Genomic DNA, 72,089 nt, shown 5'->3' on the forward strand with positions numbered 1-72,089 from the left:
GTGTGACAAGTTTCGGTTATATATCTTGCCTCTTGTAAACTCTGACCACTTCAAAAAATGCATTCCTGAGAGAATGTTTCATGAGAACAAATAAAGATTGTCATCAGTCAGAAATACTGAAGATAGCAGAGTCTTAGAACTCAAAGGTGAAATCTTAACACAGGGAAATATTTTAACAGGTTTGTGTGAATTGAAAAAAAGTCTATTTTGGCTGATTGATTCAATGATGAGGCTTGGCTTTGCTCATCAGGTCTTAAGTTAGAAGTTTCTATACATAGAATGAGTCAAATCTTCAGTTCCAAAAAATATGTTTAACAAGTGCTAGAGAAAATGTGGACAAAGAGATGTACCTATTCACTGTTGGCAAGTAAACTGAGAAGTGCAGCCCTTCCAGAAGGCAGCGTGGTGGTTCCAGAGGAGGCTAAGGGTGAGGTTGCACTATGATCCTGCAACCTCACTGCAAGATATATACCTGGAGGAACTGAGAGTGGAGGCAAGAATGAACATTTGCACACTGGTGCTTAATATCGTGAAGTTTTGCAATGGATGGAGGTGGCCTAAGGGTACATCAACTGAGAAAAGGAAGGGGGAATTGTGGTATATAATATACAAAGGACTACTGAGGGGCTGCAAGAAGGAACTAAGCTGTAAGGCATGCAACTAGTTGAATGAACCTTAAGTATAGTATATTGAATGAAATAACAAAAACAAAAAGACAAATATTATCATGCCTCACTTATATGGACTAACTATATTGTATAAGTCGAGAGCAGGGGTTATCAGGTTGGGGCCTATTGTAAAAGGTCCTAGATTGTTAGCTCTTAACAGAAGTCATATATATTCAGGAATTTGTTTCTAAATTCTGAGATACTAAGCTATTTGATTATAACCTGGTCATTCCTTGAAACTTTGGGTATGCATGTGACACCTGGGACTCTCAGTTAGGGCACTAAAGGTGAAAGTCAGCTTTACAGCAACTTTAAAAAGTTGAAAAAGTGATCACACTTCAACTAGGGATATGAGGTTGATTTGAATAGATAAAAAAGTAAAGTAAATCAGAATATAGAGTAAAGGATGACATGGTCCATATTTTAAAACTTCAAACTTCTGTGTGAGACCAAAGAAGGGGATATTTGGTTCAAAATGTATATTTTGCATTGCACATTATCTAATTTAACCTGTATGATCAGTTTATTTGAGCAGCATAATTACATGAATATTGACTAGGGCATGAGATCTTGTTGGTTGTAGAGGTTAGTTTGATGCCCCAATATTTCCCATTGTAATTTAGGCAGAGAATAAAAAATATTTGCAAAGTCCTCTTATGGGATTGGGGAGAAAGGAGGAAATATTCAACTTCCCCATTTGGAGAATTCCTGCTATTCTTGCAGCAGTGGGGACAAACAATTCAATAGACTTAGCCTATTGAATTGATCTGGGGGTTCACCACTATGAAATTTAGTCCTGCAAAGGATAAGCTAAGCCTATTTATAATTATGCCTAAGAGTCACCCCCAGAGAACCTCTTTTGTTGCTCAGATGTGGCTTCTCTTTCTCTAAGCTGACTTGGCAAGTGAACTCACTGTCCTCCCCACTACATGGAACATGACTTACAGGAGTGTAAATTTCTCTGGCAACATGGGACAGGATTGCCAAGACAAGCCAGAACCCAGCATCATGGGATTGAGAAAGCCTTCTTGGCCAGAAGGGGAAAGAGAAAAATGAGACAAAGTTTCAGTGGCTGAGAGATTTCAAACAGAGTGGAGAGGTTATCCTGGGGGTAATTTATATGCATTATATAGGTATCCCTTTTCAGTTTGTGGTGTATTGGAGTGCCTAGAGGGAAGTACCTGAAACTGTTGAGCTGTGTTCCAGTAGCCTTGATTCTTAAAGATGACTGCATAAAGATATATAACATTTATAATGTGATTGTGTGACTGGGAAGACCTTGTGTCTCACATTCCTTTTATCCAGAGTATGGACCAATGAGTAAAAAAATAAGGATAAAAAATAAATAAATAAGAGGGGGGATAAAGCGTAAAAATTGGGTAGCTTGAAATAATAGTGGTCAATGAGAGGGAGGGATAAGGGGTATGGGATGTATGAACTTTTTTCTTCTCATTTCTTTTTCTGGAGTAATGCAAATACTCTAAAAATGATCATGGTAATGAATACACAACTATGTGATTATATTGTGAGCCATCAATTGCATACAATGTATGGGTTATACGTGTGTGAAGATTTCTCAATAAAAACAAACGAACAAAAAAACCATACACACACTATCCAGATACTTCTGTTATAGGCACTTGAATGGTGCTGCTTCATGGAGGCTGCCCTTCTAGTCTTGAGAATCTCAGGCCAGAGTTTCAGGAAGTTCTGCTGTTGGTCTGATATCTTCAGATTCTGGAACAGGTTATCATGGGGTTGCTTGTTAAAGAGTCAGAGACACCACCTTGTAATTGGAAGTGTCCTTAGTATGACATACAATACTCTATAAATCGCCTTTCTGCAACGTGAGTCAAGTACATTAGAATGGTTCCAAATTAAACCTTACATTAGGTTACATATTGCCACCCAACCCATTTCCGTCTTCTTTTTGTGAATGATGTGTATTTTCTGGGATACTGGACCAAAGACAAGGCAATCCATCTGATTTCCATGTCTGTTCAGGGGCCATGAATAATACAAATCATACTCCTGAGCCTGTATTTTTAAATGCTTTGCTTAAAACTTAGTTGCCTAACCTTATAAGTTTGAAATACTGAACTTACACACAAATCCTCATATATTTTCAGAGGGTCCCTAACTAATATAGGGAAATAAACTAAAGGAACTTCTGAAAAAAAAAAAAGTTGTTGAGCTGTACAACATTTTATTTGTGCTCTGTTTTGTACATATATTTATATTCCAATAAACATATAAATATTTCTTAAAAGTATGTTTAAAACTCACATACAAAAAATACTGTATTGGAAAAAGTTTTGTACAAATGTTAATCTTTCTATTTTCTCATCTCTTTCTGAGTTAAAAAATAAGGCACCTCAAAGAGAGCGTATAACTTTTAATAATTTTAAGTTTCTCTCTTTTTTTTTCCACATGGGCAGGCACCAGGAATCGAACCTGGGTCTCCAACATGGCAGATGAGAACTCTGCCTGCTGAGCCACCATGTCTCACCCATTTTAAGTCTTTTACAAGTCTTTTGGCTTGTAAAAAAAATGACTAACTCAAACAAAAGAGGACCTAAATATATCTGATGATAGATCATAAAAATAATTTTTGTTAACAGAGTACTATGTGATTTTTAGCATATAACTTAGAAAGAGATCAAAGATTTAGTGACATTGCTATAATAAATGTTTCCCATATGCATCTATTCATTATGATTAGTAGATTTGTTAGTGTTTATGACTATAAAAATTAAAATAGGAGTAGAAATTACACTGAATTTTGTCTCATTAGCAATGTGTAATATTCTACTTGTAATACATGAACCACTTAGAAAAATACAGCACCATTCATCTCACTGAAAGATATGTTACTAATAAAATATTCTATATGTTATATCAGGATAACCTTTTTATGGGCAAAAATGATACACTTCAAAAAATATATAAAAACAATTATTTGAAGGCACTGGAAGTCAACCAAAAGCACACAGGCAGAAATTAAAGGGATGTCACTTCTTCAAAGAAGTGAAATGTATTTGGTAAGATTCATGTTATACAACTTTTCACCTGAGGGTTCTTCCCAGTCCATAACAATGCCATAGTCTTTTTCTTTTTTTTTAACTTTTTTTATTAATTAAAAAAATTAACAATTGCATTTTACATTACATTGCATTTTACATATACAATCAGTAATTCATTGCATTTTACATATACACTGCATATCATTGCATTTTACATATACATTGCATTTTACATATACAATCAGTAATTCTTAATATCACCACATAGTTGCATATTCATCATTTCTTAGTACATTTGCATCAATTTAGAAAAAGAAATAAAAAGACAACAGAAAAAGAAATAAAATGATAATAGAGAAAAAAACAACTATACGTACTATACCCCTTACCTCTCACTTTCATTTACCATTATTGCAAACTGAATTTATTTTAACATTTGTTCCCCCTATTATTTATTTTTATTCCATATGTTCTACTCTTCTGTTGATATAGAAGCTAAAAGGAGCATCGGACATAAGGTTTTCACATTCAGAGTCTCATTGTGAAAGCTCTATCATTGTTCAATCATCATCAAGAAACATGGCTACTGGAACACAGCACTACATTTTCAGGCAATTCCCTCCATCTACATCTTGAACAACTACATCTTGAACAACAAAGTGATATCGACTTAATGTGTAAGAATAACCTCCAAGATAACCTCTCGACTCTGCTTGGAATCTCTCAGCCATTGACACTTTGTCTCATTTTACTCTTCCTCCTTTTGGTGGAGAAGGTTCTCTCAATCCCTTGATGTTAATTCTCAGCTCATTCTAGGGTTTTTCTCAGTCCTTTGATGCTGAGTCTCAGCTCATTCCAGGATCTTTGTCCCACGTTGCCAGGAAGGTCTGCACCTTCCTGGCAACGTCATGTCCCACGCAGAGAGGGGAAGGGTGGTGAGACTGCTCATCATATTGGCTGGAGTGAGAAGCCACATCTGAGCAACAAAAGAGGCTCTCTTGGGAGTGACTCTTAGGCCTAAATTTTAAGTAGACTTGACCTATCCTTTGTGGGGTTAAGTTTCATGTGAACAAACCCCAATACTGGGGGCTCAGCCTATAGCTTTGGTTGTCCACACTGCTTCTGAGAATATCAAGAATTCAACTTGGGGAAGTTGAATTTCTCCCCACTCTCACCATTCCCCAAAGGGGGCTTGCAAATACTTTTCCAGTCACTGATCAAATCATTCTGGGATTCATTGGGGGATCACTCTGGACAAACCAACAAAATCTCATGTGTTACCTGAGATTCCAAGTACTTATGACATTCAATCAAACTATCTACATGGGTTATATTAGGAAATGCTCTAGTCAAAATCTAAATTTTGTAACAAATAAACATTTTTTGCTTTAGTCTCACACATAAGATGACATTTTAAAGTATTAATTTCATCTATTTTCAGCACCCTGCAATAATGACATTCCTTTGTTCTTCCTCATGCCAAAACATTTTTAAAATTTGTACATTGTACAATTCACTATTATTATACACTCTAGGCATTCCTAGATTATACCATCTCAATCTTTAACATCTATCTTTCTTTCTGATTTCATTTATGTCCCCATCCCTCCTCCCTCTATCATTCTCACATGCAGCTTCATTCAGTGTTTTAACATAATTACATTACAGTTAGGTAGTATTGTGCTGTCCATTTTCTGAGTTTTTGTATCCAGACCTATTGCACAGTCTGTATTCCTTCAGCTCCAGTTACCCAGTATCTTACCCTATTTCTATCTCCTGATGGTCTCTGTTACTAACGACATATTCCAAGTTTATTCACTAATATCGGTTCATATCAGTGAGACCATACAGTATTTGTCCTTTAGTTTTTGGCTAGTCTCACTCAGCATAATGTTCTATAGGTCCATCCATGTTGTTACATACTTCATAAGTTTATTCTGTCTTAGAGCTGCATAATATTCCATCGTATGTATAGTCTTAACAGCTTGAAAAATTAGAGTCTGGGGCTCCAAGTACAACTGGAAATAGAAGAAGAAAATTCTGACATGGAGGGGGTCACAGTGACAGGAAGTGCAAAATCTGTATATAAATTCTGATCATTGGTTGATCCCTGAATTGGCATGCTTGGTAGAGAATTCGAAGAGCTGAGCAAAAAGCAACAGCTGGACTATTGAAAGAAATGAGTAGAAACCTCAACTTGAGTTGAACTCCTGCCAAGTTAACTGCTTATTATAACAAATCAGCACTTATCAGGGGATGATAACAGAATCTAGAAACTCTATAATAAATCATCCAAAAATATCCATCATGTGATAAAGTTAAGACATTTTATGCTGAACCATAAAATGTTTCAAAGTGCAAAACACTGAAATCTTAGAGCATGTTCTTTGATCACAATGGAATTAAATTAGAAATAAATAACATCTAGAAAAGCTAAATATTTGCAAATTAAATAACACAATTCTATATAACTAAGGTCAAGGAAGTAATCATAAGAGGAATTAAAAATATCTTTATTTGTATGAAATGAAAGCACAATATATGAAAAATTGTGGCATGCAGCTAAAGCAGTGCTTAAAGAATAACTCATAGCTTATTTAAAAAAAAGGTCGAAATTCAATGTCTTCTACTCTAACCAGCTTTTAAAAGAAATGAAAATAAAACCCAAGTAAGTAATAAAGAGCAAAAACCAATGAGCCAGAAAACAGAAAATCAATGGGTATAAAAGCTGGCATTTTGAAAAGATTAAAAACAAAGATACACCTCTAGCTAGATTAGTCAAGAAAGAAAAAAGAGAAAATACAAACTACCAACATCAGAAATGTGTCAATAAATACAAGTGGGAGATTTGGGGGGTTGGAACGATCACAAATGTTAAACGGTTATACAGATAAACGCACGGGTATACATTGTGGTACACTCTTGGGAAGGATTTGGGAAAGGGAGCGGAGAGGTTTAGATTGGGGTGGGCGGGGAGCAGCTTTGTGCTGGCAGATTACCTCCTGAACCGCCACACCTCAAGAAGTCACGTCAACCTCGCTCCGTGCCTCCCCCGGCCTCTGCAAGCAGGTGGCGACCCCGCCGCGCCCCGCCCACCCCCGCCCGGCCCTTCCGCGCAGGCGCGGGGGCGGAGTGGGCTGAGGCGTGAGGTGGCGGGCTGCCTGAGGCGCGGCCCCGCAACCGGCTGGCGGGTCGCGAGCTGGAGCTGTGCGCCTTAGAGGTGGCGTCGACGCGGCTCGTCCCCTCTTCCCGTTCCGCTAAGATGCCGAACCCAGACCCGGGTCCTTTCTCTCTTTGAGCCATTCCGAGCACGGAAGTCGCAGAACAAAGGCCATGGCGGAGCTCTCCGAGCCCGGCCCGCGGGCGTCCGCGGGCGGCGGGATCCTGGAGGAGGAGGGGGACGAAGAGCGGGAGCCGTTGCTGCCGCGGATCGCCTGGGCCCAGCCTCCGAAAAGCGCCCCGGGGAGCGCCGTGAGACTGGTGGAGGTTTCCGGGGAGGAGAACGCGGCCTCCCCTCACACGGCCGGTGACGAGGAACTACTGCTGTCGTCTGGGGACGCGTCCCTCAGCCCCTCTTGGAACTTGAACGTCTCCGGGGACTCCCACGCCGGCCGCGACCGCCTCTTGCGTTCAGGTGCGACCCGGCCCTTCCCCTCTCCCCGCGTTAGGCGACTGCGCCTGCCGCCGCCTCGCAGCCCCGCGTTCGGGCCCCTCCCGGCGTCCCTGCTCCCGGCTCTCCGCCCTGCCCCGGCGCTTGCCTGCTTGGAAAAGTCCTCTCAGCCCCAGGAGCCATCCACTGGCCAAAGTTTGGCCGCCTTGCCCTTCTCTCCCTCTCCCGGGTTTATTTGCACCATTTCCGTGACCATTTCCAGAAGGTCTGGGGGCTGTAGACTGTTTTACCCAAGGCCTCTTGTTACCAGTTAGCGCTCCTCCTTTAGGCCTCCCCCAAGAGTGAACCTAAACTTTTGGAATCGGAACACCGAAAAAAGACTAAAGTGATGTGAGTTGTTTGCCGAAGTCTGGACTCAGTTTTGAATTAAAATCCGTCACCTCTCAAGAAAGTTCTCCAGCTTTTGCAGTTGGCAAGGTGGATGTCAGAGTACAGCAAGAATATCCAGCTACTACAGGGACACTTTTCAAAAACTTTTTCGACTAAAGGTTGTTATTGTGACGTTAGCCAGCGGGGCCGAGGTAGTTGAATTCCTATACCTGTTACCTCTATTGCAACGGTTTTTTTCTCTTCCTTTTCTTTTTTGGAAGAGTCCCGTCTATCTTATACTTAAAACACCTTTTCGCCTGTGAAGCGAATTGATAGCATCTGGGCAAAGAGAGGGTAATTGAAAAACGATGTTGGAAGTTAGAACATTTTAGGAGTACTCTTCTAGGCCTTGATATTTGTTGATAACTTTTTGGCGTGTGGAGTCAAATTAGGCTAATTTAAGGGTAGAATAGAATAGTCTTGAAAGTGTCCCAGTTAGAGGAGACAAGCTTGTTTATAAACTGGTGATCACACCTACTCTGTGGTGTTGAGAGGCGTTACATGAGATGATGTGTGCCCTGTCCCGGGAGTGTTATCACTCCATAGGTGGCCACTTAAAGAAAAGCCATAGAAAATGTAGCTTTAATTAGTGCTGTTTGGTTTTTCTGGAGTTATTAAACTTTACACATCCCACTACTATTTCATTAATGTGCCTTCTACAAATTAAGGGATTTTCGATAGAAGTCACTCAAATTCGGTTTTAATTTATGTTCAGTCGTTTTCTGGATAAATAAATCAGAAGTAACCAGAGGAAGTAGTTTTTCCAATACTAGTATTTCATGATTATAGCTTTGGCAATCTAGTCTGACGTTCTTGTTTGCTACATTATTTTAGCTAATGGATGCATCGACAGTACGGTTAACAGAATAAACAAACAGGAGGTTGGAACCAGATCACAAATGACCCACATTCACTAAGTGCAGTGACAATTTAGGCATATATTACCTAGAATCTGTGTGTGAAGTAATGTAGATCCGTATGGCTAGCTTGTCCTTTTCTACCAAAGTTACCTTATTGTTGGGCTACATTTTTAAAAGACCTGAAGCCTTGAAAGTGACTTTGTTCTATAAAACTGAGATCTTTTGTAAACAAAAAAAAAATTAAGAAAAAGTTTTGCTAGAAAGAGTAAAGTACTTAGAATACAAATGGATTATTGAAAGAGTATTCCTACCCTCTTTGATGGTAGGAATTTATCCGTTTACAGTTTAGTAATACCTCTTTTTTGTTTATTTCATTAATTCTCTCCGCAGCACACACAAGATGTTGTCTCTCACATCCTTATGCGATTGAAAATTAAATACAACGAAAAGAACTGTCATGAGTAGTTAGTTCATAAAACTTCAGAAATAACTGGTTTGCCCGAAGTTCAATATCCAAGAAGTAGTAAAGTCAGGACTCAGCCTAGTTATTTCTTTTTCGTGTCTTATGCTTTTTTAAAAATTTTGCTGTAGAGCCCTGAGTGTTAGGAAATAATTGTTACTTTTGGTTGTTTGTTTTGGAGGTTTTAGTTTTAATGGGGTCTCAAAATAGTGTTGAGTTGTAAAAAAAAAAACGTTTAAAATTAAAATTTTCTAGCCGGTCACCTGAACGGGAGTACTTTAAACTAGTTAACTTGAGTAATTTAACCAGATTTAAATTTAGCTAGTGTAATGAGTCCATTAAATCCCTTTGTCCTTTCCCATCCAATCCTTATAAAACCACATTAGTTCCAATAAATTCTTGCCTTTAGGTTAATATTAACATTATTGATGATGTTTAACTGTTCTGTTTATATAAGTAGGAGCTTTATATACTTTAGGCAGTGGAAGAATGTCTTATATCTGTCATCTTTATTTTAACAAGCTATTCAACAGAGTCTAGAGCAATTCTTTGATACATGTCAGAGTAGAAGGATTAGTGCCATTCCTTATTCCAGTTATTTTAATTAATAAAATAACAATAACTAATACCTACATAGCAGTACATGTTGGGCAAAATTCTGTGTGTTTCACATATATTAATTTATAAGTAACTGTATGAAATACTATTTTTATTACCATTTTAAGGGAGCACTAATAGATGAAGTGACTTTAAAGGCTCCAGTGAATACAAATCAGTAGCACTTATTCTGTTGGAGGACCTAACAATTAGAAAACAGTATTAGAATTCATAACAAAGCTACCAAAGTAAAAAAAAGTTTATTTGTAAATCATTTGATTCATGATGGTTTATAAATGTATGAAAAAAATAAAATCATTTAAAAGTAGGCAGTAAAGATGAGACAAATGGAAAATAGGGATAGTGAAATAAATGAGATGCAGCTAGAGTAAAAGAATACAAAATACACGTCAAACACTTGATGCAGGCAGCCCACAAATTCGATTTTTAAGATGGCTGAGCAGCCAACTTGAGGGAAACACAATTACTATACCCATCAAGTTAAAACAAACTGGTTGTTTTTCAAACAGACTGACAAAGAATAACTTGTGCATTCGCTTGGAGAAGAGATTATATACTGATCAATAACTTTATAATGAGATTTAGATGAATTCTATAAGGGTATTCAGTATACTTCTCTGAAGCCATTTCAGTAGCTGTATTTCTAGTGGGCGGTACTTTCAATATTGCTTGATCTAGGTTCAAGATACTGATAACCTGGTTTAATTTACATGAAGGTATTAGACAATCCCCCCATAATTGAGCTTTTGAAAGAAAATGAGGAGTAGTGTATTGGAGATTATTCCTTGATCAATGCCTGGAAAACAGGTATTCTTTGTTTTCTATTTATTGCAGACACATCATTCATCAAATATTTGATTGCCTACTGGGTACCCATGGAAATCAAGGCATTGGGGAAACAATGGTGATCAGATATCAAATGAATTCACATTCACCAGCCTTGTCCCCACATAGTTTTATAGCCTATTAGAGCTAACAGTCCAATGAAATCGTTAAAGCAGATTATAAGTGCTCAGATAGGGAAATCTGAGAGTCCTATTGAGGCATGGAGTCATGCCCTAGGTTAGGAGCCAGGGAAGATTTAGTGGAGGAGGTGGTGTCCACTTTGAGACCCTAAAGATGAGTAATCACAGGAGCACCAGAGGCAGGGTTCAATTCAGCAAATTTGTGAGCACCTATTTTTTTCTAAAAAATATTCTGGTCATTGAGGGAGAGATCATTTTTATTTATTTATTTTTTAATAAGCACTTGGTTACTATATATTATATAGTATTTATTATTTTTTTTTGCATGGGCAGGCACCTAGAATCAAACCCAGGTCTCCGGCATGGCAGGCGAGAACTCTGCCTGCTGAGCCACTGTGGCCCACCCTGGTTACCATATAATTTTATACACAACTAAATTGAAAGATTGTACGATGGGTTCTCAATGCATTTCCTGTTTTTACTTTCTAAAGAACCAGTAATAACCCTTTATAAGCTTGGACCATGGATAGTTCATTTATATTAATAGGCAGAAGGCAGAATATACAGGTATAATCATAGGTAGATGGGGAGGTATGATGCTCCAAGCTTATGAAAGTTCTTTACTGCTTGCTTCTCAGTAAAACAGGAAGCTAGATGATCTACTGAGAGAGAGTATGGAGAGGAAGTTATTGGAAGTTTAAAGAAAAGTGAGAATATGAGGCAGTTATCCAGCAGAATGGCAGAGTCGTAGTCCTTGAGAATGTGGTTTGATTGACTAGGCAGCACGAAGCACCCACCTGAGGTTTGTGGTGATAAATTTAAAATGACACTAGGCATTGTGGTTGTGTGTGTTTCTCTAGTCAAGTTCCACATTCAGCTGCCCTGGTGCAGGAATAGAGTAGCTGACATTTAATATTTAACCAAGATTGAGGGATTTTACAAGGTGACTGTGATGATTGGAAGGAGGAAGAAAATGATTGTATGATGATGATTGACCATAATTTAAGCTGGCCAGGGAGGGAAGTGAGGTTTCAAAGGTGGTGAAGACTGGTCAGCAACCTGGTAAATCAGTGTTTGCTAGGTCCCAGTGGGGTAGAGAAATTGGGCTAAGAATGATGGAGTAAACTGGGAAGAAATAAAGTGCTTGATGTTGAAAGTGTGGAGAGCTTGCAGGTTTATTAATGACAAGGTATGAGGTATGACTATGGAGTAGGATGGAGGGCAAAATTCTTGGAGGTTAGGGTTTCAAAGAAATGATTGGCATTGGTGTTATTATCAACAATAGTGAAATCTTTTCCCATGTGTCATTACTTGGAGCTTTAAGAGAAGCGGGGTTAAAGGAAAAGAATGGGAGGCTCAAAGCAGCCCAAATGATAATTGGTAACATTTTTCATAACCTCATCAAATATTACAGCTCTGTCCTATGAACATTCTCATAGTTGGTCTTTCTCCTTTATATTTTATATTAACATTGCTTTTTCTGAATGCAGTAATTGGTGGTACTTCAGAGATGAATGCATTCTCAGATGATCTAGAATTTGCTGATGTTATATTGAAAGCAGAGCAAGCAATAGAATTTGGAGTTTTTCCGGAAAGAATACCTCAAGGTTCAAGTGGAAGTTACTTTGTGAAGGATCCTAAGAGGGTGAGAATTTCACATACCTACTGTATATAACAGAAATTTTGAAAAACACTGATTCAGAAGTGTAGTCATTGTGAGTTACTAAAGGTATTTTCCTAACATGTCTGATTGCACCCTCTTTTTCAAGAGAGGTCATTTTTTTTTTTACTAACAGCACTCTATTGTTTAGAAATAGAGTTATTTTTTTAAAGTCATAATTTACTATTTTATTTCATATTTTGTTTATTGGAAACTCACATTCAGCTGTCATTTTATTGAGTTTATATTCATAAATTCTCACTTTAAGTAGCTTACAATTATATAAACCAAGTTGAGTTATGTTTAAACTTTCAGAACCTATCTAATGTTATTTTCAAAGTGCTTGATTTTTTTCAAAGGTATATCTTAACCTGGGAATGTTTTTCTCCAACATTATACCAGGGGAAGGCAGCTGGGCAATCTGAAGTTTGAAGGCATTGGAATGTGAAAAAGTGAAATGAACCCAAGTGTTATTTTACTGCAAAGAAGAGCAGTTGATAGGGATCTTTGTTCTAGTCTAGAATTTTTCAAAAGTCTTTGTTACCTATTCTAAAGACTTTCTGAATGATGCATAACCAGCAGTCCTTTTTCAGGGGGAAGAAAGATGATAATTGCACTTAAATATTTGCAGAGGTTGAACTTATATTTCAAAAATGATTTTGGAGCATTTCCTTTTTTTTTGAGAGGATATATGTAGGTAATGTTAATCTCTCACTCTTTATTAAAAGCTTGATTTCTTAATTTGTTGCCTTTTTGCTAGTGCCTCAGATTTTATTGCAACATAGAGCAATTATATACTTTAAATTATAAGATTTTTATTTCTTGTCTAAAGAGAATTCAGCCTCTAGATTTAATGTGAATATATTTCATTGAACCAGTAATAAAGATTATAGAGACTTTTAAATATCCATGAGCAAATCTTTCTCTTGTTTTAAAAAGAGAGAATTTATTTTAAATGGGTTCATAAAAAAATAACTGGAAAACTTTTGGAATGGGAGAATCTGACAGTATAATCATTATATTTTGGAGCCTTTTTTGTTGTTGTTATTGGACTTACTAGTTCATTTAACAAATAATTGAATACCTATTATGTACCAGGTAATGTTCTGAGTACTAGGTATATTGTCCCAAGAAACCAAATCCTTGCTCTTTTAGAATGTATATACTAATGGGGAAAGGAAACAATAAGTATAAATTTTGATACTAATACATATTGAATAATAATGCTATTTGATCTAAAATAGTTTTCAAACATTTTAAAATCAGTGAAATTCTTTCTTACTTTGAAGTCCAGTTATGTAAAACATGTGGCGTCAGAGTTGATCTGGTTGAAATAGAGAGGGGTCTTCATACCCTGCTCTCATTTCTTTCCCCTAGGACTTACCACGGCACAGTCTGTAAACTAGTGACTGAAAGGGTTATTGATTTTAGATTGTTGAATAAGAAACTGTAGAAGTGTGCTAAGCTAAAGTATGGGAGATTATGTTCAAATTTGTGGTGAGAACAGTAGAAAAAGATTTATCAGAATGCAAAGTTTATGTATTATTTGTTGAAAATTTCATATGATTTCTGTTCTTTTATAGAAAATTATTGGTGTGTTTAAACCCAAATCAGAAGAGCCTTATGGTCATCTAAATCCAAAGTGGACCAAATATGTTCATAAGGTCTGCTGCCCTTGTTGCTTTGGCAGAGGCTGCCTGCTTCCTAATCAGGGATACCTTTCTGAAGCTGGTGCCTACCTTGTGGATGAAAAGCTTCATTTGGGCGTTGTACCTAAAACAAAGGTAAACGGAGAATTTGTTTTTAATCTTGCACTTAAATTTTCAGCCAATTTACCTGTTCACATGTTAATAATAATTCCTAATAACAGAACCTAAAGTTGAGCCCTCCCCCTTTTTTTCAATCTTAGATTCATAAGCAACTAGTAAGTTGATAACTAGACTAGATCTACAGAAGTGTCCAAGGGTCTTATTCGTGCAAAGTCAAAACATCAGAAAGGCTAGCATTTAGAAAGGAGGAAAAGATCAGGGATCTAGAGATTGTAGTAAAGATAACTAATGTGCTCAAAAGACTATTTTCCTTTTGGCCTTTATAAATTTTTACTTAAAGACTTCCTCAAAATATTCATTCCTAATTCTGTATTTCAAGACTCATTTCTTTCAGTTATAATTTTAGGTTTTTTTTATACCGCTCTCAAAAAGAAATATCACTGTTTACAAAGGGCTTTGCAAAATCTCTTAGCCTTTATATATTAGAGTCTCTGGGGCATTTATTATATAAGGTTGAACTTTTTTCATGGCATATATGATTAGATATACTATAATGTAAATTCTGACCATTTTGCCAAACTATGTGTTTCTAGGTAGTTCGGCTTGTCAGTGAGACATTTAATTACAGTGCAATTGACCGTGCAAAATCAAGAGGCAAAAAGTATGCTTTAGAGAAAGTGCCAAAAGTAGGTAGAAAATTTCATCGGATAGGACTCCCTCCTAAGGTAAGTTACTCTGATAAAATTCTGTTTTGGGAGACAGCTTGTAGATTCAGTACGTATTTCCTGAGCTTTATGCTGTCGACTGTGGATATAGAAAATAAATTAGAGCTTTTTCATGTTTGAAGAGGTTGTAGTACACAAACAATTTCAATGTGAGATGATAAAGCTGTTAGGATGATAAATTCAGAGAGCTGTGAGAGGATAGAAGACGGATGCCTTAACTCGGTTTAGAGGGCTAGGCGATATTCCTAAGAAGAGGTTGCAGCTAAGATTTTATAAAGTAATGATTAATAGCGCAGGTCTAGAATCAGACCTAGGTTCCAATCCCAGCCTCTCCTTTAGTTAATTGAGACCTTGGGCAAGTTTATTATTCCCTAAGCTCCAGTTTCTATAAAATGATGATGATTAAAAACTATTGCTGAAGGTTGTTATGAGGATAAAATTAAGAAATTCATGTCAAGTACTTGGTAGTGCCTAGCACATACTGAAGGTTTAGTGAATGGTATCTCTGTTTACTCACTACGTATTAGATTTTGGTTTTTTTTTTGTCATGTTTAAATAAATTTGAAGGATGATTAGCAGATTGCTGAGGAAGGTGAGGAAAGATTAATGGGAAAACATTCTAGACAAATGATGTGCAAATCTAGGAAGAGTCTAGGCTTTACTAAAAATATATTTGACCTGCAATTTTGTGTTGTTATTGCTGTTCATTTATCCTTAGGTAAAAGAATTTATGTAGAAATTTCAGGTTTAACTTTTTAAAATTATTATTACTGTACTCCAAGTAGATAGATTGTTTGAAATTTGTTACAAGGTTTGTTATTCCTTGGATAAGCTAATTGTGGCTAAAGAACGATATTATTATTTCCATATTTCTGACTACTAGTACTTAATTATGAATGTTTTAGAGAAAATTTTCAGGAAATAATTAACATTTCATTCCAATTACAAAATAGGATAAGAAATAGATTTTCTTTGTGGTGATTTGCTTGTTTGCATTTATTAAGACGGACTAGGTTACTCATTACCTGTGTCTCATGTGCTTTATAAATTTATTTCCTTCTTTAACAAATAATAAAAATTGTTTAATGATAACCACTAGAATTTTAGAAATAGAAATGCCTTTACAAACGGACATATCCGGGCAGGCCTCTGTGGCTCAGCAGGCAGAGTTCTCGCCGGCCATGCCAGAGACCTGGGTTCAATTCCTGGTGCCTGCCCATGCAAAACAAAACAAAAAAAAAATGGACATATCGGGTGCTGGTAAAATGCTCGCCTGCCTTCATTGTGGAAGATCCGGGTTTGACTCCTGGTCCATGTACCCCACCACCCGCCAAAAAAGTGGGCATATCTTCAAAGAAAGGACTTTATAAAAATACTGTAGAGGTTATGATTAACTGATTAATCATTTAAAATTTATGACAGTATCTTTAATATACATGTCAAAGAACCCATTTCTTTTTTAAAATAAAAATTTTTTACTCTATGTTGTAAAAGGAATTCTGAAATATTTCTTCACTAAGACAAGATTGTACTATTAATAATCAGAATAGGTGTAAAATTTGACCTCCATAATTTAATTCATTTTAATGAATATCTTAAAGAGTATCAATCACCTTGAGGGTGCATGTTTATTTTCTTTTCTAATTATCCTGAAATAACTGCTATGCTTGTTGAAAGTCTAGAATTGAGCATTTTTTGTCTGCTATGTGTTCTTTATGTGGTTCTTTTAAATCAGTAAATAAAAGTAGTTTTCTTGATAATTGTAGTTTATCTAATAAGTGCTAACTTCTATTTTTCTTCTGTATATATAATGTATTTCTATGACAGTACTGCTGAGAAATTTAAAAATTAATCCCTTTGTTCTTGTACTTCCTTTTCTAACTATAGTTCTTAAAATTATAGATTGGTTCCTTTCAGTTATTTGTTGAAGATTATAAAGAGGCTGAATTTTGGCTCAGGAAATTTGAAGCTGACCCTTTGCCTGAGAATACTAGAAAACAATTTCAGTCACAGTTTGAAAAACTAGTTATTTTGGATTACATCATCAGAAATACAGGTATTGAAGTACTCTCATTTGTTCACTCAAATCTTATTAGCTTTCAAATTGTATCCAACTCTTGTTATCCAATCAGTGACATAACATTTTGATGCAGAAATTTTGAGGCTACTTCCTCTACGTGCCTTAAAAAAGCAGGTGAAGTACTGACTTTCCTGGCCAGAATTAATCCTGAATTTTGGATTCTGACGCATAGCAGACCTCTATCCAGGTAGTAGAGATCAGGTCCTGTTTCCTAGGATGGAATTTCCTGGCAGCATGACAAAGTAGTTATTAGAAATGTTATCCAGAATATGAATAAAACTTAATTGGTTAAAGCATTTTAGATGCTTATTTTTACATTATATAGTTGTTAGTGTAGTCTATAAGTATATAAATTCTAGCTTATCCTGTTGCTGGAAGGAAACATTGATTAAAATAGTCAAAAATAGTTGTTCCACCTTCTGCATAGTGTGTGTGAATTCCATGACTACAAACACCTCCTTGGAAACTGCCACCCCCAACACATCCAGAAGCAATCAAACGTGAATCCAGAGACTGCCCACAAGAGGCTCAGAGACCACACAAACCACACCACATCTCCCCCAAACAGTTCTATCTATACCCCACACTGGACATCCACAGGTCCAAAGACATGCAATTCAAGGAAAACCCAGCATAGCCTATCATTTTCTTAACCATGCGCAGTCATATAATCAAAGTCTGTGTTCTCCATAAAATTCCTTTACAATTGCAAAAAGGAAAACACGGCCCAAATTCCATGACCAGTCTTCTTTGGGCTGTCATTGTCACAGAATTAGAGCTTGTGAGGATCCCTGGACTAGGACTTCCATCTTAGGGTCAGGAATGTGCTAGTTTTATTCAGCAGAGGAAGGGGCCCTCTCTTTATTTCCTCCTACCATGCAGCAATGTGTGGGATTGGGAGTCTTCAGAGGGGAGTGTGCCCAGAGTAGATAAGTGTCCTAGGGGAGTTGGTTGGCAATTATAGCACTCAGGAAAATGCAATTTCTTATGCTGTGATTGTACTGGGCAAATACTAAACGCATCATCTTGTTTCATTAAAAAAGACAATAAATTTATCATGAAAGTAAAAAAAAAAAAAAATAGTGGTTCCAAAATGTGGTTTCTTGGGCTAACTAGGTCATTATTATATGGGAACTTGTTAAATATGCAATTCCTCAGACCCGTTATCTAGACCTGCTGAAGCAGAAACTTTGCATATATGGCCTAGCAGTCTGTGGTTCAACAAATTACGTGAGTGCATCCTGTAATCCTTATGCATTCTGAAGTATGAGAACCACTGGTTCAAAAAATATTTTCTCATTTATATTAGTTTCTGAAGAAACCATTACGTAATTATTTTCTAGATTTACCTTCTCGACAAATATGGCTGTTTTAGTTTGTAAAAGCTGCCAGAATGCAATATATCTGAAACAGAATGGCATGCAAAAGGGGAATAAATAATAAGGAATTTATTCTTCAAAAAGGCCTTTGTTCAGGGTTTCTCTTTCAGCTGTAAGGGCTCATAGCAACGTCTGCTAGCTTTCTCTCCAGGCTTCTTCACTGGCTTCCCCAGGGGCATTTTCTTTATGCATCTCCAACAGTCTCTGGCTGTGTGGGCCCTCTCGATTCTGGTGGCTTTCAAGCTTTTTACAAAATGGTTCCCTCTTAAAAGGCTCCAGTAAGCAACCCCACCTTGAATGGGTAGAGACACATCTCCATAGAAACCGTGTAATCAAAGGTTACCTCCCACAATTGGGTAGGTCACATCTCCGTGGAAACAATAAAAAAGATTCCTCCTGGTGATATTGAATGAGGATTAAAGGACATGGCTTTTCTGGGGTACACAACAAATTCAAACCGGCACTATGACTTTAGGTAATATTAGATTCAGTGTCGTTTCAGAGTGCTACTATACTGACATTAGGTAACTTACTTAGAAACTTGCCTGGCAGTTAGGGGTAGGTGCTTTTTCTTAAGGTGAAAAGAAACTATCCTTGATTTTAGTAGCTTTGATTAATAATGTTTGACAATAACATTGTGGATATAAGGATTAAATTAATTGATTACATGTTAAGCACCTATAACAATGTCTGACACAGAGTAAATGCCCAATAAATATTAACTAACATTTGTGAGGTTTTTAATTTGTGTATGTTAAATTGGAGCCTTTAAATATGGTAAATAATTTGCCACAGAAAACCAATGAAATTCTTAATAATCAAGATAATCCCCTTGGTATTAAGCTATAGTGTCCATAAAAGTGAATTAACAGGTTTGTTTGTTTTGAAAGACAGGGGAAATGATAATTGGTTAATCAAATATGAAAAGCAGAGTGGTGAAAAGAACATTAAGAGTAAGGTAAGAGAATAAAATAAACGTGTGCACACAATCAAATTTTGTAACATCTTTAAAAGAGTCTTTCATATTGTTCTTCACCATTTTCTCCTTCCTTTACTTAAATCCTTGGTTTTTATCCCTTTTCTCCTTGTTTTTCTCATCCTTGTTTGATTGCATTTCTTGATTCTATTTTTTGTTATCCTTATACAGCTTTATTTTTTATTTTGTGTTAGAATAGAAGAATGCTAACAGGTCAGTGTGTATTAGGGTTTGGGAAATTTGTTGTAGGACCATCATATTTATTTTGCTTTTGGTATTTTTAGTCAACATGTATTTCATTAATCCACTTCTTTCTGAGACTTATGAATTCAATATTAGCAAACACTGTATAAAATGAAAAGTGTGTGTTTAAGTTTGCTAAAGCTACTGGAATGTAATATACCAGAAATAGAATGGTTTTTGAAAAGGGAATTTATCAAGTGCAAGTTTATAGTTCTAAGGCCAGAAAAATGTCTAATCTAAGGCATCCAGGAAAAAAATACCTTAACTCAAGAAAAGCTGATGATGTCTGTCACATAGGAAGGCATGTTGCTGGGATTTGCTTGTCCTTCTTCCTGGTTCCATTGCTTCCAGCTTCTGATGTCAGTGGTTTCCTCTCTAAGCATTTGTGGACCTTCACTTAGCTCTTCTAGGACACAACTCTGGGATCTGGCTTGCTTAGCATCTCATGAGGAAGGCACATGGTGGCGACATCTGCTGGGCTCCAAACGTCCCTGTCTAGGCATCTGATCTTTCTGTCAGCACTCCAAGCATCTCTGTCAGCACTGAAGTAACTGTTCTCCAAGTGTCTGCATCAGAGGTTTCTCCAAAATGTTTCCTCTTTTTAAAGAACTCTAGTAAGCTAATCAGGACCCACCTTGAATGAGTGGAGTCACATTTCCATCTAATCAAAAGGCCACATCCACAATTGGATGTGTCACATCTCCATGGAAGCAATTTAATCAGAGTTTCCCACACTAAACAATAGGTTTGACCCCACAAGATTGGATCAGAATTAAAACATGGCTTTTCTGGGATACATAATAGTTTCATACTGGTACAGTGTGCTTTACGTACGAATGATATGCATTGAAATTTTAAAAAAGTACATCTACTACTTAAAAGAAGCTAGTTTTAAGTTACATAGTAGGCTTCTTAGACCCTTAACACTATCAGAATTTCAGATTTTTTCATTCATTGCTATCAGTTCTGTAACATCAGTGATGTTTTCAGAATAGTTTTACAAGTGTAAAACGATCTAGAATCCCGTATTTTATGCATGTTCTGTAAACTCACTTCTCTAATAAAAAAACAAGACATTTGAGAAAATTTTAACTCTTAAAAAAAATTTCTCCTATGTATATAATCTGTATATTCTAAAGTTAACACTTAAAGCTTTTGTATCACTTTTAAAAGATTGCACTTTGAAGTGTTTATCAAAGAAATTTAAAAATGCACATTCATAGACTTAGCAATAAAAAAGAACAATTTAGGCATACTCAGTAAAATGGATGAATCTCAAAATCATGCTGAGTAAAAGAAGTACAAATAAAGGGAACAGTAACATAATTATTCTGTTTTTAAGAAAATGTAAACTATTATCTCCAGTGACAGGCAGATCACTGGTTGTCTGGGAATGGGTGGAGGGATAGATGGCTTCAAAGGGACACTAGGAAACTTTTGAATGGTGGTTTCACAATTTGTGTACATCAAATTGTATACTTTAATATGTGAACTTATTTTTTGTAAATTGTACCTCAGTAAAGTAGTAAATAGAAAAAATATTGAAATAAAAGTAACCAATATAACTAGGTTATAGCAGAAATGGGTTTAAAATACACATATAATTATATATATTTATAATAGCTCCTAAATTTATTTTATTGATGACTCTTGAACAATTAGGTTAATTGAAAACTACATTTCTTTTGCTATTATTTTGAGCATTTTTATCAGGTGAGATTTGATAAAAACTAAAAGAATCTGGCATGTATCATATGGGCCTTCATGATAGTCCTTTTTTATTTAAAAGCTACCTTTTTAAACTTTTGTTATTTTTTGTAGGCCACTTAATGATGGTAACTGTCTGTCTTTTAATTAACAGGAAATACTCTTTAACATGAAAACTCCCTGTTACTGTGGTCTTTGTGCTATAGGGGCACAAATAATATTTTGCAAATATCATACAGTTAAACAATGCATGTAACAATAAATTATCTAGAACATTACTTTTTAAGTTTTATTACTATTTTTCTTCCACAGAGAGATAAAAATGGTGACCATTACTCAGTAAATGTATAATACTAAGTTTTTTAGATTATGAAATTTTTACTGATTTTTATGACAATCTTTTCATTTCTAGGTGTATTTGTATTCTTTCTGGCAATTTTTACCTTTGTAAGCTCTTTGGAATGAATCTGTCTTTAAACCTTGATAATTATTGTAAATATTTTATCCTTTGGAAATAATTTCTTTTTTATCAACATACCATTTTTCTCCCCTTTAGGAAATAAACTGGGTTGCTGATAAAGAATCACTTATTCAAATAGCTGCAATTGATAATGGTCTAGCATTTCCTTTTAAACATCCTGATGAGTGGAGAACATGTGAGTATTATAGAATCTACTAATGGGAAGAGACAAAATGTATGGGTATTAAAATAACAGGAAAAACTAGATGAGGTGTAATTATTCATTAAGATATTGTTCTGGGGACTAGGGATGTGGAAATGTCTACTACATGGGTCTGGCCATCTGTTATTTGCCTGTCTTTGTATGACTGTCTTGTTTTGATTTTTAAACTTAATGCTAGCCTTGTAAATGAGTTTGGTAGCTTTCCAATTTTTAATGTATAACACGTTGAAATTATTTTAATATTTCGGTAAACTGTTCTTTAATGTTTGGGCTAGAGTAAACTATAAAACATTTTAGGCCTCTCTTCCTTCCCTGCTTATTTTAGTGAGCTGTGCTTATTAACTGCCTTAGCAGTTTTTTCTGTGGTATTGGTCAGTTATGGTATCTTGAGCCAGTTTTAGAAATGTTTATTTCTCTTAAAATTGTCCATGATATCTTGAGTTTTAGATTTATGGGTTATAAAGTTGTATGTAGAATTCTCTTATAATAAAAAAAAGTCTCAATTCATATTAAAGTTTTTAGGGATAAGATGAAATGATGCCTGGAATTTACTTTAAAATACTTCAGAGAAAAAAACAACAAACAACTAGGGAGTATAGATGAGGCAAATTTGTAAAATTTGTTTGTATTAGCTTATTGGGAATAGAGGAGTTCGTTTGTGTAATACATTGTAAAAGTGTAAAAATGTTCTCTATTTCCCTTTTTAATTCCTACTGTTTATTGGTGGACTTTTATATAGACTGCAAAAATTCAGCTATTTCTGACCGACACCAGCTGCAGATTGCTACAGTACTTTCAAACCCTTCTAACAGCAGCTTAATTCTGATTCTTAAATACCCAGAGATAGGCCAGACTCCACAGGTTAAGGACAGTTCTCTACGAGATTACTCTTCAGACACCAGTTGCAAGTTCTGGGCCCATGCTACTGACATTTCTGACCAACTGGCTACAAATATGTAGGTTCCCACCACAATCTTGGGTTCAATAATTCACTGGAACAACCCACAGAATGTACTGAAAATCCTGTACTTAGAATTAGTAGTTTTATTGTATTGAAAAGGATATGAATAAAAAACCAAAAGAAGACACATAGGACAAGGTCTAGGAGTATCTCAAATGCAAGCCTTGGACAGTGTCCTCACTACATGGAATCAGAACACAGCAACCTGTGTTTAAAATATTAAAAACATATTTTAATCAATCATGGAAGGTCATCTGAGCTTCAGATGTCCAGAATTTATCGGGTTTCATTATAAGACTTGATGTGGTAGAATTATTGCCTGCATGGTTCAACTCAGTCTCCAGCTCCCTTCATCTCCCAGAGGTCAAGGAATTGGGTTGATGTGGGTTAATATGATGTAGCTCAAAGCCTCAAACTCCTTATCCCATGGTTGGTCTTCATAATATGGCAAGACCTTAAGACTACAAATGTGGCTGGCATAAACTATCAGGTGAAGTTTGGGGTGGGGGAAAGGAGAAGGCCTGTTATAAATAATAAAATGTAATCATATCCTAGGAAATTCCAAAGATATATAGAGGATATTTCCCATGACTTAGTGATACCAAACAAAAGCTGGGTTCTCTGCCCCATGCACCTAACAGCCAATATGTGGCACTGGGGTTTCAAAGAGATAAAGAGTTTATTGCTATGTATTTCATAAGTGTAAAGGTCCATTTTTTTTTTCTCTTTGGTGGTTCTTTTATCTTATGTGAAATATACCCTGTTGTTCTTGTTGGTATTTTTTGCTGTTCTTATTTTGTCTGTTAAAACATTATTATGCTTCCTTTCATTTTATTTAACATTGGAGTTATTCTATACTTTTATTTATAACCTCCATCTATCTTTTTGTTTTTGGTTATATGACTTAAAAACAGCACCTGGCTCTTTTTTTTTTTTTTTTTTTTTACCAAATCTGAGACTCTTTTAATAGGTGTCCTAAACTCTGTAGTTAAATTCTCAATGAACTAATTTGTTGGCAACTTTTATTCCCGTCTTGTTTTGTTACTTTTTTCCTATTTTCTATGTATTCCAACTTTTTTGTTCTTTCCTATCTGTTGTTTGACTTATTTGAGATGTCTTTGTTCCAATTTCTTAATTTTTTTCCTCAAATGATTTGGAACCTACATGCAAACTGCTCTTTAAATGTGTTAAGTTTTAAGTGACTACAATCCACCTAGGAAATATTATCAAAATGCAGTGGCAATTCAGGGTCTGGAGCTTGAAAGAGGAATTGGTATTGAGGATATGTTTTTTTTTTGGTTTTGTTTTTAATTTTTAATTTTGAATTGTTTTTCAAATTTTCAGACAGTTACAAAATTAATACCAACCTCATTTCCTGAGACCGATACTCCCTTATGTAACCACACTAAGTGCAGTTTAAGTTCAGGAAATTTAATGTTGATATAAAGCTTATAGTCTTTGTTCCAATTTTTTCATATGCTGCAAAAATGTCCTTTCAGGCCCCTCTGCTTCTTTATTAGATCCTATCCAGGATCATGTCTTGCATTTAATTGTCATTGTCTCTTTAGTTGCTCATTCTTTTTTTTAAATTGTAGGAACATATATACAACATAAATTTTCCCATCTCAGCTACTCCCAAGCACACCATCCAGTGGGATCGCTCATATTTACACTGTTGTAGTTACCTCACCAACTATCATTAACAAAATTTTCCCTTTTCCCCAAACTGAAACTCTATATACGCTATGCATTGACTGTCCATACTCCCTGATCCTCTCTTCCCCCACTGCCAGTATTCTGATTTCTCATACTTTGAGCTTGCATATTCTCTGATATTTTCTTTGTAGTTGCCATGGGGCTTAAATTTTTTTAAATATAACAACATACAAACACGAACATTCTTACTGTATGATCACTCCATTCTTGGTACATAATCAGTCAAACTCACAGTATCATCATATAGTTGTATATTCATCACCATGATAATTTCTTAGAACATTTGCATCAATTCAGAAAAAGAAAGAAGAAAAAACTCATACAAACATACATACCATACCTCTTACACCTCTCTCTCATTGACTGCTAGTATTTCCATCTACCCAATGTATTTTAGCCTTTGTTTCCCCTATTTTTTTCTATACCCGTTACCACGCCCTTTCATTGATTGCTAGCATTTCAGTCTACTCAATTTATTTTAACATTTGTTCCCCCTATTATTTATTTATTTTTAATCCATATGTTTTACTCATCTGTCCATACCATAGATAAAAGGAGCATCAGACACAAGGTTTTCACAATCACACAGTCACATTGCAAAAGCTATATCTTTATACAGTCATCTTCAAGAAAAATGACTACTGGAAAACAGCTCTATATTTTCAGGCACTTCCCTCCGGCTTCTCCAATATATCTTAACTAAAAAGGTGATACCTATATAGTGCAGAAGAATAACCTCCAGGATAACCTCAACTCTGTTTGAAATCTCTCAGCCATTGATACTTTATTATGGGGCTTAAATTTAATATTCTAAATATATAATACTCTTGTTTGCTTAGATACCATTTTAACTTCAATGATATACAAAAATTATGCTCCTATCCTGTCTGGTCCCCAACCTGTATGTACTTGTTACATATTGCATGTTTATTCATTATGAGTCCAAAACTACTGCTTTATCATTGTATTTTATGCATTTGCCTTTTTAGATCTTGTAGGAAGTAAAAAATGATGTTACAGACCCAAAACACAACAGTATTGACATTTATATTTACCCGTTATTACCCTTACTGGGAATCCTTATTTCTTCATGTGGCATTGATCTGGTGTTTAGTGTCTTTTCCTTTCAACCTGCAGAACTCTCTTTAATGGCTATCTTATAAGGCCAGTCTGGTGGTAACAAACTCTTTCATCTTTTGCGTATCTTGGAATGTCTTAATCTCTTCCTCATTTTTGAAAGACAGTTTACTGGATATAGAATTCTTGGTTGGCAATTTTTTTTGCTGTCAGCGCTTTAAATATGCCATCCTACTACCATCTTGTTTTCTTGGTTTCATATGAAAAATCAGCACTTAATTTTATTGAGGCTCCCTTGTATGTGACACTTTGCTTCTCTCTTGTAGCTTAAAAAATTATCTTTATCTTGGGCATTCAGCAGTTTGATTATAAAATGAAGCCGTGCAGATCTGTTTGGGTTTGTCCTGCTTGGAGTTTGTTGAGCTTCTTGGATGTGTATGTTCATGTCTTTCATTAACTTTGGGAAGTATACAACCTTTATTTCTTTGATTATTCTCTCTGCTCCTTTCCTTTTTAGTTTTTCTTTTGGGATTTCCAGAATGCATATTTGCACACTTGATGCTATCCCACAGGATCTGTAGACTTTTCTTCATTCTTTCTTTCTGTTCCTCAGATGGAATGATTTCAGTAGTCTTAAATTCAAATTCATTGAGTCTTTCGTCTGTCTGCTTCGATCTGCTCTTGAATCCCTCTAAGGAATTGTGGTCTTCTGCTCTGTTTGGTGTCTTTTCATAATTTCCATCTCGCCATTGGTATTCTCTTTGTGTTCTTCTGTTGTTTTCTTGATTTCCTTTTATTCTTCATCCATGCTTTCCTTTAGCTGTTTAAGCCTATTGAGGATTATCTTTTTAAAATCTTTGGTGCATCCCATGTCTGCTCCCCCTTTTTGAGGATTTCTAATAGCTTAATTTTGTCCTTTACCTGGGCCATTACTTCCTGTTTCTTTTGTAAATTTTTGTTGAAACCTGGGCATTTTCATTTTTTAATTTTTTTGCATGGGCAGGCACCGGGATTGAACCTGGGTCTCTGGCATGGCAGGTGAGAACTCTGTCTGCTGAACCACTGTGGTCTCCTGGCATTTTGATATTTTAATATATTATAGCTGGAATTTAGACTCTGAGACTTCTTTTCAGCTAGTGTTCTGACAGAGATTTCCTTGCATGCTAGAGGCTAACAAAATGGTGGGGGGGCGCACATTTTATAATCTAATCTTTGTAGACTAACTCCTGCAAGTACTCTCCTTCAGAAATTATCCATACAATGGGTTTATAGACTAGTTCCAGGCCAAAGCATAGGGACCTCAATGTTCTTTTTTGCCTATGTCTCTTGTTTGGGTCATGTGCATGTGGCCCTAGAAATTCCCTTGTTTATGTGGATAGAAATATCACATCTTCCCTAGGAAAAATTGTCCTTGGTCTGGGCACTGCACTATGTCTTACAGTCAATAATCTCTTTCCTTAGGCATCCACTTAGTTGCTCTCCCACAGTTTTCTGTAGGAGAGCTCAATGAGCTCTACAATAGGGCAAGTTCTGGGATGGCTAGTCCCTCAGACTGCCACCAAATGGATTGGACCAGGCATACATGCTCCCAGCATATGCACAAGGGTTACTTTTTCTGGAACTAGGGATCTGTACTGAGAGTGCAGTGTGCTTCACAGTGAGGGCTGGAGCAGGGGCAAGCCAGGTGTTGCTTTTCAGTAGCTTATTTCTTGATTTAGTATTCACCCTGTTTCTCAATCCTTTTAATTGTTTTCTGGAGCTTTGAAAAATGTGTTTGTAATTGTTCAAAGCTTCTTTTAGGGGGCATAAACTTGGAGCACCTCATTCCATCATCTTGATTGGTGCAGGGCCAGGATATTGTTTTGAAATTGTCAACCTGATAGTTGAAGCCATTATGGCATTTGCTATTGAACAGAGAAATAACACCACCTAACTCTCAATGCCAGATACATAATTATTCAGTTAATGCTTCATGAATGCATAGGGAATGAAAAAGAGAAGGGACTAAGTATAGAATCTGGGTGAACAGTGACAGTGAAGAGGGGAGAAGGAGCTAGCAAAAGAAAGAGAGGGAATAGCTTAAAGATAGGAGGTAAACTTTGAGAGAGTGATATAACCAAAGTCACACAGAGACTTTCACTAAGGAGATAATGAACAACAGTGCCACTTGTTACAGAGACTAAGTTGCAGGAGGATGGCAGTGAGTGTTTGGAGAGATCATTAGGAGAGGACTGGTAGTCTTTGTGGAGGGGGGTTGAATGATGGTAGTAGAAGCTAGGTTATCATGGGTTGAGAGGTAGTTATTGGAAGTAGAGACAGAATAACTACTTTTTTTCTTATATGAAAATCATCAGGGAAAGATAAAAGGGAAACTCGATTATAGCTTGAAGGAGATGTAGGTCAGAGGAAAGACTTTCTTTGGTATGGACTGTATACTTAGTACAGTGTGCAAAGAGATATACACAAGAGAAGTAGGAGGAATGAAGCTAAAGGAGGATTTCTTCCTCAGAACTTTGTAAATGGTAGGATCCACCAAAGCTGGGAATAATCATTGGATTAACCTTTAGTAGCTTTATAGATGATCTTATTGTCATAAAGCCTTATACTTCTTTGTAGAAATATGAATATGCACCCTCTTTCTAAAAGAAAGAGTCTACCACTTGACAAATCTTTCTAGTCCTGGCACTGAATAGATTTAGTAGTCTTGTTGGGGAAGAATGAGTTGGCCCAGACTTGATGATTAAGTCTTTTATCATCAAGGCCATTCACTTATTTACCCTGTTTAAAATTTTAGAACATCTTCTGTATACAAATAGTGATCAATTCCTGATGATTTGTAGCTGTGGCAGGCAGCTACAAACCATTGTTATTTCATCTGGTACTGTGAACAAACTATAGGTATACCTCAGTTTTAAATTCAGGAACCAGATAGATTCAGATATCTTTTTAAAACAGAACTGTTTGAGATAAACTCTTTATCCAAACTCTTTTTACTATCCCAAACTCAGAAACCAAATTGGTTCAAGTAATACCTTATTGTTATACCATCTGATTTAGTTATCCAAATTCTTGCTGCCCAAGCTTGAGATCCAAATAATTTGAATGGCAAAGAATGTTTGTACTCTCATAGCTTATCTTTTTTTCTCCTTTCCTTCTTTTGCGAGAACCTAGCAGTTATAGGAAAGCATCAGGATAAATATGAGTCTAAAACCGTTTTCTCCCTGATTATAGAAGAATACTTTTTTTTCTATTAGATCCATTTCACTGGGCCTGGCTTCCTCAAGCAAAAGTTCCATTTTCTGAAGAAATAAGAAATTTGGTACTACCATGTATTTCTGACATGAACTTTGTGCAAGATTTATGTGAAGATCTTTATGAACTTTTTAAGGTAAATAAATTGTTGTTTTAGTTATTGCAGAAAATGAAGTAAATCTTTAAAGATTTTCTTGGTAATACTAATTTGCAATTTACTGTTTCTTATATAGCTGTTTCAGTAAAACCTGACTGTTCTAGTTTGCTAGCTGCTGGAATGCAATATACCAGAAACGGAATGGCTTTTAACAAGGGGAATTTAATGAGTTGCTAGTTTACAGTTCTAAGGCCTAGAAAATGTCCCAATTAAAACAAGTCTAAAGAAATGTCCAATCAAAGGCATCTAGGGAAAGATACCTTGGTTCAAGAAGGCCGATGAAGTTCAGGGTTTCTCTCTCATCTGGAAAGGCACATGGTGAACACGGTCAGGGCTCCTCTCTCAGCTGGAAGGGCACATGGCAAATACAGCATCATCTGCTAGCTTTCTCTCCTGGCTTCCTATTTCATGAAGCTCCCCGGGAGGCGTTTTCCTTCTTCATCTCCAAAGGTCGCTGGCTGGTGGACTCTCTGCTTCATGGTGCTGCAGCATTCTCTGCTCTCTCTGAGTCTCTCATTCTCCAAAATATTTCCTCTTTATAGGACTCCAATAAACCAATCAAGACCCACTCAAATGGGTGGAGACATGTTATCCCGTAATCCAGTTTAACGACCATTCTTAACTAAATCACATCAACCAGGGAGATGATCTCATTACAGTTTCAAATATACAGTATTGAATAGAGATTATTCTACCTTTAAGAAATGAGATTTATATTAAAACATGGCTTTTCTTAGGGGGCATATACCCTTTCAAACCAGCACACTGACATAAAGAAATTAGCAGTTTTACTTTTCAGGAGCATAAATTGGTGAAGTTACACTTTGATTGTTCTTTGACGTGAGAATATATTAAAATCTGAGAAGTTGCTTTCTTCAGAAGTTCGACTTTTGCAAAATTAACTCTGTAATTTATAATACATATTGATGACCTTCTGCTATGATTTAATTCTCTTAAAAAGCGCAAGTCCATACCTTAAATCCTTTCAGTAATAAGTTGGCATATAAAGAAATAAAACTGTGCGGTCATTCTAGTGGTATACCAAGAAAGCATCAGGTAAAATTACTCTTTTTCATGTTACTAAGAAAGTTTTCTAATGTCCTTTTATATACTAGGTTGAAAACTTACTTTAATGTATTTGTTTCATAGAACTTGATGTTTTGGGCTTAGAATTTTTTCTTTCTTTCTCTTCTTTTTGTAGATTGACAAAAGATTTGACAAAGCCACTTTTGAAAATCAGATGTCTGTGATGAGAGGTCAGGTAGGTTACCTTTTTCTGTTCTCATTCATTAAAAAAAATCTTTTTATTTATTTTTTTATTTTTATTTTTTTTACATGGGCAGGCACCGGGGATCGAACCCGGGTCCTCGGGCTTGGCAGGCAAGCATTCTTACCTGCTGAGCCACCATGGCCCGCCCAAAAAAAGTCTTTTTAAATAGTTGTCAGTTTTTTTAACCACTGTGATACAGAGTTGCAATTCTCAATATTTCCTGCTATGCTGAACCAAAACAGCTGAAATTAGAAATGAAGTTGATTTAAATAGTATCTTTCCCTGTGTTGTGCTATAAATTAGGTATTTTTTACCTTGTTGCCTATTGTGTATTTAGCTATTGTGTTCCCCCCTGCTTTGAATTCTCTGTCCCCATTTGATAACCATTTCTATGAATATCTCTTTTTTCTCCTCAAATCCACTTGTTTGGATTTTTAAAGCCAAGTTCTGTTTCCAGTATATTATTTTCCTCATACACCCCAAATAGATAAAGAACCACTGCAAAAGGTTAGGCTGAACAAGGAGGAGTACAGATTTTCTAGATAATGAGGGGTCTAGAACCATGGAACCTAGCTAGGAGGCTTTTTTAGTAGTTCAGGAGGCATTAATGAAGCAGTCAAATGTTCAGTGGTAAATAATAAAAGTAATTATGTTGCTATTTGACATGGTTTTCAAGTATAGGGAATTATGCCCTACCTTTTTGCCTGAAACAAGTTAAATTGCAATATCAGTATGCTCAATCTTCTGGAATTCTCTTATCCCATGAAGATATTCTCTTTACCTCAGGAATGATATTTTTTAAAAAGAAATAACAAGAGCTAAAATAGTTTTGTAAGCTTTCATCCTGCATTAAAGTTCAACACATGAGGAATTCTAATTAAAATTTTTTTAACCTCAATAAGTTTTAATTTTTTTTTAAACAATACAGAAATGCAAAATAAAAAAATCAAGCGCAAACACTTCTCTAGCTGAACTTACTAGTATTTTTGTTAGTTTAGCCTTAAATTCCTAGATTAATTTGGGGCAGTTGACAATTGACAATCATTTGTTTCTTATTTTGCTTATTCTTTGTAACTTCTGTTTTCTTTTTTTTAAATATTTCTGTTGATAAATCCTATCATACAAATATTCCATACATGATGTATACTCAGTGGCTCACAATATCATCACGTAGTTGTGTATTAATCACCATGATAATTTTTTGGAACATTTACATCACTCTAGAAAAAGAAATAAAAAGAAAAAACTCATACATCCCATACCCCTTACCTCTCCTTCTCATTGACCACTATTATTTCCATCTATCCAATTTATTGCCCTTGGATAGACCATTATATCTCTACAAAATCCTTTCACTTCTTCATTCGGAGAATAGTTTTTCCTTCAAGCTCTGCCTCAGTCTCCCTAGGTGACATCTGTCACCCAGGGAACTGTTCTGATTTCCACAGGATTCCATGGGAATATGCTAGTTTCACATCCTACTCAGAAATATGGTTTTAAAATCAGAATATCAGACATTGCTATTGAAAAATAGCTTAAAATCAACCATAAGATGAAATATTTATAGGTTTACATATATAGTAAAGTAACTGTTATATTTACTAGAATTTGAGGACCCATGAACTAGTCCAGAACAGTTTATATGAACCTATCAGTCTTTGACATAGCTGTTGCATCCCTATCAAGTTAACAGTTGAGACATAGGTAGAGAATTGTAGTGTCTTGCCTACAGTGGTTACTCCATTCTATTTTTTTTAACTAATCCTCTCTCATTTGAACATACAATAATAGGTTTGTTCATTCCTTGAAAAATAAAAAAGAAATGAAAACAATAAATTCTTTTTTCTTGTTATGCAAATATAACCAACTTAGAAAAATTTAAGGGAAAAATCTGAAACATAAATACAATCAGTAACTCCTATTGCTAGTAAATATTTGTTTCCCTGACATGCTAAATCCTCCATATCTTCTAGTTTATCCAATCAAAATATCAAGTTTATTTATTATATGAGTTTTATTTATCACTATTGAATAGTCTTTACAACAACCAATGAAATGTGTATTTATTAGGTATTTTAAATACCTGAAGAAGACATCTTTATTTCTAAAAAGCACATAAAAAGAGAAATTTTTTCCTGAAATGAAAGTAAAAAAGAGTGAATTACTGAAAATTTATTTTATCTGAATAGAGAGTAGAATAAGTTATGAGCGATTCAACCTTATTTGTATGTTCATGTAGAAATTTCAATGGTATTTAAACATTAATTATAATATATTTTAGTTTTTCTCATTTGGCTTTTCCTTTATTAAGAATAATGTCTTAAATAAAACTTTATTGAGGGGGCCAAGATGGCGGCTTAGCAAGGTGTGGGATTCAGTTCGTCCTCCAGAGCAGCTAATAAATAGCCAGGAACAGTACAGAACAACTACTGGTGCCATGTCAGTGACCAGACACACAGCGTACCCTGTCTGGACCAGCTGGACCAACTGCAAGCTCACCCCACCCCAGAACTGTGAGTTCTCCAAGCCATGGCGTCCTGCACCCCTCCCCCACAGGCTGCTTCCCAGAGGGAAAAGGAAAGAGGGTTTACCAGCAGCAGGGGCTGAGTGCAACGAAACTCCAATTGTGGAATTAATTCGCAAATTCTGACTACTAAAAATAGGCCCCCAGCTCAACTGAACCTCAAGTAAAAGGGGAGGTTGCTCGTTTTTGCCCTGGCACAGAGGGGGCGGGGCTGATGGAAAAAGAAAAAAAAACTTTTTTTTTTAATTCAAAAGGTCTGGGCCCTGAAGGAAAGGAGGGGCCACATAGGATGTGGAGATAGACAGAGCAATGTACCAACTTAAGCTCTTGATTGGCAAACCTAAGGAACGGGGGTCCTGCTCAAAAGTATTTTTCTCTTTTGTTTTGGTGGCTGTTTTTCTATGGCTTGGCTGTTCTTTAGATACAGCTACAAGGCTTCTCAGATTCCAACTGCCCCATGCATAAGCATAGTTAAGCTTGTTTGAGTGTTTGTCTGGAGACTGTGCCTTCCCCAGGAGAGGGGTTGGGCCCAGCTCAGGTGGAATCCCTCCCTCAAGGAATTCAGACCCCAGGGGTCTGAAAGTGAAGTGATTAAAACCAGACTACAACCTCTCCTCTGTCTCCACAACACCCCCAGCCCAGAGAATCTGCTGAAGTTAAAGATACCGATCACCTTATGCTGGCGGTACCTGCAGGCAGCCAAGTGCCACACACTGATCAGGAAGGAAAAATAGAGAGCCCAGAGGCTTCATGGGAAAGCCTTTCAAACTGCTGGGTTTCACCCTCAGGGAAAACTGATGCAGGTGACTCCTTCCTCCTGACAGGAGGCCAGTTTGGTCTGGGAAAATCTGGCTGGAGTCTATAATACCTAAGTAAACCCTCCAAAGGGGGAAAAAAGGGCAAGAAACAAGAAAACAAGAACTGAAAAATTCTCCTCTGTTAACAAAACCTAAGTTAGAGGTCCAGAATAAGCTGAACTGAATGTCAAAGAAAAGAATGGAAAAATATGAGCAGGGACACAGGGAATTGAATAACAACATGAAACGCACAAATACACATGTTGTGTGTGTCCCAGAAGGAGAAGAGAAGGGAAAAGGAGGGAAACTAATGGAGGAAATTATCACTGAAAATTTCCCAACTCTTATGAAAGACTTGAAACTACAGATCCAAGAAGTGCAGCGTAATAGATCATAATAGATATACTCCAAGACACTAATCAGAATGTCAGATGTCAAAGAGAAGGAGAGACTCTTAAAAGCAGCAAGAGAAAAGCAATCCATCACATACAAGGGGAGCCCAATAAGACTATGTGTAGATTTCTCAGCAGAAACCATGGAGGCGAGAAGACAGTGGGATGATATATTTAAATTACTAAAAGAGAAAAACTGCCAACCAAGAATTCTATATCTAGCAAAATTGTCCTTCAAAAATGAGGGAGAAATTAAAACATTTTTAGACAAAAAAATCACTGAGAGAATTTGTGACCAAGAGACCAGCTCTGCAGGAAATACTTAAGGGAGCACTAGAGGCAGATAAAAAAAGACAGGAGAGAGAGGTGTGGAGAAGAGTGTAGAAATGAAGACTATGAGTAAAGGTAAAAAGAAGGAAAATTTGGTATGACATATAAAATCCAAAGGCAAAATGGTAAGAGAAAATACTTCCCGTACAGTAATAACATGAAATGTTAATGGATTAAACTCCCCAATCAAAAGACATAGACTGGCAGAATGGGTTAAAAAACAGGACTCATCTATATGCTGTCTACAGGAAATGCATCTTAGACACACCAATAAACATAGGTTGAAAGTGAAAGGTTGGGAAAAGATGTTTCATACAAATAACAATCGGAAAAGAACAGGAGTAGCTATACTAATATCCAACAAATTAGACTTTAAATGTAAAACAGTTACAAGAGACAAGGAAGAACACTATGTATTAATAAAAGGAACAATTCAACAAGAAGACAACAATCATAAGTATTTATGCACTGAGCCAGAATACTCCAAAATACATGAGGCAAACACTGAAAAGAGAAATACACACATCTCCCATAATAGTTGGAGACTTCAATTCCACTCTCTCATCAATGGACAGAACATCTAGACAGAGGATCAATAAAGAAACAGAATTTGAATAATACAATAAATGAGCTAGACTTAACAGATATCTAAAGAATATTACACCTCACAACAGCAGGATATACCTTTTTCTCTAGTGCTCATGGATCATTCGCAAGGATAGACCATATGCTGGGTCACAAAAAGATTGAAATCATACAAAACACTTTCTCAGATCATAAAGGAATGAAGTTGGAAATCACTAATAGGCCAAATGCCAGAAAAGTAACAAATATATGGTGGCTCAACAACACACTTTTAAACAACCAGTGGGTCAAGGAAGAAATTACAAGAGAAATCAGTAAATATCTCGAGGCAAATGAAAATGAAAATATGATATATCAAAATTTATGGGATGCAGCAAAGGCAGTGCTAAGAGAGGAATTTATTGCCTTTAATGCTTATGTCAAAAAAGAAGAAAGAGCAAAAATTGGGGAATAACTGTCCACTTGGAAAAACTAGAGAAAGAACATCAAATTAACCCCAATGCAAGCAAATGGAAAGAAATAATGAAGATTAGAGCAGAAATGAAATTGAGAACATGAAAACACTCAAGAAAATCAACAAAGCCAGAAGTTGCTTCTATGAGAAAATCAACAAGATTGATGGACCCTTAGTGAGGTTGACAAAAAGAAGAAGAGAGAGGATTCAAATAACTAAAATCAGAAATGGAAGAGAAGATATAACTACTGACCCCACGGAAATAAAGGAAGTAATGAGAGGATACTGTGAACAACTTTATGCTAATAAACACAACCATGTAGATGAAATGGACAACTTCCTAGAAAGGCATGAACAACCAACTTTGACTCGAAAAGAAATACACGACCTCAACAAACCAATCACAGGTAAAGAAATTGAATCAGTCATTAAAAATCTCCCCAAAAAGCAAAGTCCAGGACCAGATGCCTTCACATGAGAATTCTACGAAACATTCCAGAAAGAATTAGTACCAATCCTGCTCAAACCCTTCAAAAAAATTGAAGAGGAGGGAAAGCTACAGATGAAGCCAACATCACCCTCATACCAAAATCAAAGATATTACAAGAAAAGAAAACTACAGACCAATTGCTCCAGTGAATGTAGATGCAAAAATCCTCAACAAAATTCTTGCAAATCAAATCCAGCAGCATATTAAAAGAGTTATACATTATGACCAAGTAGGATTCATCCCAGGTATGCAAGGATGGTTCAATATAAGAAAATCAGTTAATGTAATATACCATATCAACGAATCAAAGCAGAAAAACCACATGATCATCTTGATTGATGCAGGAAAGGCATTTGACAAAATTCAACATCTTTTCCTGTTGAAAACACTTCAAAGGATAGCAATAGAAGGGAATTTCATCAACATGTTAAAGGGAATATATGGAAAAACCCATAGCTAACATCATCCTCAATGGGGAAAAACTGAAAACTTTACCCCTAAGATCAGGAAGAAGACAAGGATGTCCACTATCATCATTGTTATTCAACATTGGGTTGGAAGTTCTAGCCAGAGCAATTAGACAAGAAAAAGAAATATAAGGCATCAAAATTGGAAGAGAAGGAGTAAAATTCACTGTTTGCAGATGATATGATACTGTATGTTGAAAACCCCGAAAAATCCACAATTAAACTGCTAGAGCTAATAAATGAGTACAGCACAGTGGCACATTACAAGATCAACACTCAAAAATCTATAATGTTTCTATATACCAGTAATGAACAATCTGAGGGGGAAATCATGAAAAAAAAATTCCATTTACAATTGCAACTGAAAGAATGAAATATTTAGGAATAAATTTAACTAAAGAGACAAAGACCTATACAGAGAAAACTATAAGAAATTGTTAAAAGAAATCACAGAAGACCTAAATAAATCAAAGGGCATACAGTGTTCATGGATTGGAAGACTGAATATAGTTAAGATGTCAGTTCTACCTAAATTGATTTACAGATTCAATGCAATACCAATTAAAATCCCAAAAACTTATTTTTCAGAAATAGAAAAACCAATAACCAAATTTTTCTGGAAGGACAGGGTGCCCTGAATAGCTAAAAGTATCCTGAGAAAGAAAAATGAAGTCGGAGGTCTCATACTACTTGACTTTAAGGCATATTGTGAAACTGCAGTGAATCAAAACGGCATGGTACTAGCATAAAGATAGATATACTGACTAATGGAATCAAATAGAGTGTTCAGATGTAGACCTTCTCATCTATGGGCAATTGATCTTTGATAAGGCACTCAAGCCAACTCACCTGGGACAGAATGGTCTTTTCAGTAAATGGCACCTAGAGAACTGGATGTCCACATGCAAAAGAATGAAGAGGATCCATATCTCACACCCTATACAAAAATTAACTCAAAATAGATCAAAGACCTAAACATTAGATCTAAGACCTTAAAAGTTTTAGAAGAAAATGTAAGGAAATATCTTATAAATCTTATAATAGGAGGTGGTTTCCTAGATCTTACACCCAAAGCATGAGCATTGAATAAATAAGTAAATAAATGGAAACACCTCAAAATTAAACACTTTTGTGCATCAGAGAACTTCATCAAGAAAGTAAAAAGACAGCCTACACAATGGGAAACAATATTTGGAAACTACGTATCAGATAAAGGTCTAGTATCCAGAATATATAAAGAGATTGTTCAACTCAAGAACAAAAAGACAGACAACCCGATTACAAAATGGACAAAAGACTTGAACAGACACTTCTCAGAAGAGTAAATACAGATGGCTAAAAGGCACATGAATAGATGCTTAACTTCTGTGGTTATTAGGGAAATGCATATTAAAACCACAATGAAATATCATCTCACACCCACTAGAATGCCATTATCAATAAAACAGAAAACAACAAGTGCTGGAGAGGATGTGGAGAAAGAGGCACACTTATCCACTGTTGGTGGGAATGTCAAATGGTACAACTGCTGGGGAAGGCAGTTTGGCAGTTCCTCAGGAAGCTAAGTTTAGACTTGCCGTGTGACCCAGCAACACCATTGCTAGGTATCTACTCAGAGGACATGAGGGCAAAGACACAAACGGACATTTGCACACCAATGTTTATAGCAGCATTATTTACAGTTGTCAAGAGATGGAAACAGCTCAAATGTCCATCAACAGACAAGTGACTAAACAAACTGTGGTATATACATACGATGGAATATTATGCAACTATAAGACAGAATAAAGTTATAAAATATGTGACAACATGAATGGACCTTGAGGACATTAGGCTGAGTGCGATTAGCCAGAAACAAAAAGGACAAATACTGTATGGTCTCCCTGATATGGACTAACGTTAATGAGTGAACTTGGATAATTTCAGTTAAGAACAGTGGTCATCTGGAGATAGAGATAGGGTAGATACTGGGTAATTGGAACTGAAGGAATACGTGCAACGGGACTGATTGTAAAAGTTCAGAAATGAATAGCATAATACTACCTAACTGTAATACAGTAGTGTTAGAACACTGAATGAAGCTGAATGTGAGAATGATAGCGAGAGGAGGCCTGGGAGCACAAATGAAATCAGAAGGAAAGATAAACAGTAACGACTGAGATGTTATAATCTAGGAACGCCTAGAATGTATAATGATAGTGACTAAATGTACAAATTTAAAAATGTTTTGCATGAACAACAAAAAAGGAATGTCAATAATGCAGGGTGTTGAAAATAGATGGTAATATTTTAAAACTTTAACTTAAATGTGAGACTAAAGCAAAAAATGTTTATTTGGTACAAAATTTGTATTTTGCCTAGTGCATTTCCTAATATAACTTATGTGGACAGCTTAATTGAACACCATAAATACATAGAACCTTGAGTAGGGCATGAGATTTTGTAGGTTTGTCCAGAGTGATACCTTGATAAATTCCAGAAGGATTTGAACAGTGAATAAAAACATATTTGCAAAGTCTCCTTGGGGGGATGGTGAGAAAGGGGGAAAATTCAGTTTCCTCAAGTGGAGAATTCTTGATATTCTCACAAGCAATGGGGACAACCAAAGCAATAGGCTGAGCCCCCAATCTTGGGGTTAGTTCATATGAAACTTAACCCCACAAAAGATAGGCTATGTCTACTTAAAATGAGGTCTAAGAGTCAGTCCCAAGAGAACCTTTTTTCATTGCTCAGATGTGGCCTCTCTCTCAGCCAACACAACAAGCAAACTCACTGCCCTCCCCTTCTCTACGTTGAACATGACTCCCAGGGCTGTGGACCTTCCTGGCAACATGGAACAGAAATCCTAGAATGAGCTGGGACTCGGCACCAAGGGATTGAGATTACCTTCTCAACTGAGAGGGGGAAGAGAGAAATGAGACAAAATAAAGTGTCAGTGGCTGAGAGATTCCAAACAGAGTTGAGAGGTTATCCTGGAGGTTATTCTTACGCATTAAGTAGATACCACCTTTTTAGTTAACTCGTAACAGAGATCCTGGAGGGAACTGCCTGAAAATGTAGAGCTGCGTTCCAGTAGCCATGTTTCTTGAAGATTATTGTATAATGATGTAGCTTTCGCAGTGTGACTGTGTGATTGTGGAAAAAAAATAAAAGTAAAAAATAAATAAAACTTTGTTTAAAATGGCCTCCCACCCTGCCACATTCTCTAGCCAATTCACTGTACTTCATGTGTTCCTATGGTTCTTTCACCTTTTAATATATATAGTAAAATTTATTTATGTTTGATTCCTTCCCTGCTAAAATATAAGTTCTGCATAGGCAGGGATTTTTCTTTTTCTGGTATTAAAATTGTGATATATTTTAAGTGTTTACAATTAAAATGATAAATTGAACATCAGTTTATCTTGTTATTGTATATCCATAATTGTTTCACCTCATTGGAGATTAAATTAAGAATTCACATTTGAGGCCTCAGTGAACAGTATTCCACTCCAAATGCCTTCCTATGATGGGGCCTGCTGACTATTAAACCTGTAGCCAACCACTTCCCTAGTAGGAAAATAGGATGCCACTGTCCCACAGTCCATCTCCATTTCAAACAATATAGCCCAAAAGATAAGGCCCATGCTGTCTTTAGAGCTGCTTTCTTTCACTATACCCTGGAAGGCTGTGTTCCCAGCAGGCTCTCAATAGAACATGTTGAATGAATGAATTGAATGCTTTTTAAACATTAGCAGGAGCTTTCTCACTTTCTTTCTCTCTGATAATGGCCTACGATAACTTCCCCTTAATATGCATCTTATTTGCCTATAAAATTCCAGCCAAGCACCACGTTTTCTGTGAAGAGTCTCTACGAATTACTGTACACAATTTGCTGTCCTCCTGTGCTTATAGTCCAAACCATTTACAATAGCTTGACAACCCATATCCCCAAACCTCACTCCTACCCTGCTGGAAGAATCTAGCTCTGTGCAGTTAGGAACCGTATCTTATTCTTCTTTGTACCCCACATGGAGTTGTTCTAGGCAGGGATTTTATTTGCTAATTTACTGTTGTGTCCCCCGCACCTACAACAGAGCCTAGCATATAGTAAGCATGGAATAAATTTATTTATTGAATGAATGAATAAGGCAAACTTTTTTAAACAATAATTTTTTTAAAGTCTAACAAATGGAATATGTAGAACCATTTACTTTATTCAGTTACCGAATCCATTGTTCCTGGTCATAAATGCATTCAGATTATTTTAAAATTACCAATTGTCAAAGTTGTTTAATTTTGTGCATTCATGTGTGTATGTAAACCTGCCTACATAGAACTTTATTTATTACAGTTACTTATCATCACTATCTCTGTCCTGCATAAAAATTAATAGTTGTTGTAAAAATTGTGGTTCAGAAATTTTTTTATCTTTTTTTGAGTTAGTGAAAAATCTTTCTTTTCTCCACAGATCTTAAATCTTACTCAGGCATTGAGAGATGGGAAGAGTCCTGTTCAGCTAGTACAAATGCCTTGTGTGATTGTGGAACGCAGTCAAGGTGGAAGTCAGGGTCGGATTGTCCACCTAAGCAATTCATTTACCCAGACTGTCCATTGCAGGAAGCCATTTTTTACCTCCTGGTAGCAGATGCAAGAGTAAGACAAGGAAACTGTTATTGATCGGTTGACATTATTGTGTTAAACATTGCAGTAATGTAAATCTGTTGTAGAGAACCATTTGCCAGAACCTCAAATAATTTTAAGTCTTAAAAAGTTATATTTTGAATCTTATCAAAAGTTTACAGTTTTTTGTCCAATATTAAATTCCTATTTCAGGGAAGAAGTGATATATCTCCTATATTGTATTTTTGTAGAAAATTTGTATTTTATGTTGTTGATGTTAGTTTAAAAAGGTCATTTCATTGTTAATACATGTTGGAATGACTGTAATTACTTTAGAATTCCAAGTAGAAAAATAAGATATTTGTTGACTTTGAATACAATAATTTTTTATATATTTTTTAAAGATTGAATGTTCATGTAAAGTCTTCTTACATTATAAAGGCCTTTGAGGGTGCCTAAGTCTGAAACTGATCTTCTGAACTTTAATAGACTAGTTACTGGAAAAACAGGTAAGAATAAAGCAATGTTGCCTTAATATAAAAAGCTGCTATTTCAGAACTTGAATAAGTGCCCTAAAAGGGTCATTTATTAGGGACCAGGAAATTATATTTTGGTTAAGTCACATGAGGCCATTTTCTTTTTTGTACTTTAGAATATTTCTGGTGAATTATTTTGTTTTACTTGGAAAAATATCAAAAAACACTTTTCTCCCTTTTTTTTCTAAAAGAAACACTCATTTGGGAGTTAATGGTAATATATAAAATTAGGATATTACGGTATTTGGAATTCCAAAATAGTCAACATTAAAAATGCACTTTTGTTTCTTACATTGGATCAAGTACTTGATCAATTAGGACTTCAGTGTACTAATTTTGATCAGTTTAGTACTTCAGTTAGTATACTGGATTGAAAAATAAACCATACCCAAAGTGTATATTGGATTACGAGTTGGCATCCTAGTAATTAATAGTAATACTATAGGGTACTTGAAATTAGTCAGCTTTGGACTGTCAGTCCTAATTAAAAGGAAGCACGACAGATAACCTTAAAATCATTTATATTTGATTTTGAAACTTATTTTTGTACTTTGTTTTGAATATGAGTATGCGTGACATCCTGAGAATTTGTAGCACTTTTAACTCACTAAATAATTTCAATATACTAAATAATTTAAATTGAAATGAGCCCAGTTACAAAGATGTGATCTAGACAAGAGGAAGCTTTGTTCTCTTCTGGCTCAGAACAAATAAAATCACCACCAGACTAAATTAGACTATTCTTTGGTCTTTTTGTTTTTAAAGCTTACTGTCTTGCAAATTTTTCTTAAATACTGTGTAAAGATTGTTTTCTGAAGGTTAAATTAGGATGGAAGACATATCTACAGCTCTCTGTCCCTTCATATCTTTCTCTTGGTCTTAATGGATATAATGAATAAATGAGAATACTGCTGCCCTAATGGAAGTTATTTGGAAACCTGTGTTCTCCTACCTCCTTCTAAGCCACATTATCTTAATTTCAAGATACTGGAATATTGACTGGAAATTCAAAACTCAAACTGCTATTTTTAGATAAACACTAATAATTAAAATATGCCTGAAAGAAAAGAAGTTAGTTACAATGATGTAGTTACTGCTTTCGTTAAACGCTTTTTTTCAGTACTTTAAGAGTTGCTATATTATATTAATTTTTTTTAAATATATTAAATTTTATAGTGGAAAACTTAGTAAATTGATACTATTTTATGTCCTAAATATTTTTAAATGGCCTGACCATGCCAGAAAAGTAAAGTTCAGATATTAAAGATATGGTTACAATTCAGAGTTTATTGATTGTATTTTGTAAACTTTCACAAACTTAATCTTTGCTTAAACATTATGTTTAATTTTTTATTAGTATATTTATAACATCAAACATGATAGACTGCAGGTAATAAAATCATTGTCTAAAGGCTCGATTTCTCCTAAAGTGTGTATATTGAATATTTAAAATATGAACACATTTACATCTATAAATGATATCAAACCACCATATTCTTCATATTTTAGTGGTATAGTTTAATCCTTTATCATTCCAAAGGACATATTTAACTGGAACCATTATAATTGGAGGTTTTTTAATATTTTTTAATTATATTCCTTATCCCTCCCTCTTCACCAATTTATTAGCAATTACAGACTGAAGAGACATAGTTTGCAAATTTGAAAATAATTTTATTTATAATAAAAAAATTTTTACAGTACTATTTATTGGAATTAAAACCTTATTTTTAAAAACATGACATGTTATTTGATTGGATTATATCTTAGATCCTTTTACAGGTATATGAAGAGACAGGCAGTGTCTTATATTTTTATAATAATCTGCCTTCTTTCACAGAGTTGACTTGGCAAAGATTCCAGGTGCTGCTCATCTGTGTTACCCAGCCTTTCTTGCGGTTAGTTTCAAGCCATGTGATTGAGTTCTGGATAATGAGATATGGCGACAAGTTAATTAAATATGTGACTTTCAGGCCTGGCAATAAAACTCATGTCATGAGTGACCACTCTCTTGCCTTCCCACTTGGCTATACACAAAGACTTTGCATAATAGAAGCAGCTAGGGCAAATGAGCCACTGTTTGGAGAAAAGCTATAGGAGAACCTCCTGACTGCACTGGGCCATGACATGAACAAGAAATAAAAGTTTGTACTTCCCCCCAAGCCCCTGTAGAGCAACTACGAGAAAATACAGTGACTAGCTTCACTAAAAGCAGGTCATAAAGTATCCCTATCCCAGAATAGGAGCAGTTTGGGCTAAGCCATCAACAGCAGCAAGAGTCACATGGGAACAGCAGCTTTGGAGGAACAAGCAGAGGAAAGTTAAGGGGGATGTCTGATAATTGTAAGAGCCAAAAAATTTGGGATTGGCCAATATGTACGTGGCCTCAAAAGGAGGCATCTTCAATCTTGGTGTGAGTTTGAACTAGTGGATTTATAAACGACAATCAAAATTCAGATAGGCCTGCCCAGCATCCAACTGGCAGCTAGTAAAAGGGCCCTGCAGATAAGTACAAGGCCTTCAAAATAGCCAGTGAGAGGAAGTAGGCCTGCACTGAGAAGAACTTCTGGAAATCAAACACACATTGATAAGAGAAGGACTGCTGGTAAAGGAGAGAATGTTCAGATACTGGTAGTAGAGGGACCAAATGAGGCAGAATTCAGAAAGTACTGAAGAGGAAGCTACACTGAAAACCTTTTTATCTTAAGACTTTATAGTAACTGCAGATCAGAGCCTACAATCACAAATCTAGAAAACTAGATTATAGGAGGAAAATATAGGAAAACCTGTCTCACTTAAACATGATTAAATTTTATAATATGTTCTAAGAAAACAGAGTATAACAATCTGCCTAATATACTCATAGAAGATGAAGATATACCAGAAACATCCAAAAAGCAGAGGGAAACAGTAACTAATATTTTAAAACATGCTGCAGGAATTTAAGCAGCATGAAAGTAAGAACAATGTAAATCAAAATTGGAAAAACTCATAAATAGGAAGAGCAAGCAATAGGAAATAAAATAAGAGCTGAGAATTCAGTGAAAATATTACTGTTAAAAACATGCATCAGAAATAAAGTAGAAAGAACCTAAGAGTAAATAGACACATAGCTGTACAGCAAGCATCATACTTAGTGTTGAAAAGTTGAAAGCTGTTTGAATTAGTTTTCTATTGCTGCTGTGATATTACCCTAATCTGAGTGTCTTAAGACAATATAAATTTGTCATCTTAACAGTTCTGTAGTTCAGAAATCCAAAATGGTCCTCGCTAGGTCAACATCAGCTTGTCGGCAGGGCTGTGTTCCTCTCTGGAGGCTCTAGGGAAGTCCTTTTCTTTGCCCTTTCAAGCTTCTAGTGGACTCCCCCATTCCTTGGTTTATGCCCCCATCCCTCCATCTTCAAGTACAGCAATATTGGATTGAGTCCATTTCGCATCTGTGTCCCTCATCACTTTTAATGATCCTTCTGATTATTTTTTATTATATATTAAATATTAATAATCTCCCTATTTTCAGATCTCTGCACCTTAATCCCCTTTTGCCATGTAACATATTCACAAATTCTGGGAATTAGGATGTGGCTATCTTTGGGGCCATTATTCTTTCCATGATGTTTTGCCTCTGAGATCAGAAACATGACAAAGATGCTCTCACTGTTTTTATTCAGTGTTGTTATAGAGAACTTAATCTGTGCAATAAGGCAAGAAGAGAAATAAAAGGTATAAGGATAGGAAAGGAAAAGATAAAATTGCTATTATTTACAGATGACATAATAATATATGTAGAGAATTTCAAAGGATCTATAAACTATTAGGATTAGTAAGTGAATTTTACAAGGTTTATATACCAGCAACATTAGTTAGAAAAAAAACTTTTTAAGATGCCGCTTACAGTAGCAACAAAAAAAAAATCACAAATTTTTAGGAATAAGTCTAACCAAAGATATGGAACACCTCTACACAAAATTATAAAACTATTGAGAAAAAAAATCAATAAATGGACAGCAATGCCATGCTCATGTATTGAAAATATTAAGATGTCAATTCTCCCAAATTTATCTGTAGATTCAACATAATCCTAATCAAAATCCCATCACAGTTTTTTGTAGAAATTGTCCAGCTGGTTTTAAAATGTATGTGGAAATGTTTTGGCTTAAACAACTTTGACAGAAAGGACACAGTTGGAGTACTTACACTACCTGATTTCAAGACTTATTATAAAGCTGTGGTAATGGAGACAGTGTGTTAATGGTGTGAAGATGGACATATAGATCAATGGAACAGAAGTGAACCAGAAATAAACCCTACATATATGGTACACTGATTTTCAACAAAGATACTCAGGTATTTCAGTGGGGAAAGGATAATTTTTTCAACAAATAGATTTTTTTTTGCGTATGGATAGTCATACGGTATACATAGAACTAATTTTAAAAGCTAAAACTTCTAGAATAAAATGGGAAAATCTTAGGCAAACTTGGGTTTGCAAAGATTTCTTAAACAACAAAAGGGACTAACTGTAAAAAAAAAAATTGCAAAGTTGAGGTTCATCAATAGAAAACCTTCTCTTCAAAAGACACTTAGAAGGAAATGAAATTTTAGCCACAGACTGGGAGAAAATAATTGCCAAACATATCTCATAAAAGGTTGAGATTATATTGAATCTACAGATAAAAAATTTAGAAGAATCAATATCTTAATTTTTTTTCTTTTTTTTATTCTGGTAACATATATACACCATAAAGTTTCCCATTTTGACCACTTTCTAGTACACAATTTGGTGGTATTACCTTCACAATGTTATGCTACCATCATCATCATCCTTTACCAAAACTTTTCCATCAACCCCAGAAGAAACTGCACTTATTAGCAATAACTCTCCATTTCCATTCCCCACAATCCCTAGTAACCTGTAGTCTACGAATTTGCATATTCTAGTTATTTCATACACCAAAAATACAGTATCTGTCCTTTGGTCCTTTTGTATCTGTTTTTTTCATGATGTCTTTAAGATTCATCCATGTTGTAGCACATATCAGAACTCTATTCCTTCTTACAACTGAATTATACTCCATTGTATGAATATTACCACATTTTGTTTATCCATCCATCAATTGATGGACATTGGTTGCTTCCACGTCTCGGCTATTGTGAATAATGTCAATAACATATTATAATGACTTCGGAGAACAATATGTAGTAAAACTGAAGATGTAAATGCACACCAGGAAACACGTAGGAGGTTGTTCAGTATTGATGAAGTGTTTCTAATACTGAAAATTTAAGAGAAACCTGAATATCTGGTTTCAGCAGGAAAATGGGTAAGTTATGGTATACTCACACAATTGAAGACTATAAGTAGTGAAAATCAACTATTGTTATATGTATCAAAATGTGCACATAAAACTAAACAATGTTGAAGGAAAGTTAACTTGCACAAGTAATTATACATAATCATTTATGTAAATAAAATGCAGTGCCACATATTGCTTATGGACAAATGCATGCATATAAATCTATAAAAACCTGGACAGGAATGGTCTTCTCCAACTTGAACAAGTGGTTAGCCCTGAATAGGAGAATAGGGAAGTAGATCCAAAGAGTACAAAGTACACCTTAAATATAAAATGTTATGGTTATTAAAAAAATTAAGATTTGCAGCAAATATTACCAGATGTCTACAGTTGTTAAAATCTGCAAAGTAAGTAGTGATTTTTATATTATTGTTGTTTTCTATGTTTCAATTCTTTTTAACATCTACAAATCTGTTAATCTCAATGTGGCCTGAAGCAGACTCCACTTTAGCTACTACTGTGGTCGGAGCTGTCTTTGTCAGTCACACACCTGATTGTAGGTTAAGATAGTAGGACCAGGGTCTTAAAACTCTGAGTCTTCACCCACTGTCAATATTTTCTGAAGTAGGTCTAAGAGGCATTTTTCTTAATTAAGAAAAAATTGTAGAAAGTTTTTTGAAACTTCTTAAATTTTTTGATGACAACAATAATGATGTGTAGGAACATTTAAACCTGGATTTGTAATAACTATGCTGACTATCCATCAGAGAAATTTCTGCTGGGCTCTGTTTTGTTCTACACAGTTGTGAACCAAAATAGCTCATTTCTCAATCATGATAGGCACATGAATTTGCTTTAACCATTTCATTTCTTAAACTTCCAACTCCTGAATGTATGACAGTCTGTATGATAGATACAAAACTACTCACTGAACTCAACATTTATTGAACACTCACTATATGCCAGATTCTTTAAAAGGTAGTAGGAATTCAAAAATTAGTAAAATTCCATTTCAACTCTTGGATTCCCATTCTTTAAAGTGAGGAGGAAAACCTGAAAATGATAATAGTTCTGTGATGGTTTGAAGCTGTATGTATCCCATAAAAAATTATGTTATTTTAATCCATTCCTCTGGGGAGTAGACCTCTTGTAGATGGGATCTTTTGTTTAGGTTATTTCAGTTGATGCATGTTCCAGGGTGAGTCTTAATCCTTTAACTGGAATCCTTTATAAGAGGATAAAAGACACAGGAAAAAGCCCCAGAGAAGCTCAGAAAGAAAAGTCAGAGAAGCTTAGAGAGGACACATGGAAACTAAGAGAAACAAGCTAAAAGAAACACAGAGAAGCTCATAGAGGAAGCCACTGAAGCTTCCAGGAGCTGGAAACTAAGAAACCCAGGAGAGAAGGGAGAGACCAGCAGAAGCACCATGTACCTTCTTATGTGACAGAGGAGCTGAGGATGCCAGTGGGCTGTCTTCAGAGTCTAGGTATTGTTCTGTTGATGGCAATTCAGATGTTTTCATGGCCTAAGAGTTGTAAACTCCTAAGTTAATAAATCCCCGTTGCAAAAGCCAATCCATTTTTGGTATATTGCATTTTGTCAGCTCTAGCAAACTAAAACGGTCCAAAGTCAGTTATTTTCTAGGGAATAATACCTGGATCCTTGCCGTTGTGTCTTCCACCTGGACATTTCTACCTTTGCCTTTAGATGATAGTTCTTCATATACAAGGAAAGGCACAATTAAATATTTTGTAAACTAAAAATACTTGCTGACTGCCTTCAACATGAGCTCTCAGCATTTTTCCTATTTATAAGAGAAGCATATTTTTAATGTCTATTTCTCTCATTATGGAGGGTGTTGCTTTCAACCTCTTGATATATTTAATCTGATCTTTTGTGGATAGGGAAGTAGATAGTCTCCAAACTGGCTTCCCTTTTTGTAAGTGCATGCTGCTCCATTTATCAGAAAGTGGAATCTACTTCCCCTTCATTTACTTCTGGCATTGCAAGTTGTTTTGACCAACAGAACGTAATAAAAGTGAAAGCTATGGCAGGTCTGGGCCTAGTCTTTAAGAGGCCTAGCAACCTCCACTCTCATCCTGGAAAATCAGCTGCCATCTGAGTCTTCCCAGAGTCCACCATGTTATGAGGAAGCCCAGGCTAGTCAGGTAGAGAGGCCATGATGAAAGAAAGAATATGAGATCATTCTACATTACCACAACATCATTATCCCTCCTAAGAAAATTAGCAAAAAATTCCTAATAGCGTATAGGCTATATTAAAATTTCTTCAATTATTCATGAAATAGATATTTCATAGCTAGTTTTTTTGAGTGAAGGTCCAATCAGTTTTTACACAGTGCATTTTTGAAATGGTCCATTTTTGGATTTGTGTGATTATTTCCTTTTGCTGTTCAACTTGATCCTCTCCTCTGTATTTCCTGTAAGTTAGAAGTCAGGTGCAAAAGCTTGAATAGATTAGGTCAAATACTTTTGGCAAGAATGTTTGATAGATGATACTGTGTACTGCAAATTGCTTTTGCATCGGGAATTAGAGAAGAGATATTTAATTTTATTGAAGAATTCAACATGGTGAAGGAGGAGGACCCAGAGGAACCAGAGAGCCATGGCAGAAGGAAGTCTGCTCACAAAGCATTGAATGTTGTTCTTAACCATGTCAATAAGAGTATTATTTGCACTTTCCTCCTATTATTTTGAAACCTTCCTTAATTCTTGACCTATTGATTTTAACCATGAGTTTTTCTTATTAAGGTCTCTTTTTTTATGACAACAATGATGATGTGTTTTGATTTTCATGAAGCTAATTTATTCTGTCATGATATCAAAAGAATAAATGATAATCACAAAATCTCAGTGAAACAAAATACAAAATATGGAACAACTTCATGTGGTCTTTCGTTCATTGATGGAAACTATTCTGTTGTTACCTAATACATCTCATGTGAAGATTAAACAGTAAAAGTATTTAATAAAAATGCACTTATCTAAGCAAACTGCCTTTTTAATCAGCATCATTTTATTGAGTAAATAAGTTTTTAGTCTATCAGAATCCATGTAACGAGTTCTCTGAGGAAATAAACCCTTAGCTTTAGTATTTATTCTAACACTAAGCAGTTTTAATAGATTTAACTTCTGCTATTTCAAAATATAACTGTAAGCTTATTTTATATTCTAACGTCTTTATCTTTAATAAATGGAAAACATGCCACGATTCTCTTTTAACCAAAAGTGTTTGGGATTTGGAACCTGTGTATAAATCTTGGTTCTGCTTTTTATTAACTCTTTATCCTGGGGCAAATCTTGTAATTTCCCAGACAAGCTTTTCTCCATATGTAAAATACATGAGCTGGTAGTTACTTTAGATATTGATACGGAGTGTGAGGTGAGTTATATTTTGTGAAAACGTTGCATAAATGCTGTTAGTTATGTATTCAGTCTCCATCCAAGCAGTTGTCTGTGTGTATTAATTGAACTTTTTTTTTACTTGAACAATGGGAATTTACTGGCTCACAGTTTTGAGGCTAGGAGAATTAATTGCACTTAGAGTTTGGTTTTAAATGTTGATAAAATACAGCATGCATTTGGTTTAGTGCATAAAGGGAGCCTGTGCACATAAATTCCTAGATTTGATGTCTTCTTTCTTGGAACATGATGATAAATTTGAAGTCATGATGCTGTTTTAAAGATTTCTTTATATGGCACATGTAGAGTTAATTGGGGGTTGTGAGGAAAAGAAACTGTATTTCAAAAAGGATTTGTTTAGAATCTGACACCTAGTTCCATCTGATGAAATGTTAACCTGGCAATGAATGGTGCCTTTGCAGGTCACCCCATAGGTTTTGTTTTTATATCTGGAAATTGAAAGCATGTGATTTTTAAAAGCAGCAACTTGTTTACTCTATAAGCAAATGATGTGTTTATTTTTGACTTCGGGAATCTTACCCTCTCTAGAACTCTGGTTACACTATTCACACCTAACAATTAGGCTTCTGAAAGTCTGGGGAAGCAGCAGAAAAGTCAGGTTGGTTTGCCTTTTGCCAAGAGTCAGAAAGTTGAGTAAATATCTAGAGGCCCTTCCCAGTGGCAGACTGAACTGGTTAAACCAGATTCAGAGATCCTTATGCCTGAACCTCAGTTAGGATGAACAAGACTACCTTTTATCTCAGTGTGGCTTTGAGAACAACCCAGAATGCTTTTCTATCCTTCAATTGTTTGTTTAAAATTTCAGTAATAAAGGTAATCACTCACTGCATTTTAACCAAGATACCAGTCATAGCTGCTGTAGCATAGTTTCCAAGCAATTTAAAATATAGCTATACTTGCTATTCGCACTGTCTGTCAGGAATAGAAAGTGCATAATCCCCTGAATTTCTAGCTAAAGTGCTGCTTATTTTCTGGGACCCACATCCCCTTAATATGCTTTGAGTTTCAAATGTCTACAACTCAGAAAGGACAAGTTGTCATTATTGATGCAGAAAAGTGTAGCTGGAGAGGGATGAAGTAGAAAAAAGCATTTGAATGACAGGATCAAACTAGATTCTGCTGGAGGTCCTAATGATTTGGGGCAAATCATTTAGTTTTTTGTGCATCTTTTCCCAGCAATGTCTAACAGAGCTACTGCTTATAAAGTTCTTATTTACCATTTATAAAATTCTTACTAACCCAGCTACTTTGTTTTTCATGCTGCTCGAAGCTGACCTTTTTGGACTGTATCAGAAGGCCCCTCCACTTCTTCCGGTTGCTTTTGCCAATAGCAGACACAGAACAAACATCTGAGGGCAGAAGGAGAGTGAGGTTGGAGCATTATCCTTCAGTTTCTTCACTATAGACTTGCCGTGGTTAGCTGTGCACTCCTATAGGCTTGTCCTTCCCATGGAATTGCTCCCTCTGGGTTCCAGTAGCTGGTCTCTCCCCTTGTCTCCTTAGCTAGAAGTGGGACTTGCTCCCTGCTTTAATAACCCCATAGCAAAGCACTCTCTACTAGTAGTTAAATAGTCCATTTATGAAATTAATTTCAGTTACTCTACTTGAGTGCCATCTGCTTCCTGCCAAGATCCTACGTGATACCCATGCAATCTCATTTAATTCTTACTGCAACCTGGAAGAGATATGTGTTATTAGCCCCAAGTACACCTGAGAAAGACTCAAAGCTGTTGAGTAACTTACCTGAAGTTACATAATTTGTAAATAGAGCAGAATTCAAAGGGAGGGCTCAGTGTCTCAATGCCTCTTTTTGTGTGTGTGTGTACTGGATGTCAGGGTCACATTTCATTATTTTTCCATGTGAGTATCCCATTATTACAGCAGCATTTGTTGAATTTTTGTTTGCTTTTTGTTGTTGTTTGTTTGGAAAGTGCATGGACCAGGACTTTAACCCGGGTCTCCCGCATGGCAGGTGAGAATTCTACCACTGAAATACTCTTGCACCTCCTTGAGACACTTTAATAAAAAAAAGTATTCTGCAAGCCCCACCTTGCTCTCTTGAAATGAAATTCATAGATAATATAATCTACCTAAATGTCTAAACTCAAATGAAATAAATATATTAAAAAATAAAAGGACATTCTGGAGGACCTCTTTTGTTACTCAGATGTGGCCTAACTCTCTCTAAGCCCAACTCTGCAAGTGAAATCATTCCCTCCCCTCTACTTAAGAGAGATCATCAGACATGGTGTTTTAGATTCCTAGGGCTGCTGTAACAAAAAGCCACAAACTAGCACAAAAAGACACAAACAACAATTTACTGTCTCACAGTTCTGGAGGCCAGAAGTCCGAAATCAAGGTGTCAGCAGGGCTGTATGCTCCCTCTGAATGTGCTGAGCAAGAATTCTCCTTTGCATTTTCCCAGCTCCTGGTGGACCCAGCTGTTCCTTAGCTTGTGGGTGCACAATTCCAGTCTCTGCCTTCCTCCACCTTCGTATGAGATGTACTTCTTTGCATCTCTCTGTGTCCTCTACTAATTAGGACAACACCAATCATTCATTCAGAGTCCACCATATTCCAGTATGATTTCTTCTTGACTCTTAACTAATTACATTTGCAAATACCCTATTTCTAAGTAAAAACACATTCTGAGGTTCTGAGTGAACATCATTTTGGAGAGGAAGCACTATTCAACCCACAATACATGGAATTTTACTTTTCAGCAAGTTTATTTACCCAAGGTTTCTATTCTATGTGTTTACAAAGGACAGTCACTTTTACACACGTAAATAAATATTTCTCTTCTGCACTTACTTCCCAGCTCTCAGCCAGAGAGGCATATCCAGGCAGGAAGAAAAGTGAAGGGTCAGCCACTTCAGAGTGCTTATGGAATGCTTCCCAGAAATTCCATACCCACACGTCATTATTGGCTTCTGCAGGGCCTGCTCCATCAGAATTTCTTCTATCTGTCATACCCTAGGGATGCATGCCAAGCCCAGAACATCAGAAATGGACAGTGAACCTATCTTATCAGAAAGTATCCTTACTTTCAGGGTTTTTGGTTTGGCAGTGTTGTTGCTATTTTTCACTGATCTGAGAAAAGCTATACAAAGTTCCCTTTTGTCCAAGTCCTTCCTCAGCCAAGTTTTCAAGGTCAAAGGCTGAAAACCTGCTATTTTTTTACATTACACACAGATTCTTTGTTCTTATGCAGCCATTCAATCATTTTTCTTCATTTTGACTGTGGTTATGAGATGTTTTATCTACTTATTAAAATTAGTTGGCAATAGCCATTATTATCAATTATAACCATTTTCATTACAAATGACACTTATGTACTAAATATCTCATAGTTTATATTTTTCTCAGTATGGTCAATGCTCATCCACAATAGTTGAGTTTTATAAAGCCACCACTAATACTGAGCTAGCAAATACTGAATCATTGCTTCTAGGGGAAATACAAGGATAGGTTCCTGTGGGCCTCTGGTCAACATTTTCATCAAGTGGTCAGTATATAACCTTGTTTTATGTGTGTTTCTACTTAAAGACACCTTATTTAATATATATTGTTGATTTATTAAGTTTGAACACACAGCAAACAGCACTAAACTCATGCCTGAAGGAAGCTTATCTAAGAGAAATTCTCTATGTAAGGCATATCAAAGCCTACTTGAACTTAGAAACCCTAAATAGCACTTCTGCCCTACACGAGGGTGCGTTTTAAACATGAACTCACCACCAAAAAGAAAAAAATGAGAAAAACATGGCACCAAATATACCCCAAAAAGGAAACTTGTTTGCCGTGTAAGAGCTGGAACAAGAAGGAAGAGTGTTGACTTTTTGGTTTTAGCTGGGAATATGCACATTGAGTGACTCAAAGTTTTTTCTACCCTGTGCATGTCTACAAATGACCATTAAAGTGCCTCGAGTATTGATTTCAGCGTTACAAATTTTTTAGATTAGTCAAATTTGCAATTAACGGAATCCACAGGTAATGAGGATCTCTAAGCCACTTTGCATACTTAAAATCAGGTCTGCAATTTCTAGGTCTGTTCTACCAAACTGCCTCATGGGCCACTTCACATGCTTACCCTTCATGGAACAGGCTGCGATGGTTCAGGGGCCCTGCTATCTTATTTGCCCCATCAGAAGCCCACTTACAGTCCTCAGATATATATGTGGCCCAGTCTGTGCTGACCAGTAAGGACGCTTATAGCTGGACATTTGCACCCTCTGCTCTCAATGTCGGTGGGTTTATAGCCATTTAGACCACGTTTACAAACAAGGCTTCTTCCTTACTTTTTTGTTTTAAAGATCGCTGAGAAATAATCTCAAGTGAGACAATTTCACTAGTTCCCAATCTGTTGTTCTCACCTTTAGAACAAGGTTGTAAGAGAAAGTCTTTTCATTCGTTTGCTTTCTTGCTTATTGTTTTTTGTTTGTTTTTCTTCTCTGTTAAATGACAGTGATCCACAATGAGGAATAAATTAAGGCCAGGTTCAAAACAGAAAATTCGATTTGGTTTTCTTCCTCTGAGAAATGTGTGATACTTTTTCTTCTTAGTTTTTAATTAGAAAAGTTTTACATTCTTATTTTAATTACTCAAATAATACAAAAATAATATAAAGTGAAAAGTTAAAGTTTTCCATTTCCCAGGGATAATTGATTTTTAACAGTTTGCTGCATAATTTTTCAAGGGAGGAATCTGCTTTGTATAATGCTAAGTTCAGAAGTACTGGCCTTAAATTCCAGTTCTGTCACTTACAAATGATGTCTTCATGTGCAAGTTACTTAAACTCACTGAGCCCCTATTTCCTCATCTAAACTATGGGGCTGATACACATTGTCTATCTCTCACATTTCCATGGAATTAAGTGAAGGAAAACATGAAAAGTGCTTAGCACAATGCAATCAAATGGTACCTACTGTTGGTACAATTCATTTTTAAATAATCTCTAGTGCAGTAGTTGGCAAACATTAGCCTGCATCAAAATCATCTAGAGGGCTTTGAAGATGTGATCAATAAACATGAGGCCAAACTGAATTAAGATGGGCCCTAATCTAATATGACTTAAGTTCTTTTAAGAAAGGGAAAATTGGATATAGGCAGTCAGATGAGAGGATAAAAACATGTGTGAACTGAGGCAAAGAATACCATGGATTGTCAGCAAATCACTAAAAGCTAGGAAGAAGCCAGAAAGGATTCTTCCTCCAAGTTTGAGAGAAAGCATGGCCCTGCCTAAATTTCTATTGTTTTCAATAGTACTTTCAATGGTACTTTGTTATGACTGCCCTAGGAAACTAAGACTTATAAATACTGATTAGTCTGTTGAGGCAGGTGTGGGTTTGAGTCTATACTCCTAGGAATCATTGTAACCATAAATGTGTCCCTTAATCTCTCTCGCCACTGGTTTCCTCATCTGTGAAACCTACCAGGGGGTTGTTGTAAAGCTTCAATGAAATGTTACTATTGAGCCATAATGGATCCTATAGACCTATGTGCTGGGAACCTGAACCTTCTTGGAGGAATCTACCATTGCCCTACCAATATTTGAAGGGAAGGTTTTTTGTTTTTTAATTTTTTTATTAGAGAAGTTGTGGGTTTATAAAACAGTCATGCATAAAGTACAGGATTCCCATTGATCTAGTTTGCAAACTGCCAGAATGCAATATACCAGAAGCAGAATGGCTGGTGAAAAGGGGGAATTTATTAAGTTGCAAGTTAGCATGTTCTAAGGCTGTGAAAATGTCCTAGTTAATGCAAGGCTGTAGGAATTTCTGGTCTAAGGCATCCAGGGAAAGATACCTTGATTCAAGAAGGCCAGTGGCATCCAGGGTTTTCTCTCAACTGGAAAGGCATATGGCAAACATGGCGACATCTGCTAGCTTTCTCTCCAGTCTTCTCATTTCACAAAGCTCCCCCGGGGGCATTTTCCTTTTTCATCTGCAAAATTCTCTGACCACGTGGGCTCTAATGCTTTTTCCAAGATCATGTGGGCTCTAATGCTTTTTCCAAATGGTTCCTTCTTAAAGGGCTCCAGTAAACAACCCCACCTTGAATGGGTGGAAACACATCTCCATGGAAACCATCTAATCAAAACTACCACCCACAATTGGGTGAGTCACTTTCTATGGACCCAGCAATATTGAATGAGGATCAAAGAACATGACTTTCCTAGGGTACACAACAGATTCAAACTGGTATATCATACAACACCCCACCACCAACACTTTCACTGCTGAGGAAAATTTGTTAGATTTGATAACACTTTTTTTGTAATTCTATTTTTCTAGCAGTAGTAACATTTGTTACAATTGATGAAAAATTATTAAAGTAGTACTGTAAGTATTGTCCATAGTTTGCATAGGGGTATTTTTACCCTATATTCCTAACTGTGCTGATTTGAAACTGTTGTGTACCCCAGAAAAGCCATGTTCTTTAATCCTGATTCAATATTTTTTGGTGGGATCTTTTGATTAAGTTGGACAATGACCATTTTAGCTTCTTTGTGCTGGAAAGGGGTATTGACCCTGTGAGGTAGAGGAATGAAACTGGTTGATGTTCTTATTTAATAGGGAACCATTTTGGAAAGAAACAATAGAGCTGACAGAGCCAACATGAGATCCAGATGTTTTGAGATGCAGAAAGTAAATGCCCCCAGGGAAGCTGTTTGACACCAGAAGTCAAAGACCTCAGCAGACACCAGCCACATGCCATCCCACCTGATAGAGGTGTTCTGGACCCCTTGGCCTTTCTTGAGTCAAGGTATCTTTCTGTGGTTTTCTTAGTTTGGATATTTTTATGTCCTTGGAACTATAAACTTGTAATGTAATAAATTCCCTTTTTGAAAGCCATTCCATTTTGTTATATTGCATTTTGGCAGCTTTAGCAAACCGAAACACTGACCTATTATTTTTTTTCATGCAAGTTTTTATTTATTACTCATCTACCCATACACTGCATGAACAGTGTCAGTCACATGATTTTTACAATCATATGGTCACATGATAAAAGCTATATAGTTATATAATCATTATTAAGGCTCAAGGCTACTGGATTACAGTTCAACAATTTCAGGTATTTCCTTCTGGCTATTCTGATGCACTAGAAGCTAAGAAGAAATATCAATATAATGAGTCAGTAGTCATAATAATCTGTTAAATGCAAATTTCTCAGTTACATATATACAAAAAAGCAATAAATTTCAAAGCACAGCACAATAATTAGTTGTAGAGCAGATTTCAGAGTTTGATATGGGTTACAACCCCACAATTTTAGATTTTTATTTCTAGCTTCTTTAAGATACTGGAGACTAAAAGAAATATCAATACAATGCTTCAGCAAACATTAGGGCTTGTTAAACCTTACCTTCTCTGTATAACTCCACCATCACCTTTGATTTTTTTCTGACTAATACCAGGGTATTCTTCAGGGTTTTCAGGAATACTGTTGGTTGTGGCTTGACATACTATGGCAATTTGCAATATCTGGCTGAAGCTTGCATGAGAGTAACCTCCAGTATGACCTCTTCATGCTATCTGAAATCTTTTAGCCATTTAAACTTTATTTTGTTTCATTTATTTTCCCGTTTTTGGCCAAAGAAGGCATTCTCAATCCCAGGGACAGACTCATCCCTGGAAGTCATGTCCCACGTTGCCAGGGAGACTTACCCCCTGGGAGTCATGTCCCACATAGTGGGGAAGGTAGTGAGTTTATTTGCAGTTAACAAGTGAGAGGCCACATCTGAGCATCAAAAGAGTTTCCTTGGGGTTGAGTCTTAGGCATAATCATAAGTAGGCTTAGTTTTCTCATTGCAGAAATAAATTTCATGTAAGCAAGCCTCAAGATCAAGGGCTTGGCTTATTAAATTAGGAGTCCCTAATGCTTGCAAGAATATCAGGAATTCTTCCGGTGGAGACGTTTAATAGTTCTGCATTATTTCCCCTGAAGGGACTTCATAAATATTTTTAATTTTCTGCCCCCAAATACTCAGGAATGTATTAGGGTATTACATTAACCTGTACAGAGTAACAGGATCACATTCCCTAGCCTAGGTTACATGTAATTAGGTTGTTTAAATACAATGACCAGAAAGGTTCAATTAGATAATGTGCTACAGAAAATTTAAATTCTGGACAAAATAAACACCTCTTCCTTTGGTCTCACAGAAGTTGGAGTTTTAAAATTCAGACAATATCATCCTTTACCCTGTATTCTGATTTACCTGAGTCATATCCAGATCCAGTTAATATCTCTAATAGAAGTCTGATCTCTTTTTCAGTTTCTTTAACAGTAGCTACATGGAGTAATCCTGATTTTCAGAGGTTAAGCAGAACTGTAACTCTGAGTCTCAGGTGTCGCACAGATATCTAAAGTTCCAGGGAACTACCAGGTTGTACACAGAGAAAGCAACATCTCAGAATTTAGAAATAACAATTAAAACTCAAGAATAATTATGACTGGTACAATCTAGGGACATTTACAGTGAGCCCTTTTGAACATTCTGTAGTCCTTATCATCAATTGCCCACCCCATGCCCACTTTCTGTCTCCTGATAACCTCTGCTCTAGAATTCAATTCTCAGAGTTTGTTCATTATAATTATATTAGTGAGACCAAGCAATATTTGTCCTTTAACTTCTGCCTTATTTCACTCAACATAATATTCTCAAGGTTCATTCACCTAGTTGCATGCCTCATGATCAGTCCTTTCTGTAGCTCCACAATAGTCCACAATATTAAATATCCACAGTTCCCCCTTTCATTCATCAGTTGAAGTACATAGGCCACCTCTATCCATTGGCAATCATGAATAATTCCACCATAGACACCAGTGTGCACATATCTATTTATGCTCTTGCTTTCAGTTCTAGAAGAGAAGGGTTTTGACTGCATTAACCCAAAAGAGGAGTTGGGGATATTGGGCATAAGCTTTACTCTCAAGAATGAAAGCAGAAAGAGGAATGACTCTTCCTCTTCCTGCTGCTTAATGACCATCTCATCAGGGGAGTTAGGATCCAGATCCAGAAAACAGAGATACCTATGGTAAGGTCTTTATAAGATTCCTTTCTTTTGGGTGATCTTCCCCCTTAAAAAAAACAAAAGGCAGCTGGAAAAACAGGGTTCCACTTCAAGAGCCAGAGAGGATGGAGAGGAGGAGAACAGGTAGATTGACAAGCATAGTGGCAAGGAGAAAAGAGAGCAACATTTGCTGGCCTGGGCTGGAGAAGGGCTTTGAGGCATATTATTTATAGACAGATATATCTACCCAATGTTATGACTTCAGCCATAGAGCATTAGTCAGCATTCTTGTCTGTGAATGATAGAGCCCCATCTCAGACTCAGTCAAAGAAAGGAATTTATGACTCATGTAAGTGAAAACTTCAGACCTGGCTGGAACTAGATGCTCACATAGTATCATCATACATTCGGATCTCCCAGTTCTGCTTTCCTCTTACTGGCTTCATACAAAGGCAAATGCTCCCCAAATGGTGGGAAACACTTCCTCTCACTACTTGGGAACCTCAGTGAAGAGTAGATTGACATTGACTTTGACGTTCCTGAACCATGCTCTTTGCCATGTGTCTACTGCCACAAGACACCACAGACTAGTTGTTGTTCTAGTTTGTAAGCTTCTGGAATGTGACAGAACTGGAATGGCTTTTAAAAGGATGAATTTAATAAGTTTCAAGTTTACAGTTCTAGGGAAATAAAAGTCTCCAAATTAAGGCACCAGTAAGAGGTTACCTTCACTCAAAAAAGGCCAATAGGTCAGGAACACCTCTGTCAGCTGGGGAAGTCATGTGGGTGGCATCTGCTGGGCCCTTGCTCCGGGGCTCCATTGCTTTCAGACTTTATTCCTGTGGGAGTTCCTCACTTTGCTTCTCTAGGAATGGCTTTCATCTTTTGGCTTCCCTTGGCTCCCTCCAGGTTCTGACTTACTTAACATCTCATGGTGATGTCTGCTGGAATCCAAGCATCTGTGTCAGCTCTGCTCTGAAGTTTCTGTCAGCTCTCTCTCTGTTGGATCTCTCTGTGTTGGCCCTGAGGTTTCTGTCATTTCTGTAATTTCTGACTCTCTCCAGACTGTTTCCTCTTTTAAAGAATTCCAGTGAACTAATCAAGACCCATCTGGAATGGGTGGAGTCACAGCTCCATCTAATCAAATGTCACTCTTACGATTGGGTGCACCACATCTCCATGGAGACAACCTAACAGAAATTTTCTAGGCTATAATATTGAATCAGGATTAAAAGAATGTCTGCCTCCACAAGATTAGATCAAGATTAAAACATGGCTTTTCTGGAGTACATATTTTCAAAATGGCACAGTTGTCTTAACACAAATTTATTATCTCATGGTTCTGGAGAATAGAAGTGTGAAATCAAGGTGTCAGCAGGATCATGCTTCCTCTTACAGGAAGTCTCTATTTCATGCTCCTCCCCTGGCTTCTGGTGGGTGGCCAGCAATCCATGGTGTTCTCTGGCTTGTGGCATAATTCAATCTCTACCACTAATACATGGCTATCTCTATCTCTGTCTATCTCTGTCACTTTGTGTTACAAATGTCCTCTGCTTATAAGTGTACCAGTCATATTGGAATAAGGCCCAGTCCTAATCCAGCTTTGCTACTTCATAATTAATAACAATTTAAAAGATCCTATTTACAAATATGTTCATATTCACAGGACCTGGAGTTAAGGCTCAAGTCAATTCATTTCCAATGCTTGACCATACAACTAATTTTAGCCAATGGAATGATGTGAAATGACAGTAAAGCAGCTCTAAAACTAAACCTTAAAAAGATTGCCTGTTTCTGCTAGCTCCCCTGTACCTCCACCATCCCTATGAGAAAAACATGGCCAGGCAGGAGGAGGATGAGAGATACATGGACTGGAGCTGAGTTACTCCAGCCTAAGTGAACCTAGATTACCCAACCACTATATGCGTTACCTAGCCCAGGGAAAGTTTGGCTGAACCCATCAAATACATGAAATATCAATATAAAAGATACCACTAAGATGACAAAATTTAATTATTACCGCTTCTTTCTCAGCCATTCCAGCAGAAGCCCCAAGTCACCAGCCCAAACCAGATCAGTCAATGTGGTTCTCCTTTGAACCTCTCAAACTACCTGGGCTGAAAGTGGAGATGATTAGCCTCCCAAAAGAAAACTGGGGTGTTATTACCAGAAAATAGAGAAATGGAGTCTGGGAATCTACTACAGAATGATCCTCTGACTTCAACCACTTCTCAAGAAGATTTGGGGGTTTGAGGTCTTCAAAAGATATTTACTTATTTCATTAAGAAAGTCAAACAGGAAGATGGTGGAATAGGAGAGGCTGAGTTCACCCCTGCTCCAAGGAATAATAGAGAAGTGACAGAAAAATGACTGAGACAGCAGTTCTGTATTTTAAACCTCACTGGTTTGTTTATAAACGTCTTTTCACGAATCAGGATACTAAAAGGAAAAAAAGAAAATATAGATTCAGTAACTATTTCTGGTGGTATGATTTCACAAACTCAGTTGTGTATTTTGTAAACAGGTCTTTTAAAGATCACAAATCTGTACCCATAAGACAATTTTTTTTTTGAAAAATGTTCATGTGAACTGGTAGTCAATCTTGATATCAAATTTTAAAAAACGTTATCATCCATGGGTCCAGAGAGTTGCCTATCTCAAAAGACACAGAATTGCAAATGATGTGCTCTGGAAATTTGTTCTGGATGACTTGAAACAGTGTTGTGCAGCAAATGCACTGATGCTACAGGTATAGCTGAATATGAAACTTGAAGGATGAGATGTAAGCAGAAAAAAACTATTTCTAAATTAATATACCAACGTATTAAATGTGTGATGTTAAATATTATGCATAACTACAATTCTTAAAACATTATAAGGATATTTTTGACTACTTCAACAACAACTCAAGAAGCTTGTGTTCAAAATGCATGCGTCATGTGTGTATGTTTTCTCATTGGAAAATGGGGAATACCTTCTCTTTTGGGTATCACTACATGCATATGTGGTTTTCTTGTATGTATATATGATAATCAATGCAGTAGGCCTCAATGCATTCCCTTCAGTTGTAAATAACATATGGAAAACTCCCTCCCCAGCCCCTAAATACTGAATGTTTTGCCGGTAGGGATTTGTCCACAATATCAGTTAAAAGAGGCAATAAGGTAAGGAGGCAATAAGGGAAGGCAATAAGGTGAAGCCAGTCTGGGTTCAAGTCTTGGTTCCTTTATGATTCACCTTCTCTCTGTGTTGGGCAACTTACTTAACTTCCCTAAGCCTCAGTTTCCTTATCCATAAAAAAGGCTAATAACACATGCTTAACTGTTGAGGCTTCAACTAAATTAATACCAATAAGTTCCTCCACCCCAACCTCAAGCCACTACACTATACTTGACAGTATGATTATAAGGATTCATTTAAATGTTTTCGGGCAGATGCTGCCCTACTTGTGGATAGTTTTGGTTATAGGGACTCTGTTATGTTATAGGGACTCTGGCCACAAGCGTCCGTGTTTGCAATTCACCCAAGAGTTTTGCTAACAGGAGGCATTTGTAAGTTCTGGGCATAAAAGCAGCAACTCCCCCTCCCCCACACACAAAAAAAGTTTTTTTTGCTTGGTTCATCAATGACCTTCTTCATTGTGTAACCTCCTTCATCAGAAAGATTCTGTTTATCAGTGTTGTTAAGAAAATAGTGTATGTTTTTAGCATGTTTAAAATTCTGCTGCAAGGGTAGTATGTATTTTAGCATGTTAAAAATTCTGGTAGACTTCTCACTTGCCATGCGGGAGACCCAGGTTTGATTCCAGATCCATGCACTTCCCAAAAAATAAATAAAAACAAATAACAAACAAATAAAATTCAAAAAATGGTGCAGTAATAATGGGATACTCACATGGAAAAATAATGAAATGTGGCCCCGCCATACAGCACACACACACACAAAAATCCAAAAGTCTTATTACTCTAGGCCTATATAAACCTAACTACTAATACCGTTACAAATGTGTTTGGTTTCTGAAACAAGCATAGCTAATGCTCCTGAAAAAATACCACTTGATTATTCTTTTTCCCAGTTGGGATTTGGCATGTTATTATTAAGAACAGTAGAATCCTTCAGCAAGGACAAAATCAGATTCACTGGAATTTGAAAAGAAGTTTAATTTAGGAGGGAAAAATTACCAAGTTATTGAGAACATTTAAATAAAAGTCTGCAGAGAACTAAACAGCCACATTATGAGAGTCGCTGCCTTCCTAATGCACACATGAATTTGTACATGGGTCTAAATTCTACCACTCTTCATTCTATAACTGGATAATTTACTTAGCTTCACTAAACTACCACCTTAATTTGTAAACTGGTGATAATAATTGTACCCACTTCATAAGGGCTCTTGAACAGAAGCATTAGGACCCATATTTGACACTGGTAGGCTGCCAATAAATAGGAGTCATATTATTGTTCTTTTCACATCATTCCTATAATCTTAGGAATAGTATTTTATTATCTCAATAATGAGACACAGATGTCTGTAGACTTTATCTGGCTATAAAAAGGTCACTTTTCCTCTGATATCAAAATTATAATAATCCAGAGCCTTTGCCTGCTTGGACTAGCAAGAAGTCTAGTTTTTGCTAATTCCAGCATATCAAGCTCATTTTCAACTGGGTGCACCCATAAAACTCTACCAGTTATTAAAACATTGAAAAGCTTCTGTATTAGTTGGTATACACTCTTCCCCAAGCCTCCTGTGACAGACAGACTTCAAGGTGGCCCCCTTGATCCTTTCTTCCTGGTATGAACACCTTTGTCTAAGCTACTCCATTTGGGTGTGGACAGGACCATGACTTGCTTCTAACCATAGAGTATGGCAACAGTGATGAAATGTCACTCTATGAGTATGTTAGATTATGTGAGACTCTGTCTTGCTGGCAGACTGGCTCTAGATTCTCTTTCTCTCTTACTATTGGCAGCTCTAAAGAAGAAAGTTTCCATGAATGCAGCAAGGAAATGCATTCTGCCAAAACCTAAGGGAATTCAGAAATGGACCCTTTCTGAGTTGAGACTCCACATAAGAACCCAGCCCTAATCAACATCTCAATTACAGTCTTAAAGACCCAGTTAAACCACGTCCAGATACCTAACCCACAGAAAATGTGATATCAATAGTGCATGTTGTTTTAAGCCATTAAGCATGTAGTAATTTTTTATGCAGCATAGAAAAGTAATACAAACACCTGCCCACACCATTTTAGCCACTTAGTCCATTCTCAAGGGCCATTATCCCCAGACACAGTCAAGGCTTCTCTCTCTCAGCTGGAAGGGTACATGGTGAACATGGCATCATCTGCTAGCTTTCTCTCTTGGCTTCCGGTTTCATGAAACTCCCCAGGAGGTATTCTCCTTCTTCGTCTCCAAAGGTCGTTGGCTGTGGACTCTCTGCTTTGTGGTGCTGCAGCATTCTCTGCTTTCTCTGAATTTTTTATTATCCAAAATGTTTCCTCCTTTATAGGACTTCAGAAACTAATCAAGACCCACCCAAATAGGTGGAGACATGTGGTCACCTAATCCATTTTAACAACCACTCTCGATTACATCACATCTCCAGGGAGATTATCTAATTACAGTTTCAAACATACAATGCTGAATAGGGATTAGAAGAAATGGCTGCCTTTACAAAATGGGATTGGGATTAAAACATGGCTTTTCTAGGTGACACACATTCTTTCAAACTAGCACAGGTAGCAATGTTTAGCTATAGCTTGCAACCTCCAGAGTAGCCTCTCAACTCTAGGCAGCAGTCTCTCTGCCACTGATACTTTATTAGCTACACTTCTTTTCCCCTTTTTGGTCAGGATGGAATTGTTGATCCCATGGTGCCACGGCTGATCTCATCCCTGGGAGTCACCTCCCATGCCACCAGGGAGAATTTCACCCCTGGATGTCATGTCCCATGTGTGTGTGGGGGGGTGGGCAATGATTTCACTTGCAGACTTGGGCTTAGAGAGAGTGAGGCACATCTGAGCAACTAAAGAGGTCCTCTAGAAGTAACTCTTAGGCGTACCTATAGGTAGGCTAAGCTTCTCCACTACCTACATAAGCTTCACAAGGGCAAGCCTCAAGATCAAGGGCTTGGACTATTAATTTGGGTGTCCCTAAAGTTTGACACAGTATCAGGGAATTCCCTGATGATAAAGTTTAATGATTCCATATTTTTTCTCCCTCAAGGGACTTTGCCAATATTTTTTGATTATCTGCTTAATATACTCTAGGATGTATCCAGGTATTACATTAAGCTATACGGGGTTAAAGGACCTCTTTCTTATTCTGGGGTCCCTGTGTTTCAGTTGTTCAAATGAGCTATACAAATAGGTTGAGTTAGATTATGTGCTACAGAAATTTTTGGTTCCGGACCAAAAAAACTTTTCTTCCTTTGGTCTCAAAAAGTATGTGTGTTTCTAAAATATAGACAATGTCTTCCTTTCCCCTGTGTTCTGAATTAGTTTAACCCTAACTTGATTGGCTTCATTCAGGTATATATAAAGGAGCCTTTCAAAATCCAGAAATAATGATTACTACTCTGGACTAAATGTGTCTGCTATAAAAGCTTTCAATCTAGGCCCCTCTTTGAGACACAGAGCTTTGGAATTTAAGGAGTTCCCATTTACCTATTTTTCTTTCATTGCTGGTGCTTGGGGTAAAGTGTAAGAAGCTACCTCCTATTAGTAGGTCATGAAGATGTTTCCCTATTTTTTCTACTAGGAGTTAAATGGTGTTGGCTCTTATATTTAGATCTTCGATTCACTCTGACCTAATTTTTGTATATACACCTTTAGTTACAGTAAACTTTGTATATACACCTTTAGTTAAGGTATAAGGTAGGGGTCTTCTTTCATTCTTTTGGATATTGATATCTAATTCTCCCAGGCCCATTTATTGAAAAAAACTATTCTGGTTCAGTTCAGTGGATTTGGGGACCTTATTGAAGACCATAGATTTTGTGGTCTACTTCCACACTCTTGATTGAATTCCATTGGTCAATCTTCTATCTTTGTGCCAATTCCATGCTATTTTGACCATTATGGCTTTATAGTAAGCTTATGGTCCTCCCATTTCACTCTTCTTTGTTAGGATATCTTTAGCTGTTCAAGGTCTCTTTCCTTCCAAATAAAGTGGATAGCTAGTTTTGCCAAGTCTTCAAAGTATGTTGTTATTTTGAAAAGTATGTTGTTATTTTGATTGGCATTGTATCGAATCTGCATATCAATTTGGGTAGAATTGACATCTTAACGATATTCAACCTTCCTATCTATAAGCATGGAATATCTTTCCATCTATTTAGGCAATTTAAAAAATATATCTTTATTGATAAATCTTCACAAACAGAGTCCATAATATGGTATACAACCAATGGCTCACAATATCATCACATAGTTATGTATTCATCACCATGATCATGTTTTAGAACATTTGCAACACTTCAGAAAAAGAAATAAAAAGAAAAAAGTAAAAATCTCATACATACCATATCCCCTACCACTCCCTTTCATTGACCACTAGTATTTCCATCTAACCCAATTTATTTTACCCTTTATCCCCCATGTTATTTATTTATTTTTATGCATATTTTTTATTCATCTGTCCATACTCTGGATGAAAGGAGCATTAGAAAGAAGGTTTTCACAATCTCACAGTCACATTGTAAAAGTTATATATTTATACAATTGTTTTCAAGAATTAAGGCTACAAGCTTTTGTTTTCATATTGAAAAGATGGCATGCCCCAAGGGACAAAAATAAACCAGAATTGAAAAGAAAAAAAAAAAAAGAATTAAGGCTACAAGAACACAACTCAATAGTTTCAGGTACTTCCCTCCAGCCACTCCAATACACTACAAACTAAAAAGGAATATCTATATAATGCATAAGAATAACCTTCAGAGTAATCTCTTGATTCTGTTTGAAACCTGTCAGCTACAGAAACTTTATTTTGTCTCTTCCCCCTTTGGTCAAGAAGGCTTTCTCAATCCCTTGATGAAGGGTCCCAGCTCATCCCAGGACTTCTGTTCCATGTTGCCAGGGAGATTTAACCCCCCTGTGAGTCATGTTCCATGTAGGGGGGAGGCCAGTGAGTTCACCTGCCCATTTGGCTTAGAGAGAGAGAGGCAACATTTGAGCAAGAAAAGAGGTTCTCTGGGGGTGACCATTAGGCATAATTTTAAGTAGGCTTAGCCTATCTTTTGCAAGAATAAGTTCATAGGGACGAACCCTAAGATCAAGATTTTGTGGTCCCTATTGCTTGTGAGAATATCAGAAATTCTCCAAATGTGGAAGTTTAATATTTCTTCCTTTCTCCCCAGTTCCCCAAGGAGATTTTGCAAATACTTTATTCTCTGCCCAAATTACTCTGGGATATATCAGGGCATCACACTAACCTGAATAAACCAACAAAATCTCATGCTGTATTTAAGATTCCATACATTTATGGTGTTCAAATAAACTGACCATACAAGTTAAATTAGGTAATGTGTTATACAAAATATAAATTTTGTGCCAAATAAAAATCTCTCCTCTTGGTCTCATACAGCAGTTGAAGTTTTGAAATATGGATGATATCATCCTTACCCTGTGCTCTGATCTACCTTAGTCTTATCCAGGTCAGCTTCCTTCATGTCTCTCATCAAAGTCTGATCCCTTTTTCAATTTTTTAAACAGTCCCTGTATGTGGTACTGAAGATTTTCATGGCTTCAGAGCTATAACTCTGAGTCTCAGGTGTCACATAAATACCCAAAGTTTCTGGGAATGATATTTAGGTAATTTTAAATTTCCTTTAGCAATGTTTTGCAGTTTTCTGTGTACAAGTCTTTGATATCCCTGGTTAAACTTACTCTTAGATACTTGGTTCTTTTGATTGCTATTTTGAATGGAATTTTTTCCTTAATTGCCTCCTCAGTTAGGTCATTATTTGCATATAGAAATGATTTTTGTGCATCAATCTCATATCCTGTCAATTTGCTGAATTTGTTTCTTTTCTCTAGTAGCTTTGTTGTACATTTCTCAGGATTTCCAAGTATAGGAAAATGTCGTCTGCAAATAATGAAAGTTTTACTTCTTCTTTTTGATTTGGATGCCTTTTATTTCTTTCTCTTGACTGATTACTCTAACTAGAACTTCTAGTAAAATGTTTAATAATAGTGGTGACAATGGGCATTCTTGTCACATGCCCAATCTTAGGGAGAACACTTTCAATCCTCACCATTAAATATGTTGCTGACTATGGATTTTTCATATAAGCCCTTCTTCATATTGAGGAAATTTCATTAAATTCCTTCTTTTTGAAGTGTTTTTATCAGGAAAGGAAGCTGAATTTTGTGAAATGCTTTTTCAACATAAATCAAGATGACCATGTGATTTTTTCCTTTCAGTTTGTTAATGTTTTGTATTACATTGATTTTCTTGTATTTAATCACCCTTGCATTCCTGTATAGCCCCACTTGGTTTTGGTGCATAATTCTTTTAATATGTCATTGGATTCAATTTGCTAATATTCTGTTGAGAATTTTTACATTTATATTCATTAGGGAGATTGGCCTTTAGTTTTCCTTTCTTGTAGCAACTTTATCCAGTTTTTTTGGTATTAGAGAGATGTTAGCCTCAAAAAATGGGTTAGCATTCTTTTTTCCTCAATTTTTTTGGATGAGTTTGAATAGGATTGGTTTTAGTTCTTTTGGGAGTGTTTGATAAAATTCCCCTGTAAAGAGAATCAGTGCTGGAGAAAATATGCAGAAAGTGGTATACTTATACACTATCAGTAAGCAAGCTGAGAAGTTCAGCCCCTCTGGTGGGCAATGTAGTGGTCCCACAGGAGACTAGGGGTGGGTTTGCCATATGATCCTGAAACCTTATTGCTAGGTTGCTAGGTATGTATCTGGTGGAACTGAGAGTGGGGACAGGAATGGACATTTGCACACTGGTATATATGGCAACAGTATATGGTTGGAGGTGTCCTAAGAGTACAACAGCTGAGGAATGGAAGTGGACATGATGGTATATACATATAATGAACTGCTGAGCAGCTGTAAGAAGGAATGAAGTTGTGAGGTATACAGCTAGGTGAATGAACTGTAAGGACTGTATGTTGAATGAAATGTCAGAAACAAAAAGATAAATATTAAATGCCTTAACTATAATATACAAACTCAGATATTGAAGTTGAGAGCATGGGCTATCAGGTTGGAGCTACTGTAAAGATTCCTAGACTGTAAGCTCTTACAGAAGTCACATATTCAGGAGTTGTGACTGTTAATTCTAAATTTTGAGATACAGAGCTATTTGTGTATAACCTGGTCATTCCCTGAAACTTTGGGTATTTATGTGACACCTGAGACTCAAAGATAGAATACTGAAGCTATGAAAGTCAGCATTACCCCATACAGCAACTGTTAAAAAAGTTGAAAAGGTGGTCAGACTTCAACTAGAGATATAATGGAAGCTGATCTGGATAGGACTAAGGTAAATCAGAATACAGGGTAAAGGATGATACTGTCTACATTTTAAAACTTCAACCTCTGTGAGAAGGGGATGTTTATTTGGTTCATGATTTATATTTTGTGCTGCACATTTTCTAATTTAACCTGTATGATCAGGTTAAATTTTATTCGAACACCATAAACGCAAAGGGTGTGAGACCTTGTTGGTTTGCACAGGTTGATGTGATGCTCTAATACATTGCAGAGTAATTTGGGCAGAGAACAAAAAAAGTATTTGCAAAGTCCACCTTAAGGGACTGGGGAGAAAGGAGAAAATATTCATTCAGCTTCCCCATCTGGGGAATTCCTGATATTCTCACAAGCAGTGGAGATACCACTTTAATAGGCTGACCCCTTGATCCTGGGGTTTGTCCCTATGAAGCTAATTCCTCCAAGGAGAAGCTACGCCTACTTAAAATTATGCCTATGGGTCACCCCCAGATAACCTCTTTTGTTGCTCAGATGTGGCCTCTCTCTCTAAGTCAATTGCACAGGTGAACTTGCTCCCTTCCCCCCTATGTGGGACATGACTCACAGGTGTGGAAATCTCCCTGGCAACATAGGACAGAAATTCTGGGACAAGCTGGGACCCCACATCTAGGGATTGAGAAAGTTTTCTTGACCAAAAGGGGGAAAAGAGAAATGAGACAAAATAAAGTTTCAGTGGCTGAGAGGTTATCTGGCAGATTATTCTTATGCATTATATAGATATTCCTTTTCAGTTTATGGTGTATTGGAGTAGCTGGAGGAAAGTACCTGAAACTGCTGAGCTGTGTTCTAGTAGCCTTAAAGACAATTGTATAAAGATATAACTTTTACAATGTGACTGTGAGTTTATAAAAGCCTTATGTCTGATGCTCCTTTCATCCAGTATATGGACAGATGAGTTAAAAATATGGATAAAGAATAAATAAATAATAGGGTGGACAAAAGGTAAAATAAATTGGGTAGATGGAAATACTAGTGATCAATGAGAGGAGTGGTAATGAGTATGGTATGTATGAGTTTTTTCTTTTTATTTCTTTTTCTGAAGTGATGCAAATATTCTAAAAAAATGTTCATGATGAGGAATAAAAAACTATGTGATGATATTGTGAGCCATTGATTGTGCACACATATAGAATGTATGTGTATGAAAATTTTCCAATAAAAATATTTTTTAAAAATATAAGAAATGAAAACAGGATCATTACTACTGAACCCACTGAAATAAAATGGCTATAAGAGGATATCATTGTATGCCACTAAATAAAATAACCTAGATATAATGGACAAAATCCTTAGAACACACATTGACTCAAGAAGAAATAAAAGGATTTTAAGCTGTAAGATGGCGGCTTAGTAAGACGCGCGGATCTTAGTTTCTTCTCCAGGACACCTACTAGGGGAGTAGAAACGATACAGAAAGCGCCCAAAGCCACAACAGAGATAAAAAAGACAGCGTACCCCATCCTGGAATGGCTGGCTGGCTGAGAGAAGCAGCTCGGGTGAGATCGCCGAGGCGCGCGGGCCTTACCGGGCGGGGTGGCAAGCGGCCGGAGTTACTCCCTTCCCCCTTCCCGGGCCGGCTGGGAGAATTGGAGAGGCGGTCCCCTGAAACAAAGGCGGCTGGCGCCCACACCACGCGCAGCCCCCGGACCAACTGAGAGAATTGGATCGGAAATCCCCAGGCCGCAGAGAACGGTGACGGGTGGGGGAGGCCCCTTCCAAACCCGTGATTCCCGGGGAACGTGCACTCTCTCGGGTGGGCCGCTGCCGCTGGCGCCCTCCCGCCACGCTTGTTGCCCAGGGCCGACTAGGAAATTCGGACGGGCTCTTTCCCTGGCTGCGGCGACCAGCAACCCTCCCTGCGTTTGGACCCCGGGCCGGCTCAAGCCGCTTCGGCTAGCGAACCCCCAGGACGGCGAGAGTTTTCCAAAGTTTAAGGTCCCACAGCACCTTTTACTGGTGGGACCCGCCGACAAACGTGTGCCACGAGCGCCACCTACTGGGCAGGATAAGAAAACAGAACCCAGAGATTTCACAGAAAAATCTTCCAAACTTTTGGATCCAATACCCAGGGAAATCTGTCTAAATGCGCAGACGCCAACAGAAGATAACGGATCACGCTCAAATAATTGAAAATATGGCCCAGTCAAAGGAACAAACCAATAGTTCAAATGAGATACAGGAGCTGAGACAACTAATGCTAAATATACGAACAGAAATGGAAAACCTCTTCAAAAACGAAATCGATAAATTGAGGGAGGACATGAAGAGGACATGGGCTGAACATAAAGAAGAAATAGAAAAACTGAAAAAGCAAATCACAGAACTTATGGAAGTGAAGGACAA

General features: G+C 36.6%; 1 protein-coding gene across 7 annotated transcripts; it reads left to right on the forward strand.

Moving 5' to 3' along the window:
- Positions 1–6,813: 6,813 nt before the first annotated feature.
- PI4K2B (phosphatidylinositol 4-kinase type 2 beta) lies at positions 6,814–44,923 on the forward strand. 7 transcript variants are annotated; one of them, XR_013165799.1, is made up of 12 exons: positions 6,814–7,325; positions 12,124–12,278; positions 13,877–14,077; positions 14,656–14,787; positions 16,690–16,843; positions 19,137–19,204; positions 21,729–21,828; positions 28,864–28,997; positions 30,220–30,279; positions 40,778–40,962; positions 41,334–41,438; positions 43,306–44,923. XR_013165799.1 is itself a non-coding variant. In XM_077136525.1 (11 exons), exons 1-10 carry the CDS (start codon positions 7,025–7,027, stop codon positions 40,949–40,951), a joined length of 1,479 nt encoding a protein of 492 aa, XP_076992640.1. In that variant the 5' UTR covers positions 6,814–7,024; the 3' UTR covers positions 40,952–40,962; positions 43,306–44,922. The 7 variants fall into 7 exon arrangements, 5 of the variants coding, with proteins under 5 accessions (XP_076992640.1, XP_076992638.1, XP_076992639.1 ...); XR_013165800.1 differs by having other exon boundaries at positions 41,371–41,438; XM_077136525.1 differs by lacking the exon at positions 41,334–41,438 and having other exon boundaries at positions 43,306–44,922.
- Positions 44,924–72,089: the final 27,166 nt, after the last annotated feature.

Source organism: Tamandua tetradactyla, chromosome 19, assembly GCF_023851605.1.
Source record: "Tamandua tetradactyla isolate mTamTet1 chromosome 19, mTamTet1.pri, whole genome shotgun sequence".
Taxonomy (NCBI): Eukaryota; Metazoa; Chordata; class Mammalia; order Pilosa; family Myrmecophagidae; genus Tamandua; species Tamandua tetradactyla.

What these genes read in the sequence shown, in the direction of transcription:
- PI4K2B (XM_077136525.1), top strand. Translation starts at nt 7,025, where the DNA reads ATGGCGGAGCTCTCCGAGCCCGGCCCGCGGGCGTCCGCGGGCGGCGGG. An exon ending in TTACATCATCAGAAATACAG is followed by an intron (nt 16,844 to 19,136) that starts GTATTGAAGTAC and finishes TTGTTTTGAAAG; the next exon opens with ACAGGGGAAATGATAATTGG. An exon ending in ATCTTTATGAACTTTTTAAG is followed by an intron (nt 28,998 to 30,219) that starts GTAAATAAATTG and finishes TTCTTTTTGTAG; the next exon opens with ATTGACAAAAGATTTGACAA.